This window comes from Trematomus bernacchii, unplaced genomic scaffold (assembly GCF_902827165.1).
Source record: "Trematomus bernacchii unplaced genomic scaffold, fTreBer1.1, whole genome shotgun sequence".
NCBI classification, from domain to species: Eukaryota; Metazoa; Chordata; class Actinopteri; order Perciformes; family Nototheniidae; genus Trematomus; species Trematomus bernacchii.
In genome coordinates this window covers 4,579,778-4,651,866 of record NW_022987477.1, presented here as the reverse complement: position 1 = coordinate 4,651,866, position 72,089 = coordinate 4,579,778, and the positions used below count along the sequence as shown (strand labels likewise).

Below are 72,089 nucleotides of genomic sequence, written 5' to 3'. Positions count from 1 at the left end.
TTTGGAGAATGCCACTGAGCAAATGTGTGTCTCCTGACACCTTGAGTTAATGATCAGCCAGCTTCCAGAGTGGCAATGTATTTTGAGTCAGCAGCGAAGCATGACAATAACCTTTAACATTATCATTTACACACATATTATACCACAGGACAGATTGTCTATAGGCTGCCTTGCAGCAATAAGTCATCCTCCACTGATAGGGTGCCTTCCTCATTTTTCCACGTTCAGGTTTGTGACTTTGAGGTGGTTTGCAGGCCAAAATCGTCCATCTTGTGAAATTCCATTTTTGTCTTTTTCAGAATGCCTCTCTCAAGGTGAACTATTGTAATATTGCCACAGGCATAATGTTCTGAGATTAAAAAGTAGAAAGAAGTATGAAAATGAAATAAAGTCTTATCACATGGCTTGTCAAACAACATTAGTTTGTGCATTGATTTGATTTACTCCGTGCATTTTGACTGCGGGGCAACAGTTTCAAGGCCATATCATTCAGCCGCCGTGAGAGGAATGAAATATTTTTGAGGAAATGCAGATTGACAGGCCCCTAGAGAATCAAAGCTGTTGGAATACAATGATTTGTTATAAATCATGCAGGGCAGAATTTAACAGCAGCACTCAGCGGCACCGTCTGCTTTCTGTCTGTTCTATTAGGACACACTGTCATGACATTAACATCATATTAGAGGACAGATACATATTCCAACATCAGTATTAATAAAATAAAAGGTACAATTCATGCAGAATCAGGCACACAATATTCAGTCTGATCCTTTTTGTATCAGGTTTGCATTGGGACTTTAAACATGCACTTGTGCTGCTTGTGTGTCTGCATGTTGTTTTTTTAGCAAGAGTGATTTCAATATTGCCAAAGCTATTCAATAATTTCCATTACTTTTGAAACACATTTCATTTCCCTTGATGGGTAGACCAATGAGACACCCTGTAGACAATTTTAAAATTGGTGATTATTTTGTCATGTATGTTCACTTGTTTTGGTGTTATTCTGCTCCCAAGTGGCCATCATTTCATACATGCACTCTGATGGCAAAGTTGTTGACTAAAACTTAAGGTTTAATGTCCTGTAAAAGCTTTTTAATGAAACTCAGCGTGCAAAACAAAGAGGTAAGGCACAATAATTACCAAGGAACTAACACGCAGTGATCCTTAAAAGAAAGTTGCCAACATTTTGTCAGCAGCACAGCTCTGAAGCCTTCCCCCTCCTGGGTCTGGAGACCCATCACAGATAATCACCGACTGCTTGCACAGTCAACTCTGCCTGTTGAAGATGTACTTAATTAATCCCTTCCCATCCAACTACGGGCTCGGGGAAAAAACAGTCCAGGGAGCTTTATTTTGTGTACAATTAAAGATGCCCTTCCCTCAAATGTCCTACTCAATCAATGGCACTGGAGGACAAGAGAGATAAAGTTGATTCAACATATACAGACCACAAGAGGAGGAAAGGCAAAAGTTTAGATTTATTGGATGACCTTTGGATGTCGTTAATCTAGCCTGTACACTTGAGTAGTCTGGTGTATGCATCACTCTGAGCTAAAGTAAGTGCAGGTGTGTGCACACACTCTAAGGTTGTAAACATAATTTATTTTCCCGCATTAGTTATTGTAAATGTACACTGAGGCAATAGGGACACAACAAGGTAGTAGTTTTTAATGCTGCCTTCAATCAGCTTCAATCAGCTGTCAGAATATCAGACTACAACTAATTATAATGCTGTCAGCATGCAAACATTACTGTATGTTCTGAATGTACAGGATACAAACACATTTATGTTACTTTTTCTTTAATGGAAAATTCCATTGCATGTTATTAATCATGAACAATCAATCTGTGCATGTCTGTATTTGTTCCATCACTTAAAAAAATAATTTAGTAACCTTCATCTTGTCATTTCTGTTCACCGCTTTTCCACTCCATAGCAATCAATGAGGTGAAACATACTCGTAACACAACGAGGCTTGTACCTTTTGCTCAGTGTGGGACAAACTACAAGTCAAAAACTGAATCTAACTCTTAATTATTTTGATAAATGATATAATTAGACATAAATGCTTTTTAATTTAAGCTTCTGTAAACATAAATACACTATTTTGTTAAATCATGCATCATTATAATAGCACCACATAATTGTGCGTCTTTGAAATTCCACCAAAAGAGGTGACATTGATGCAAATGATCCAAAATACAATATAATTAACACCACAAATACTGAAGGATATCATAGTTACTATCGTGTTCACAAAAGCACTTGGCTCCCTCTCTTGTAATACGGATTTTCAGCCCTTCATTGTCTGTATTCTATTATAAATGGCTTGCTTCTGATGAAAGGAAATCAAGAAATAATACTCCAGGTTAAAGTTGAATTGATCGTGTGCTGTTTGTTGTGTCACCCACTGCCTGAGTCAACTCTGGTGTTCATTTGGGGTGACCGCAGGTTTTCTCCGGACAATGGCCTTGCAATTGAAGCTCTGTGGATGATTCATCTCACAATCCCTCTCGAGGCTGAGGCGGGATGAATGGATGGATTGATCGACAGACAGGACTGCAGTACGATTTATTTTAGAAATATTCCCAGTTTCTCTTTGTAGGATTCAATAACTGATAGCTTCTGGAGGTTTATGTCAGATAAGAAGTCATTAATGTCATCCACTTTAGAAATAGTGATGTCAAGTGTTGGCAGACTCTGTATGTAGTGGCTGTAGACCTGCCCTTGGGAAAGTGAATATGTTTTCCCCATAATGATCTGGGGAGGCATTCCAGGTGTCAAATGTGACATTATTTTTATACACAGTGGCATATGTTGCTCAGATATACACAGCGAGTGGGTGTAAGGATAGACAGTGTACAGAAAAACTAAGACTCTTTCATCTATTTCACCCCGTTGGCACAGCGATCTTGCAAAGAGACTGAAATAGTACAGAAAAGGGTGGAAACTGCGGTAGGGTGCGTTCATTCACCATCATTTAGTGGAATATATGTAGCAGTGGAACTGACAGAGGGGTCAGCTGTTGTAAATGTATTCTCCATTTTAGTCCTTTTGACAACAGCAACAGAAACTTAAGCATGCTAGAACTTGATGACCCAGGCCAGTAAACAGACATACTGGTATAAAGCCCAGAGGATACATTCAGACCCAGAAGATAGCATGAAGCCACGTGAGCAGTCTGCAGCTGCAACTGTTTGGGCCAAGAGGATAGTCAGCAGTGACCCATGGCAGATGGGTGCTACAGTTGGAAGGTTTTATAATTATAGAAACTGTTTCTAAATGGAAAGGTCACAGACTGTTTTCACATCACGTTAACTTTTATAATATATTATCAGTAGCAATATTTCAGTGTGTATGTGCCTGATTAGGGCTGACAAACATATTAAAGTTGTATCAAAATCACAATATGAACTAGTGAAATATTGAAATCACAGGAAGCATAATATTTGTTAAATGTGTGAACATGTATTTATGAATTTAGTATTGGAGCTGTGGAGGTTTCCAAGCAACAAAACATACAGTATATATTAAGTAAAGATCCCTTTAAAAATAATCACACCATGATTGTTCTAATATAATTTGAAATGATAATAAGACTAAGGATGCAACCATGATCCTGTATCCTAATTGCAATATTAGTCAAAATAATTGCGATTAGTTTTTTAGTCTATTTCTGATCCATGTGTTAACATATTGAGTATACCCTCATAAATAAGATCACATTGCGCGATAGAGCAGCAGTCTGGTGGTTTGTTTCTTTCCCAAATACACTTTGACATGAGGACAGGAGCTGATCATTGATTTGTGGCACTCCTGCTCTTTCTCCTCAACCACCCCTTATGTCATTAAACAATGTCATTAAATAGACACAAATCAACAAGACGAACCTTCTTTTGAATTTAATAGCAACGTATAGCGCTTGATTGGATCATATTTACTAGCAGATCACGTAGTCCAATATCACTGCATTCTCCACAGAATAAATTAAGGCAGCTGATCAACTTGGGAGCCCGAGAGGCGAGATCACCTTCAAATAAAGCGCTAATGAATTGTTATCATGAGCAAAGGCGAGGCCTGTGTTTCAAACAATGAAAGCTCATTGCTTGCCTTCAGTTATGGAAGTAAAGAAAGTCTTAATGGTTTCATTATTTCATCTTGGAACAGGAAGTGGGGTAAACAGTGTCCTCTTTGCTTTTTTATGTTTGCTTCCACTGATACTTGGCACATTTTCTTTTTCTATATAGGTCTATCCAATTTAGGCCAATACATATTTGCATTTCTAGCAGTGCAAATTCAGCATATATTACAAAGTAAGTAACACATGTGTTGCTTTGGTGTTCCTTGCACAGTTAAAAGGCTTTCATGTATGACAATTTTTTTTTTCAATAACCAATTACCCTGAAAATGTTGCGTTCATATATTCTCTTTTTGGATTTCACAAATCACAAGGACACACAAAACACATGTTGGTTGTATTTGCTAATTTAAGTTTAATTGTTATGCTGCACTTGGGAGACATAATATCGGTTCACATCTGTGTTTAGTCAGTCTTTAACCATTAATGTACAAAAAACACACCATTTGTTTATTATCATACTTCATATTACATCGCTGGAGGCTGTAAAAACAATACCATTAATTTACCCAAATGCAATCATGGATGAGGATTGTTATGGCCTTTGAGCCATCCTTATAGCTAGCAAAGGAGATAATAAACTTGACATATAATTGAAAATCTTAAATCTGTCCCCCTGTGTCTTTTTGCTTGTGGCTGCTTCCATCTTCCGCAGTAATAATGATTATGTCAAATGAATATATCATGTGACCTGGGGTTGTCAGAATGGCTTGTTACAGAATAGATTAGAAAAACAATCTTTGATGTTACCTGAGGCGGATTTAAGTGTATATTTAAATTAGCATACCTCTGTTACATTAGAAAAATCTGTTAATTCATCATTATTATGTTCAAACGTGTCACATATTTCATCTTGCTTTGCAACATTTTAAAAGTATTATATAAAGTAACTTCGGCACTTAGCTTGCATTTCATTGGCATTTTGTTATGAAGCTGTTTGCCAGTGTGCCAGTGGTGTAATCTCATAAAATGAAGACATAAAGGGAGTCTTTGAAGCACACACCTTTAGTACCCCCTTTTGGTAGCTGATAATAAAAACGAATTATTCTCCCATGTTTGGACGCACACTCGGGACTACGTATCTGCACGTCAGTGGACTCAGAATAGAGGAGCTGAAGTCCTCTAAGAGCCATTCATTATTATAATTTCCATGTCCGTCCATCACACAGGCACTCCCCAATGAACCATTATCTCACATTGTACAACTATATGAGACTTAACATGGGAAATATGCACATGTCAAATTGAAGCACGAGTCACAGCAGGCTACATTAGAACTCACTCAACTCAAATTAACATTCAGCTTCGGTGTAGCCCAATGTTGGTTTAAATGACAAGACATCGTATCATTTTGCATATCTTTTTTTTTCTCCTTTAGCTAATGTTCTCGGGAATACAAGGATTACCACTTTATTCTCAGTGTTAGAAGCTAATACACTTCGCTCCACTGCAGATTATAAACCATTACATATGCACATACATACATTACTGCAACCTCCGAAATATGTCTTTTTAAAGGTATATGGACACAATTGCATCTGATATATGACTGCATTTAACAAGTGTTGCATGGTACATACAAGTAAAAGAGTATCTCAACACACTACAGTACAATACCCATCCAGAGAAGGCTGTAGCAGAAACTTTGCAAGGCAGAGAAACAAGTTTTGCATTAGTATTGAATAGCACATTTGTTATCCAATACAAGCAGGTCAAAGTACCAACCACTAAACCCCGCCTACCACATCACATTTATTTAGACTTGCAGTATGGAAACATGGATTTATTTGGATTTTATTTGTGTTGTTACTCCTGTGAGACTTTGCCCCTGCACACCTATTTAATGCAACAGACAAACAAAATAACCCAGGCAAATTTCTTCAGGCGAATAATTCGATATAATACGGTATATTGTCAATGAAGAGTAACCCCTTTCTCCTTGGTGGGGATGGCCTAATTAATGGCAAGGATAATTAACTGAGTCCCATTTCATTGGACACAAAGTGCAAGGCAGCAGCCCCATTATCCTGTTGATAACTAGAGTGTCCTTCCTTTCATCTCCACTCTTAATGCCATCAAATACCATTACTGATTGTCCAATTTACAGAGTGCTCTGGGAGCTCACTGCCTGTTGAGGCACGGAAGTGCATCACAAATATGAGGTGAATGCTCAGTGAGCTGCAGACAGCAGTGGCTATCACAACACACAGTGATAGGTTCCGCCTTAATCTTTAAACATGGCCTGATACTGTTCTAAGGTTGGATGTTGCAAAAGGTAATATATGATATCATATCTGATGCCCAGCATGTTTCACATTTAACAGGGTGGTACTGTATGGACAAGGTGAGTTTATCAGAGATCAGCTTTGCTGGGATTCACATTTATTCACTTTTGAGCATGGATGACTGTTACTTTTGGCCAGGTGGTGGCAGCTGTAAAATGCTTTTGAGATTATATAAATGGAGGTCAAAGTCACATGACCTCGGTTGCTCAGGTAAAGGAACCAAGATTCAGTTTAACAACATACAAAAATGGTCCTGTTGGAATCTGATAACATCCATTTTCTACAGCATGTATTTACTATGTGACTCACATAAATAGAAAGCAAATGTGTTTACCAGTGAGATTATTTTAGGTTTTTCTGCACTACAGCTTCATTGCACAACAGTGTAATCATTTTGAAAGTGTAACTTGTTGCCAGACACTACAGCATTTCTGTTGTCATGTGTAATTAAGATCAGCTGAGCGTAAACAAATGCTTTTTGTTTTGATGAAACAGTTCTGACAGTGGAGGAACATTACCAGTGTGGCTTTCTAGTCTTTGGGGATTAGGAGGAATCAACACAGCTGCAGTGAAGGTGGTGTTAACAGAAGCAGATGTTATTTGTTTTATTACTTAGTAAGAAGGTGGTGGAAGGTTGGGGGGGGGGGGGATTTGCTACCGCAAGCCTCAAGGCCCCAGGTTTATTGTTTTATTCTATCACAGTCTTTATATCTATTTTAATAAACCATTTTTGTTATGTTTCAGAGGTGCAATGTTGGAATAGACTGTAGTGTTTACATAAACTAGTTTCATATAGCCCCTTTGTTCCATTTGTGTTTGTTTATATTGTTTTCCAAATGAATAAATAGACATATTTATGGAATACACATCTCATGCAGTATTAACAATATTGGCATTTTCAATGGTCTGTAGCACACTGCTGTTCTTCGAGAGCTACATCTGCTAATGAAAGGGTTTTAAAATACATGACCACACTATGCATATTACATTTCTTTCAATCAATTACATCTACATATACCATATTGAAATGTTCAATTTCCGCATTAAAACTTTCAAAATGCATACATATGTTCATTTTATTCAATTCTTTAAAGCAAGATTTATCTTTTGAGCCGGTCAAGGAGCAACAATAAATCAAGTGAATCCTTATCTTTTTGGTTCATCCTAAGCAATATTGTAGGCAGTTTATACATCTTAAAAAACACATTTTGTGTGCACAGTAATACTTTTAGATGTTCTAGTGCATTTTGTGCTTGCTAAAAACAAGATATCAGTAGATTGATAGTAGCACCAGAAGCAGTGACCGTGGCTTTAAGTCCATTAGAATTCATCATCTGTCCACATGTGTCACTTGGTGTTCATACAGCATAGCATAGGTACATCTAATCTCCATATATATAAAGGTTACCAGATTACTCATGTTCTGATTACTTTACGATATAACATATGCATTAAAGAAAGCTGAAATAAAACCAAGGTCAAAGCTTAAATATATACTTTGAACAGATCCTAAAATTGGACCTGCAGTTTAATATCAAACGATTCCACACGGTTAGAGATAACTGGGACATGATGTATAGCGGGCGCCCAGTTCAGCATCTGAATTATTTGCTGCAGCACCTTGTATATCCTGTCCCCAATACATCTTATATTTCCAACAGGAGAAACACTATACTCTTCTTTAAAGAGACACTCTTGAGGAGCCCCATCACATCAGGGGCCAACACACCTTGGTGCTTGTAAACAGTGAGTGAGGACAGCTCTCCTCCTCCTGCTGCACGCTCAGGTGGGGAGCCTCTCTGCTGTTTCAAAAGTGCTGATCCTTATGTTATATTGACAGGCGCTGAGCCAGGCGGGTCTTCGGGTCCGACACATTAAGGTCATATTACTTTTCCTCCAACCTTCCTGCCTCTCTGACTGAGCCAAGCGCTAAAGATAGCGCTTGGCCAAGACACAAGCTCAACTGTTTCTATGCTGTTGATTAAAAATGCATGGACCTCTAATGTTAAACACGACAAAGGACAATGAGTCAATATCGTTTTTTTTACACGTGAGTTGGATAGAGCTGCGAGGATTGTGGAATAATCGATTAGATGATCGGCAGAAAAATTATATTTACTATTTTGGTTATTAATGCATCGTTAAGTTGAATGTTCATGAATAAATGACCGATTATGTTGATATTAGCTTCTCACAAATCAATATCTTTCGGTTTTGGATGGACACAACTAGTCATTTCAAAACCAACTTCACCTTGAACTTTGAGAAACTAGGATTTAGATTCTCTCAATTTTCTGACAATGTTTAAAACTAAACATTCAACAATATATATAATATACAACAAAATATGTATTAGATGTCACCATATGTTGGGTCATTATTGTAAAGACCCTTAACGTCAGTCTGTCAATGTCAGAATGGATGTTTATTTAAGTAAGACATATTCATTCTTACTTGGAATAAAAACAATGTCAGATGTTATGATTTCCCATAGCCCTTTTGAGTTGGACAGACTATATCTTACTGAAGTGTCAGAGCAAACTCTAATATATCCTCTTGGCAGCATAAATAATGCATTACAAGCTCTTAGGGTAAAAAGGAGAGGAGGTTATAAATATGAAACGTATGAGTTGTATTGACAAGGCCTAGCCAAGCTGGCACCCGTCATCAGCAGGAGAGCTTCCAGTGAAACAGCAGACAAGTGTCCTTTATCATCTCCGCCCTTTATTGGACTACTGGAGGTCACATCTGCACACATTTATCTTGGGAAGGTGAAATCTGCTGATGTTGGGCTTTAGCCAAATACAACTCACTATAATTACAGTAAAAAGGATTGGACTTGTTTCCATTTTCTCTATTGAGATCATTTCTTTTGTCCTTTCTTCTTTTTCAAGGTCTTGGTATGAATGCATACACATATCTGGGCATTTTCTTGGACAAAACATTACATTTCAAGCGTCTCAGGTTAAACACATATTCCTTTTTCAGATCGTGAAACGTTTGCTTGTCTCACTACTTTGACCTTACCTGACACACTTTATTATGTTACTTTAAGATATATATCAAACTAATTAATTACTGCGCAATCTGGTCAAGTGGTATTCACAGGCTAAACATGCTTAGTGTGCCTACGAAGACTGGAAAATAAGACTTTTTTTCTTTTGTCATGGCCCCTGGTTTTGGAGTGACCTGCAGGGAAGGCTCACACCAGATTACCTCATCTCTCTGGCCAGTTTTAAATACAAGTTGGCAGAGGTTTTTGTCGCACTTTCCCTGCTACAATTCATTGCGCAACATATGTCCTATCTGCCTTTTTAGCCAGAACACCAATGTAAAAAATAATGTATTGCAATTGAATTTATCTGCTTTAAAAAAAAGGTTACATAAATACGATGCAAACTACAAAAATGAAACAAGCTTTTGAGTGATGGGCTTCCTATGCTTTCCCCATAATGGCTTTCACAAAACGCCCCAAGCCATAAGATATATGGATTCTTTGGACAAAATGTATTCATGTGTCAATTTTGATATCATAAATAACATCACCTGCCTAAAGCGTTCTACTCTCTTGGTCTTATTCTGACTCAAAAAGAAGAAGAAAAAAAAAGGATACTTCTTCAATATGTTTTAATTGGAAAGGGAGAGGGCTCTTTATTTTAAATTAAAAGAGCTGCCATGGTTTTTGAGCTTCCTTCCAGAGATAATCAATGATTCCATTCCTCAGCCCGGATGATTCCGGACAGCGGGAGAGAGTTTCTTTACTCACGGGGGTACATGTAAAGCAAGATTAATGGTCCACATACCAACTCTAGTTACAGAGCTCAGTGCATGTAACCCCTGAGAGAAAATTGAAAACTGCCAGTCTCATCAATCAAAAAAAATGCTAATAGTCATGTTGTAAATCACAACAAAAACAATCTGTAACAAGAGCATTTCACTCAATTTAAGGTAATGCAACACACAAACCATGATCATTCAATATTCAATGCACAATTTAGGAAATGATAATGTTACTGCCAGGGTTAGAGGAATGAACATATCAAACTCCCACTAACAAAAAAACAAACGTCTGTGCACTTTGTTCTGTCAAATGGTATATTTTAGCAGTATTTTAGCAGGCCATTTATAAATAATGTAAGTGTTTGACAAACTGACATGTGGGAGGACGGAGTTCAACATCAACCCAGGGCAGCATGTAATTCTGACTCTGTGAGCGAACATTAGTGGTACTGGTGTGTTATTATAAGCTTTCAGATGTCAGAGCCAACATTTCTAAAGTTTTCCTGTCCACCAGCCAGAAGAGACGGACATACAGACCAGAATAAAGCCGCCAGAGATTCTTCTCATTTTATACTGACACATAATGAGGCTGTAATGCAGTTAAACACATTTACCATGTTTAAGTTTGCTTATATTACTTGATGATCAACATTTTTAAATGTGCATAATTTATAAACATATAAAGTTATTGAACTGTAAAAGTATAATTGTATCTATAAAACCAACAATAAGTACTGAGCTAGCCAAATGTCTGCAGGTAAGGTTTTATAATGTGAAAATAATAGGGTTAACTTTTATTACTATTGTATGTTTTTGCAAAAGCTGGTCAAAATCTGCTTAAACGTAAAATCCTTATTATTTTGTGGATTTGAAAGTGAGCTGCTAATGGTAGTTTCTTTCTGCCTATAACGTCATCTATTTTCTGATTGGAATTTAGGAAGTACATACACATATCATTTGAAACGTGTCAACAAGGTGAACTGCACATCTGGTGTACATGAGTTAGAACAAGTGCCATCAATTGAACAAAAACAAATTAATTCTGCTACATTTCCAGGACGCTACTCAATTCAGCAACTAGCTGTTTTTAGTCATCCTTGCATTCACCACATCTCATAAAACCAGTCTCATGAGCAGCAAGTGGTGGTTTGGTTCTTTGTAAAACAAGAGGGTTCCTTGGGTCTTTTCCCAGTTCTGACACCCTGCAGTCTTGCTTTTGTCCCTTGTCTGTCATTTCCAATGTGTGTCATTCTGCCCTCCTGCTGCTCCCCTGCCATCCCTCAGCAGCTTAACATCATCCTGGCACACATCTATCACCTTTTCTCACTCCAAGAAGGCCAACACACAAAAAGAAAATGCAGCTTTGTAAACGTCCTGGATAAAGGCATATCAGTGGTAGTGTAATGTTGACAAAGTAAGAAAAAGGCACAAAAGCATGTGTTGAGTTGAAGAGGAGCTGATAGTCTATTTTCTTTCAAGCTTATTTTTCTTTCCTTCAAATTGACTCCATTGGATTCCTGTTAACCTTAGCGGTCCAAGCCGTGGACAACATGTTCAAGCAATTGAAAGAAAATATTAAAGTAAATGTTTTAATAATTCTAGTAGATATTCTTAAAGACTCATATTAACAACAGTTTAAGGCCAAACATTGGAATGGGTAATGTATCACGCATTAGATAAGTTATGTCAAATACATGAGAGCTTAAGACATCATTTAATGATTTCATCAAGTTGAATAACTTCCCTTTGTAGATTCAATATATCAAATCAAATCAGGTTTTATTTATGATTTATTTAGCACATTTAAAAGCGATTTTTGGTCGAGCCAAAGTGCTGTACATGTAATAAAAACACATTACTACAATCACAATAAAAGACAATAATTTACAATAGAAATATAAAAAACAAAAACACAGGGAATAGTCAGGTGTCATGCTCCGCTCTGACTAGAAGGCCAGGGAGAAGAAGTGTGTTTTTATAATAATAATAAATTAATTAATAAATCCCCTTACTGTGCAGGGATGTGTTTCACCTTGTATTTACCTTGGACCTTGTATTCTGTCACTAATGGCTTTCCCAAAAATATTTGAGGCGTACTTCCTGCCTGATTGCTACATTCATGTGGGACGCTGGCTGTTAATCAAAAATAAACCCAGCAGTCTTTGTGTTGTTTTTATTTCAATCTTAATATATGTAGTTTTATAAAATGATGTTAATTGACTTCACTGTGTAACCTGCTAGGTCTCGCACTATCAACATGTTAATGTATTAACAGGAACTATACCCACTAGATATGCCTGTTGCATGAAGAACTTAAATTAATCAAATAACACATTTCTTTCTTCTGCACATATATGTTGCGTTTGCTTTTTTTAAAGAAGATCACAAACAGTCAAACCTGGTATTTGGCGCTATCTATTGTTGGTTTGAGTAAAGCTCATATCATAATAATAATAGATTTATTTTGTTAGCGCTTTTACAGGTGCTCAAAGACGCTTTACAGATATAGTGAAAAGAAAAGAACAACAAATAAATATATATAGTTAAAGTTAAAGTCAAATAATACAAAAACAATCACACATTAAAAGCCAGATTGAAGAGGTGAGTTTTTGTGAGTTTTTTTAAGGTGGTGAGGTCAGGGCAGTCTCTGATGGGTTGTGGGAGTGAGTTCCAGAGGGAGGGGGCAGCGACGGAGAAGGCTCTGTCCCCCCAGGTCCGGTGATCGGTGCGGGTGGGGATGGATAGGAGGTTGGCTGCTGATGAGTGGAGGCAGCGGGAAGGGGTGTGGTGGTGCAGCAGGTCTGTGAGGTAGGGGGGGGGCCTGGTTGTTGAGGGCTTTGTAAGTAATCAGGAGGACTTTGAAGTCGATTATTTGACGGACGGGGAGCCAGTGGAGGTTCTGGAGGACGGGAGTGATGTGGTCTCGGGAGCAGGTGTGGGTGAGGACGCCCACACCCGCGTCCTCTACCCGAATAGAGTAGAGTTCTCTGCTGGATATCCAGAACTCTACATATCCAGCAGAGTTCTGGATATGTTGGAGTTTATTGAGGAGGTTGGTTGGTATGCCGTAGAGGATGCTATTGCAGTAGTCGAGTCGTGATGTGATGAATGCATGAATCAGGGTTTCAGCAGCAGAGGAGGAGAGTGATGGGCGGAGACGGGCAATGTTTTTGAGGTGGAAAAAGGCGGTCCTGGTGATGTGATTGATGTGGTGATTGAATTTGAGCTGACTGTCGAAGATGACTCCGAGGTTGTGGATGTGAGGGGGGGGGAGATAGTGTGGCTGTCAATGGTGAAGTTGAAATTCTGGATGGCTTTGGTACGGGATGGGGGGCCGATGATGATGTCTGATTTGGCACTGTTCAGTTGGATATATATATATTTATCACATAACTGGAAATAGGAAGTATGTTTACTGCGGACAACTTGTGTTTTTAGAATGTTCTTTTTGAACTTTTGGTAGAACAAAATCAGCATGCGTCAGCTTGTATTTTTCAGAAGTTGAGGTGGTTACTCTGTTTTCTTAGTAGTTTTTTTTTACATTTCATGGACTTCAAGATAATTTGAATGATCAAAAAAAGAATGAAAACAAATATTGTTAGTTGCAGCTGTATTACAGTCACTTTGGCCCAGCGGGATGTTATTGAGATGTCAGCATTTGCTAGCCTTGCAGTCTGCAGCTGTCAGTGAGCATTATTAAAAGTTTTTCCAAAGTATTTTATTCATCCATCCACTAGATACTAAACAACAACAACAACAAAAAAGTTTTGTTCAGAGGCTTACTAGCTAAGCCCAACAAAAGAAATGTCAGTGCATCAGCTTGGGGCACATGACTAAACCAAATCAAAGCCTTGGATGCTGCTTCTGTTTTTACCGACCCTGAGGTACCTCACATTTTCACACCTGGACAGAGTGATCTCGAGATCATAGCGGTGCTCAGGTTTTGGCAGGGCTTTTTTTTCCCAGTGCATATACATCGCTGTGAACTCTGCTTTGGGAAGATCCTAGCTGGTGAGAAGGGAAGAGACTGTTGCATTATGGGATGTGTGTGTTTTGAGCTACAGGCGACCCGCGGAGCTTTTTATCTGGCTGTGCAACCTGGCCGGATGGCATTCTCTTGGCACGCCATCCTTGTGACTGGCCACTTGGCTTGTGGCCCAGGGATATTTGGCTCGCTGTGCATAGGAGAATCACCCCATCCCCCTAATTCCTACTTTACTCTCTCACTCTCTCTTACTGGCCTCTTGCCGAAGGACAACTGCAGTGCTTTGTGTGGCCTAGCAGGTCTCTTTATAGCGACTTCATGGCCATGGCTGGTAGGAAGACAGTGCCATGATAGCTTGAGACAGCCACACAATTATACAACACAGTGTCTTTTTCTGCAATGCCCTATCAGCTGTGACTTACCAAGGCACCGGTGTAATTCGATTGTAGGGATGGCCTTGGGTGGTGCAGAATCAGGGGACATACAGTAGCTTATTATCCATCCCCTCTGACTGTCTATCAAATTGATAGCTCACTCATCGTGGCATCTCATTGACATTGTGTTGAATGTCCTGTGTCTGCCCTGCTTAATTGAACACAGAATTACCCTATTTGGACATGCTTAGCAGAATGGAGCTTAACGAACGTAGAAAAGAGAAGATGAGATCGGAGCTGACCTCTGGAACACACTCCATACACAGAAGCTACAGGGTGCAGTCACAGAGATTATCTAAAGGGGGTGGTACGAACAGTTTATAATCCGTCAAATGCTGGCATGGCATAAGTATACATAAAAAAAAACACAATGGCCTTTCTTAATATGTTTGTTGTATGCAGAACACCCACGTTTAAGGGATTTAAAAGATGGCACCACATGTGAGCTCATTTTATTTTGTTATGAAGGGGCACTGTAAGGTTTGGAAGCAGATTCAGAGAGGTTAGATTTCATGCACATATGCTCTGGTTATAGTGGACAGTCATTTTGTTTTGATCATTTCCATCATAAGCAGGGTGAAAGCAAGGACATGGAATGTAATCTTGGGTACAAAGGGTACAAATGGCTTTGGCAGCAGCTCATCTGTGTATCCTAGAAGTACTATATTCATGATAATAAACACTGAATGTTGCAACTCATTTAACATATCTAATGACAAGGCAAACAGCACTGTTGCATGCCATCACCTTATGTTGCATATACACATTATCTCTGTTTGGTAACTGGAGCATTCCCTTAATGGAGCATGAATTCCTTGTGAAGTAAGTCACTGCAAGTTATGCTTGGATAAATAACCATATTCTAAATTGTATTAGTCACTTTTTGAAATAGGCAACTTGTATATCTACATGCGCATAATTTACCTAAGACAAATGGCCGTCATACATTAAAGGCTAGTTCGACAATCCTTTTGCAAATTTAGATAAAAGATCAATTTCAAATCAATGCATATAGCTGTGACCAGGAAACAATTAGCTAAGCTTAACTTAACATATAATATTGAGGGTTTATCACGTATTTTTTATCTGTATAATTACTTTTGTTTAAAAGCATTATTCATCACATGTTGCTCATCAAAGGCTCCAGACATAAAGACATAGTACAATACAATGCAATACAATGTTTACCTTTAAATGCAGGCTACGAGTTTACATTTTCAATTGATTATTGATATGTATGTACTGTATGCACTCCTCTACAAAGTGTTACAACATTGATCATGCAATATTACTGTCACTAAAGAAGCTCAAAGTCTTAATCTGCAATGTTTTACCTTTTTAAAACAACAGCCATATGTTGGAAGAGTTTTGCATATAAAATAACATTGTTTTACTTAGGGATTGCATATTTGAGACGCTCATGAATAACTCTCAGTGAGTCTTTCATTTGTTTGTTGCCTTTGTTCCTTCAAATTGATCTGTAGTTAGTACATGGGGGTCTTGAGTTTTGCAGCAAAACATTTGGAACAGCTTCCAATAAACTGTACAAAGATCTCTGCTGCCCTCTGCTGGTGGCTATGCAAGGACATCAACCCAAACAGCACATATACTGCACAGTGAGGGTGTGTTAAACTCTTTAGGTGTGCGGCAGATACTTCAATACTTTCTACTTTACATATTTCCTAGGTAGTTCTTTTTTTTATTCCTGTAGTTTATATTATAATCTTGAACAGAATTAAGTGCAGTTAAAACAGCTTGTTGGCAGTATTGTGTTGGATGTAAACAGTGACTATCTGCCAATATCTATATTCTTGCTAATTATTTCCTTATTCAGGAACTTTTTATAATGTATATACTTATTTGTGAGCATGATGGTACACATTGGGAATACTGCAGCTACATGTTGTGTTTTTAAACTTCCAGAAGATGGAGCCACATCCTCACCAAAGGAATCTACTGTTGACGTGGTAATGTAGTGCTTTATGAAAGCACACTTTAACAACATGTTGAGTACATAGTCCAACTTGTGTTGAAAATTCATTTTGTGATATATTCCCTCTTGACACTTTCAATATGAGAATTGCCTCATGTCCGCTTTAAAAGTGCAATACCACACGAGAGTAAAATCAGCTCTCAAAACAAGCTTTAATAGTCTATTACAGGCTAATTGACTGACAGGCAGACGGCAGCACCTGCATTACATGAAAGCTGACAGAATAACAATTCATTGGCAGCACAGAAAGTGGCATTATGCATCATCTCAGGTGTTGTTTGTGTGTGGACACACTCACCACAACAAAGATAGCATTCACCATCTCTGAACAGCAATTACATTTCCCCTAAGAAAATTATCCAGATGGGTTTGAAATATGCAACAATTTGTTTGGTCATTAAGATGCCTATTCAGAGCTGCTTTTGCTTGTAATTATAACAGACTAGGCAGTATGCCATTCCACTGATGCATTCCCTTTGTGCTCAGAAGTAATTTTCTTTTCCTAATGGAAAAAAAGCTGCCTTGTGTTTTTTAATGTTCAACCCACGTCCATAACTACTAGCCAGTAGAGCACTGAAATAGCTTTAAACCTGGAAGAGTGGCTCCGGAATTGCAACTACTACCAACAATTGGTCAAAGACGGATTTGTGTTGTTTCCTGTGGAGTTCTGATTGCCATCGCAAATGAAGTGTTATCACTTTGTGGAAAGCGGAATATCTTTGAGGTGAAATAATTGTTGAAAATGCTACCCTCAACAAAAACATGATGAGAATGCTCATTTTAAGAGGAGATATTGCTTTTATATTAGTATATTTATTATTGAAATCTAGTTTGAGTTTTGTTTTCAACTAAATACTGTCCCTCTTGCATTTACTTTCCAACACACTGCAACATTTGTCATCAGTCTTTGCACCACAACATGTCGTTATATGGTTAGTCATGTAACAATCAGCATGTCGTTGGTCATCTGGTTAGTTTAGTATTAAGTTGATAAACTGACATAGCTATCATCTAACATAACTCTCTTAAATCTGTGTGTGTGTGTGTGTGTGTGTGTGTGTGTGTGTGTGTGTGTGTGTGTGTGTGTGTGTGTGTGTATGAAACTTGTTATATAGTGGTACTTACTGGTATTGACATGCAACATATAGCCGACATCAAGGGTGTTAGTATGTTCAGCCCCCTGGTGATCTCCCTGCTGCCAGCTCGATATCATCAAAGCCACACATTATGCTGTCCGGGAGGATGGTTTGATGTAAATGACAGCAAGTGTGTTGTTATATATACATGTTGCACCTGTTTTCTTTTGAGAAAGTACAACACATAAGAGATACAGTAGAACTCAATTTGTGTTTGAGAAAGAGTGAGAGAAGCTCATGTTGCTTTATACAGTTTTGGAACACTTTTTACTACCTTATTTGTCAATGTTTAATTAAAAACTCACAATTGAGTTTCAATTTTCTATAAAATAAAAGTTACAAACATGTGTGTGCTGTCACTCTTAGATCTTACTAATAATGAAAACTGGTGCCGCTCTTTTCTGAAATGTAGACTGTTGTTGGTTATTAATAAAAACAATTTAGCATGAAGTGCAACTTTGGGTGTCACTGAATTGATGAATCATGCTAGATCAGAGTGATTTAAAACCCAGGCAGCAACCAGTAATCATTTGTTTTTGTTCTGAAAAAATACATGTTTTGTAATTTTTCCAATTTCAAATAAGCACAGGTCTCATGGAAGGTGTTTGAGACAAAGCATGTGTCACAACATGACCAGACTGTGGGGTTCATCTAAGCTTCACACTTTTCTGATCTCTTCACCGGCTCTTGCCTGGACATGCTGAGCCTTGTCTGGCTGCAGAAACATGTGACAATCTGTCCTAAGGTGTACAACCTGCCCAAACTTGGCCCGACACACTGTAGTCTATACTGAGATGTTTTTAAAAAATGTAATAAGATGGATCGTAGACTGAATTCAAAATGAAGGAGAAGTAGATATTACTTTATATTTCACTTATCAAAAGTGTCTTTATAGCTGTACGTTTCAAGGAAAACGTTTAAATAACTTTGTTCCTCCTGATTTATTTTAGCAAATGTTATGTTACAACACTTTTCTGAGGTCTACCTTTGGGAGGGTTTCAGTTTCTAAAGGTCAGTTAATAGAAACATCCATTCTGCACTCGTGCTGCGCAGCTTAGGAATTACATGTAGCCAAATGGACAGTTATGCAATCAATATGTGTTAGAAATAGCGCCCTTTCAGTTACATTTTAGCAATATTAAGCTGATGCACAGTGCAGATAATTGGGTACCTTGGGTATTTGTTTGTTGCTTGATTGGGGGAAATGCTATATGCTAGAAAGGAATATTTTCAATAGTCCAGGCACAGGACAAGACACAAAGTCTCAGGTGGCTCGTCCGTGCTGTCACATCTTGTCTGCATACCAATATTTCACCTGCATTATTGATTGCAGTACTTTGTATCTTTTAGTCTTCTGCAGCTACAGTAGACCCATATGAAACATTATGCATTATGACAAGAGGCCTGTTGTCTCATGAGCCTGGCAGGGGGCACACAAACATCCTAAAAAGGAAAGTCTGTTTCTGGCATCCACCTGCTGTCACCAGTATGTCTGTGGTAATGTTATAGAGCAGCTGTGCATAAACAATCTGGAATAATATCTTTGTAAGATGGAGCTGTCATGGATGTGCATCAGGAAAGCCATTTATTTGTGAGATGCTTTTATCAGTAACCAATGGAAATGGCAAATTTGAAAACTCATAAGCTTCAGCCGTATCCTGCAGCTTGACCATTAGAGAAGTATCATTCCTCCTTTTATGAATCCTCACTTTAACTAATAAAGCTGCAGAGGCCCAGAGTTGGTTTACCATCAGGAGTTATCTGTCATGTTTTATTCCTTGTGACATGCAAATGCCTTTCTTGCATCAAACAGGATATGTTCTACTTAGGCTCTAATCAAGCATGTGAACAGAGAAAACTCTCTTTTTGCCTGGGAATCCAACAGAGACATTAAAGAGAACAGAGGCCGCGCGCAAAGCAGGCACTGTGGTCAAATTAGTGGCAGGACATGAAACATAATGGGGTTCTACCATTAATGAAAAGATTGAATAATAATCGCTTCTCACTGGGCCTTTGTGTCCCCACATAGCAGGTCAAATTCAGAACATTGCCTTTCATTCATCCCACTGGACAGACAACCACATAATGTTATGACTAGTATAATCTTAACAGTGTTTCACATTCATGAATATATTTTGTTTGACTCTTACACACAGTTATGCAACATAGCCCTGGGATATGATTTCAAAATAAATTACTCATACACATCCACTGGTCAAACTCCAATGTTTCACTTTTATTCTTAACATATTTCTTCTATTGCAATATGTTTTGTCATAATCTCCATGTTCTTTTCAAAATGTGTGATATCCATAAGTTATTGTATGATTACGGAAATGCATATCCTGCAATACTATACAACAATATATATCTAGTTAAAGTGTAGCAGGGTATTTTAATATATAATGCTTACTATAATCAGTTTAATTATACATTCTAAGAAGAATGTAATCTAACAATGTCACTATCTAACTGATGGTGTTCAAAAATAGATCACGTGGGTATTCAAAGAACAAACAAACGTATCAAGCTGACTATTCAACACATTTCACAACATATGACTTTCAAAATATATCTTTTTAGTTTATTCAATGGCAGCTGATACGCCATTAGACATAACCGTATGTTGGAAACATTGCTTTCTTCATCTTTGGTAGCAGAGAGATGATCAATAGGGGAAACACAATAATCTGGCGTGTATCGGCAGGTAAGCCCTGTGGAATCTGTGGCAGGTGACGGGAAGCATGGCAGTCGATATCCAGCCTCTCTCTGTCAGAATAATCGCTACCATGCCTCCTCCCCTTGGTGCTCGTGTTGGAATGCACAATAAATATACTCCTGTAAAATATAATGCAATTCAGCCGTGCAAATACATATTTATGAATTTTAAACTTTGTAAACACCATGTCAGAGAGGCGGTGATTTTAAGACCTTATTGACTGTTCTGTTCGACAGCATTTTCTAGAGAGGGGAAAATAATAGAAATGCCTATGTACTGCAATCCAGTGCAAAAAAAAACAAAGACCCCATAACAAGGTCACGGCTCTTTTTAAGGCTCATCAACATTTACATTTCACAATGGGATTATTTCGTGGCTGTTGTTTTGATTTGAATTAGTATTGATTCTACTTTATTACTGAATTTTATCACCACATAACTCTCTACATTGTCATTATATAAATCAAGCAAGATTTATTTTCAACAATTGTGTATTCATTTTATAGAAGGCGTTGGAAAAACTCCAGGAATAGATGCGGTACTCCCCAAAAAAGTCCTTTGTTTTTTTGTTGACATCGATAAGTAATAGTGTGGTTGAAGCCACTATTCTCAGTGCCTCTTTATACAAAATAGAACATGCTGTTAGATTATTATTATTATTATAGTATCCTTATTTCCTCTATTCCATTTTAAGTAACAACTATCGTAGCATTGAAGGAACACGAATAAATAAAGCTTAACTCTGAGTAAAACTGAAGTACATTAAATCATTATGTCTGAGTACACTAGCACACCTCTGATATTAAAACAATAAATTAACTTTGAATTCCTCTGGGTACGGAAATACTTCAGGAATCTTCCTTCAAAAGAAAAAAGGACAGCATGTTTAACACGGCAGCGGGTGTCTGGCAGCTGTTCAGATCTTAAAGCAAGTGAATCCACGTGAGGAGGGCAGTGATTGGAGGTATTGTCATCTCCACAGCTGCCCACTAATCAGCAAGTACTGTGTTCGATAACAGGACTTTAGCAGACAAGTGTGACTTTAACCATATGGAGGTGTTTGTTCTGTGAGTTGGGAGACGTCATCTTATGGGTACTAGTTTTGTATGTTTATTACCCATCACAATTATATTTATTGAGGTTTTCTAATATATTCTCAAGATTGAATTAAGAGATATTCAATCATGATGTTCCCGGAGATAGTGTTTGTTCCTTAAGTCTTGTTTGTAATTCTAAATAACTATAGCAAACAAGAAACCCTTGTCAATATGTTGTTTGCTTCTATACATGTTGCCTATTTGTGTTGTTTTTATTCTAAAAAAATACATATCCTGTCTAAGATTTAACAACTAACATCGCATTGCTAATATTAAATTCTTACTAAGTACACCAAACTTGTCCTAATAGCATTAATACATCTCTAAATGACCTGCACTATCCCATTCCTTACAGACACTTTTACCAATATATTTGAGTGAATGCAACAGTTTGAAAACAGCATGACATTTGGATTATTGCTATTCTTAAGAATAGCATCGCTGTGTAAGACTTGAATAATTATGTACGGACCTAAAGTACCCCATTGCCTTTCAGTAACAACACAACCTCATTTTACATCATTTTATTAAGAAAATAAGTATAAAAATATAAATATAAAACAATATGACTCAGCATCCAAACAATTGTCAGCGTATGACACTTTTCCTACAACACACACTTTCTGTTACATATTACACATATATGATGAAATGAATTCACAGTTTGACAAATAAACTGCACCAACCACTCACATGAACATTGCTTGCCAGACAAAGATAGCAAATAGTATATATGATGTCCATCATTAAAAACACTTTGTACATGTACAGTATTTAATGGAGGTGGCTGAAAAAACCACATCACTCCTTCCCTACCCCACCCAAACCCACTCCAGTGCCATTAAACATTGATAGTATACAATACTACTATCTCTCAGGTAAATTACAAAACACATTGTCCACACCATTGTTCACAAAAAATCCTAAAATTCAAAGGCATCTTTACTGATAATGATCAAAAAGAGTAAAACTTTGAGAATTATACTCTATCTCCATTAATGAGAAAGTTCAACTCAGTTCAAGTCTTGAAGTCCACTTCAGCATCCACAAGTCCATTGCAACATATTTAGTTTGTGTGTTTGTGCGTGCACGCACTTGTGTGAGAATCAAAAAGACTTCTAGTTCACTAGCGAGCTAGCTAGCAAACTAGACAGATAAACATATATATAGCTGATAGATAGGTAGACAGACGGTCAACTAGCTTGCTAGCTAACTAACTAGACAAATAGCTGTCTGGCTAGCTAGCTAGATAAACAGACAAAATATAGGCTTGGAAAAAGAGAGACCGCATGGCTCTGTCTAGGTCTCCCTGTCAGGGCTCTTCGCTATGTACATTTCTGCCAACTTTTTGAATGGTGTTCCCCAGTTGCTGAGGTAATCGTAGTCATGGTCCCCCTCAGTGGCTGCAGACTCCAGTGAACTCAGGGACTCAGCCAGTGACCCGCTGCCCTCGTAAGCATACGTAGCCAGGGAGTCATATGGGGGCGCTGTCGGGTCCAAATCGTTCTCCTGAAGCCTCCCGTTAATGAAATATCTGACGTCCGTGTTATCCTTTATAGGTGATGTCCTCCGAAAGGGAAACAACATTTCAGGTATGATGTCCCTGCGTAGCTTGTTAGCATCCATCACCTCTGGGTTGCGCAGTGTGCCAATATCAAAGGCCTGAGTGTCCTCCTCTCCGCCGCCTTCATCATTGTAGCTGACAACGTTGTCTCTGACATCCTCTTTGGAGATGATCAGAGGCTCCTTCTTCCTCTGTCTCCTCAGGGCAGCAAACAGCACCACGATCACTACACACAAACAGTGGGAGAAAGCTCAGCATAAGTCGTGTGCCTGCTAACGTGTCATGCATTAAAGGGCACCGGGGAGCAGAAGCGCAGAGGGGAGACACATTTGCTTCCAGTTATGAATCCCCAACACTGCCTCAGGCATTCACCTCCTATTATTAAAGATTCATTGAAAAAGCTTTTTCTTTCTTTTTCCCTTGAACGACACATTCACTGCATAAAATGCGAGGCGGTTGAGGATCTTTTTTCTCTACCCTGCACGCTGCCTCACGTCACATCTCCGTCATTCTTCTTCCAGAAGTAAAAGACAATCAGAAATTGCCGGGTGAGCATGCTTCCAGAGAGTGGCACTGGTGGTAGCAAGTTTTTTAAATAAATCCCATAAATCTTCTGAAAGAAGAGGAAGCAATGTCTCACTTAGGACAAGAACAAATGCTGCTTCGCCACTGCCTCTTTCCTTCTTCATTTTCTTTTTTTTTGTCATACCAGCAGGTACTCTAGTTGTATATCTGCCTCCCACCTGGGTGATAATTACAATACCTTCAACATGGGTTCTATGGACCTGGAGGTGGCAAATTATAAGGATCTTTACAAACATTTCTGACTGACCAGTGCCATAATTTTAGACAGCGCAGAGGGCTGCAATGAGGAGAAACAGATAGGGAGAGCCGTTCCAGCTCAGCGCCTGCCTGTCGGAGTCAAGCAGAGGTGAGTGAGGCAGTCTGTCAGGGGCTTCAAGCGCGAAAAAGCGTCAGATAATGAGCAGATGTCATGATATTTTGCTCAAGAGGAGAGCATGGAGCTTAACCTTCAGTACATTCGATATTTGAGAGAAAATCTGCCCACCGCCAGACACGGAATTTAAAATCTGGAGTTTAAACAAGCAGATGGAAGAAAAGCTGGCCGATATTATAATTTGCTCGTGTCGCTAGCTTAGTCAGGGTACAGATCAAATGGCATGCATACACTCATTCTCGAACACCATATTATTGAGCAGCTCAACAGTACGCAGGGTATACAGTCACAATGCCTAGTCAGTCATAAATGCTCCCTTCCTTTCAAGCACTGTGCTTAGCCAAGCGAGGTAAAGTTCAATGACAGTTGAAACCCATTACTTATTGATATGCCCTTGCACTACACATTTCTGCTTTTTGCTGGGTAAAATGATAGGCACAGTTGCTGTTGTGCCCTGTATGATGTTACATACTGCCCTGGATCACAAGGAGGGGCTGAAGTGGTGCTTAAGGATCTCAGGAAGTAACATGCAACCGAACAGGGACACGAGCAGAGCATTTTGTAAAGTGGATTTGTTTGACAATGACTGGGGCTTATTGTTTTCTCACTGACAACTATTAAGTATAACATTATGTGGAAAGCCGCCCCATCTCTTTCTTGCCACAAATGTCCAACATATAATCCTTGAAGAAAAAGGAAAGTGAATCAACTTTTCATTAATTGGACTTGTTTTAACTTATCACAAGTGCCTTCTTTTCACATTACCTTGTGTACTGAAGCATGGTGTGTTAAAAACACAATAATTCAGGGGTGATTGGTTAGGCGGACAAACTCTAGGTTTGCATCTTCTCTATAGCCGCGTTCACACCGGAGTACTTTTCACCGTACTTTTCGCGTTTAGTTCCGTTAGTACCCCTTATGTCGCGTTCACACCAACAATCGTACTTAATCTCGGGAACTTTTACCCCCATTTTTAGTGCCCACTGAGAGATCGTACTTTCCTGTGGGTAAAAAGTGCCCCAGTGCTGATTGGCTGGGCGAATTGCAAACCACGCCCCGTACAACTGTGAAAATGTTGTGTAGAGCCGCCATTGTTTTTCCTCGCTACAAAAACCCAGCGCACCGACGGAGTTGTTTTTGAAAGCAGTTATGGCAAGCATCAAGAAATGATGAGGAGGTGTCGGCGCTTCTGGAGATCTACGCCGAGGACGCGACCCAGGGAATGCTACTGAAGCCAGTTCAGTAGCTTTCACTCGACCTGGGAATCGTGCACAGCCCCACGGCACACCGGCTAAAAATAAAGAAACTCAGGCAGGACTACAAACGGCGGATTCAGTGGCCAACGATGACGACCACGACGAAGGTAAAATCAACTACATGCACTGGGGTTTTAATCTGCACAATAATGGTCTCAGATGTACTTTTATTTGCTCAGTAGATCAAGCTAGCCATGCTAGGCTGAATAGGCTAACACCGGCCCCGAGCTAGCTACATCTAGCTAGCTAGATATTCTCGGCCGCTATGAAAACGTTTTGACTTGTGAATAACTGTGTAGTGTTTCTGTAATTTGCTTCACTAACTCATGGCACTAATCGTCTGTTTCAGGCGAGGATGGACAACTCTCGGGATTGGAAACAAGCGAGCTTTGCATTCTAGATCACAGCGCTTGCTCGTCCCCCTTACCAGCAACCAAACGCAAAGGTACACACACTGTAACTTTGTCTTGAAAGAACGTTACGCATCGAACTGATGTTCACAATCATGTTTATTTCCTTCTTGGTACAATTATGAAACAGCGTGAAAACGTATTCGCCTAGACCGGCATTTACAAATGTTCGCGCCTTTTTACTCTCTCACAAACATTGTGAACATCCGGGCTAGAGGTCACATGACTTCCGGTACGAAAACTTGCCTCAACAACATTAAACAAAGTTCAAGCATACATGAAGCACAATCCTCCGTGTTTGAACCTCTTAAATCGCTGCATAGCCGATTTATTTGGACTGGATTATCCCAGAGAGGCTAAACATTCTGAAACACAGTTTCAAATTTGTGAAACCTTAATTCTATTTGTGAAAATACAAAAAAGAGAGATTTCAGTGCTTTTTCGCATCCTGGCCACATTAGACCAGGTCCTGATCTAAAACCACTATACCTAGACTCATCAAATCTGGACTGGATTATCCCAGAGAGTCAAAAGATTCTTTATAACACAGTTTGAGATTTGTGAAACCTTAATTCTATTTGTGAAAATACAAAAAAGGGAGATTTCAGTGCTTTTTTTACATGTAGACCACATTAGACCAGGTCCTGATCTAAAACCACTATACCTAGACTCATCAAATCTGGACTGGATTATCCCAGAGGGTCTAAACATTCTTTATAACACAGTTTCAGATTTGTGAAACCTTAATTCTATTTGTGAAAATACAAAAAACACATTCCTAGTATGTTGTAAAACTACATGGCGACTAAACAGATCTTGTATCTTGCTTATTTTCCCCTCTTAGGAAAGCGGACACGGGATGCGAATTTCTTTGACACTGTCCAGGCGTTGGAGGACCGGCGTGCCGTGGTGAAAGAGTCGATGCACGGGGATCAGATGGTGCTGTTCACCAAGGCCCAGGAAACGGAGGACAAGATGCTCACCAGTTCATTTTATATTATTGTTATTACTGTTATTATATAGTCTTGATACAATTGACACTTTATTTTATATTGATAATGTTAATTTACATGTACAACTTCTATTTTATTTACATTGAAAATGTGAACTTCTATTTACTGTTAAACAGATCCTGTAGCTTGCTTATTTCTCCTGACACTTTATCTTTAGTGACCGTAGCATCCTATACATCACATGTAAGTGATTATTCTGATACCATCATGTTTCATCGGTTATAAACTGGCAAAGCTTTATTTGTCATTTATTTATCATCAATGTTGCAACCTTGTGGAGGAATGGCAGGGGCACATACACAAATATGATAATTTATATAATTTTAAATATTATTTGACCTAAAACTAAATGTTTTTATGATTGTCCTCTGAGGAGGACATGGGGATTTGCAAACCTTTAATTCCCCCCCCCCCATTTTACACAACACAAAATGGAGCACTGTACAAAAGATCAGCTTTATTGTCAAAATGTTTACAATTTACACGCTGTTCAGATGCCTCATAAAGCTGGGTCGCCGGTAAGGCAGTCCATTCGTCCCTGTACTCATTACTTTCACAAAGGTTATGTAATATGCAACATGCTGCCACCTGGATTTTGATCTTGTCCATCTTGCAGTCGTTTCTTTTCATCAAGCACCGCCACCTGCCCTTCAGTCTGCCAAAAGCGTTCACCACCACTCGTGCTCGGCTTGTTTTGTTATTGTACGCAAGTTACTCAGGCTGCATTAACTCAGTTACAAAGCTGTATAACATGAGCACAAACAGCACAACTTCAGTCGACTCCATCTCCATCATGTCTGAGGTCGGAAGGTAAACAACAGACGCCTAATGTACAGCGAGTGGGTGGGCGTCGCAGTATACGCAGGAAGTTTTTCTTCTTCTTCTCTTGTTTTGCAGCGGATTGCAAACAACTTTAAGGTGCATACCGCCACCTACTGTACTCACCGTGAAGTGGTTTGTGGCCTGCCAGTAAAGCCGAAGAAGTGACGTCAGCGGCTCATTTGCGTAATCTTCCCTCAGGGAAAAGTAGTCCGGTGTGAACGCGATCTGTACTAAGTGCCCTGGGGTTAAAAGCGCCGTGGCTCTTAGTGCCGGAACTAAGTACAGGAAAGTACTTGGTGTGAACGCGGCTTATGTATCACCAATGTCACACTAATAGTTTTAAACATTAAAACGCTAAATGGCTGACAGCCAGAATGGGCGCTGCTGCCAGAAATGCAACATTTATATTACATTTTATTGATTGTTGCACGTTTGGCCAGCTTTTAATCAATGTCCTGTTTGTCGAGATAGACCCTATTATAGCAAAGAGCCATTCACCATTTCCATCCCTCCCTGTTGGCACTCAGCAGCATGTACTTGAGCAAAGCAACACACTCTGGGCCATGTTATTGACTTTGGCACCTTGAATTGGCTGCAGCATAGAGCTTATGAAAGTTAGGCCTTGCTGTAGCTCTAATTGTACTCACCTTCTGTGTGTCATGTGCCCAGACCATGGACAAAAAAGCACAACTTTCAAAAGGTACATCAACAAAATGTGTCTGTGGCAAGGTCATTATGATCCTTTGCCTGGCCCTAGACCTATAGTTCAGGGGCTTTGATGCAGAAAGAACAAAAAGGTAACCTCGTTTTCAACCAATTCAAGGAGCAAACATTAATGTGTTATTTGAGCCTGCACAATCAGGGATGGCTGGCTAGAAATGAGATGGATGCTTTGTTAATGTCTGTGCAAAAATTACAGACCCATTGTTTTAAATGTCAATTTGAAAATCGGATACAGTTGTATGTTTTATAGATTTCTATGACCTCCAAGGCCAATTTATGATTTTTGCTTCAGGGCAGATTTAATGAAATTGACTTGATTAAGAAGAGTTGCAAGCAGAAACCTAGCAAAACATTGAAAGACAAACATCTCAAAGCAGATAACACTGGTCAAAAATACATGGCCACACACACATGCAGACACACTCGTACTCACTGAGCAGGATGATGACACAGAGCAGTATGGCCACCAGAGCTCCAGTTGTGAGGCCATCTGAGAAGGGCAGCACCTCGGGGTTACAGGTCTGCATGTTTCCACGGCTGTCGCAAGCACACACTCGCACGATCAGTGTACTGGTGCTGCTTTGAATGGGGTAGTCATTGTCTGAGATCACAACAGGCAGGAAGTACATGCTCATCTCACGCCGGCTAAACCCCCCCCTCCGTGTCAGGATATTGGCAGTGTTATCTGTGGAAAGATGCAAATGGGTAAAGCTTGTCAGTAAGGAGATGTTTCACTTAGCTATGACATTGCAATCTTTACTTCCCCTACTCTTTTTATGCTGTGACAGACAGCTCATAATAGCTTTACTGGGCCATTTTTAATTACTAGCACCATGAGTAAAGATGTCTAAATAGTCATTAAAACAAACACTAAGCATCTTAGTAACAACCTGTTTTATATGACACTTTTTCTTTGAGATTATAGTTTTTAAGCAAACACAGCTTAATTAGTAATCATATAGTAGTTTTCATCTAAATGGACGTGGACGTGGTTACGCATGGCCACACTTTCTACCAAAACGAATTAGTCCAAAGTTTGTTTTCAAAATTCCACTCGGAGTGGAATTTTCCGTCTCCATTTTAGGGCTCTGCTGCAGTCTTTTGTAGACTGCAATGTATCCTGTTGGTTGAGAAACTGTTCTTAATCAAAACTCTAAATGTATTTTAGAGCTATGACCAGGCAAACTGCAGTCATACTAAATGGAACGGTCAATACAGATTGAACATTTGAACAACCTCTTCAATTATCTCAATACATGTTGTTTATCATACCACTTTTTTAGCCTGAGCATCTTTTAATTTGTAACAAAGAAAGCAAAATATTGATTTAAAAAAAAACGTATCTTCTGCTAATTCAATCGAAATAATACAGCTTCTAACTGGAAATGTATAATGTATATGTTCTAAACTTGAACCTATATTACATAGGGTGATGTTGTTTTCAGTAAAAATGCAAAACATGTGCATCTTACCTTCCCTGTCAACAATTGTGAAGTTTGGATTGGTGGCACTTATGCTGAAGACAAACTTGTGTCCAACAAGCGGTTCATCTGTGTCAACAGCGCTTATTGTCTGAATCAGCTGCGAAGAACAGAGCAGAGAAAACACATGAAGGCTTGAAATGCTTCTTCTTAGTTAAATGTAAAACATTGTTTTCTTAATCACTTGGCACAGAGCAACATATTTAACACTGTTAGGCGTTATAGTTTATTGCCAGGATAACACAAAACATTCTCAGCAATCAGATAGACTTTAGACTAATCTGCAAATAGTGAGAAGTGTCTGGTTAATTAAAGGATTTGCTTTCTGTTCACATTCCAACACTATAATCACATGTGTCTGCATTGTGAACTGTGCAGTAATACATCATGCACCATGCAGAGGTAGACACTTCCTCTGTGAATGTCAGGGAGTAGCTGATATATGATCCCTGCCAACTTCGGTTTGGTTCTTTGTCCCATAACAATGGAAACTGTTTCCAGACATAGGAAATGGTTCTCTTTATACCACAGCCCCATTTGCTACTTTCCTTCAGATTAATTTAATTTCTTAAAATGTTTCTTTACTGTATATGTATATTCTAAAGCTCATACATCTCTGATGCATAGATATACAATCACAATCACACCTCAAGGATTTCTTTTCACTACAAGGATCTATTCAATAATTCAGTGACTTAATACGTAATATCCACTTAAATGATATCATTAGCCTCCATTCGATATGTCTTGTATAAAAGGATGAGTTTTAAGTACCTGTCCTGCTTTGACATTCTCACAGACAAATGTGTCATAGGACATTGCAAACTCAGGGGCGTTGTCATTGACATCCAACACCTTGATGAAAACTGGCACTCGAGTTGTCTCTCGTGGGTTATCTGAAAAACATGGGTAAGAAATAATAGCATCGGCATGTTTTATGAAGTATTAGACACAAACAGAGCACCATGACAGAAGTAAGTAAGGCAAGGCAAGGCAAGGCAAGTTTATTTATATAGCACCTTTCAACACAAGGCAATTCAAAGTGCTTTACAAAAATGGAAGACATTATGAAAATGGCATTTAAAATCAGTCATTAAAAAGAAAAGATAATAAAATAAACATTAAAAGAAAAAATACATGGATAAAAGTTAAAAGTTACAGTGCAGTTTAAGATGTGAATAGTGAAAAGTAAAGGCAACATTAATGAATTGCCACATTAAATAATAATCTTACTTATTTCTGTGGCCACCACGGAAATGTTGTGCCATTTGGACATCTCTCTGTCCAGTGCTTTCAGTGTTGTGATGGTGCCGTTCACAGAATCGATGTTGAACAGCCTCTCCAGATCTGTATGCCGATCAATGGAGTATCTGAGAAGAGACACCAATAACATTACATTTTTCACAACAGTAATACTGCTTCTATAAGAGATGCAGATCTGCCCTCACAAGACACACACACTAAATTACATATTTACTTCACCAACAGAACATCACTCATTGCCAAATATATGTTCCACTCTCTGCGATGTTAAAGGGTGATACATCTTTCCTGCCTGCTCATTTGTCATTGTCAACTTTCATATTCAACTGAAATCTGAATATGCAACACGATACACCATGTGGCTTGGGCCGAGAGTAACGTTTCCCTTGTCAGAGAAGACGGGCGCCATATGTGTGGAATGGAGGTGCTGAGCTGTGTGAATCGATACAGCAAATTAGGTCCTTTCACTTTGACTTTGTGCAGTGCCACAAAGGGCTTACATAATTCCGGAAATAAACAGTGTCTGTATTCACTTCACAGGACTGCTGCCGCTATTTTCCACTGGGAAATAACCAGGAGGGAACCATGAATAATATCCTGTGATTTGGCATGCAACTCTATTTAGGGTCTCAACATTTGTCGCCGTGTCTTGTATCATACTTGACTGGCTTGTTGTCAGCGTCGGGGTCCCTGGCCGACACCACACCGACGAAGCTGCCTGCAGCGGTGTCCTCGTGAACCTCGATGATGTAAGGGTTCCTGGTGAAGACTGGAGGCTCGTCCACATCCTCCACGGTTACCTTGACCGTGGCGTAGTCTTTGAATTGCAAACCGTGGATGAACCTTGCATCTAAGTAGGTGTTTCTCACCTCCACTCTGAACTCATAGTCCCTCTTACTTTCGTAATCCAGTGCCTGGAGATGAAAGAACATCAGAAGTCAAGCTGTAGACTTTTCTGTAAAAAAAAAACAGCCTTCAGGATTTTAAATGGCAGTTCATTGCATTTCATTTGTCTGTCTTTATCTTATTCATTCTCCAAAACCAAGAGAGGAATACTGATCTCTGAGATCTCATGGGGTAAGTAGAGAGTTTCTAGCAAAAGACTGCTTTATACTATTCATTTTACAGGCTTATAGTATCTGATTTTACACTACCGTGTGATACAAAGTTCAGTCATATGTCTTTCTTACATGAAAAACGTTATCAGGGGCTTTTTCTAATCTGAAACTGTATTATTCTTTCTTTCAATAGAAGTTAAGCGAACATATTAGAATGAGATAAAGAAGATTTCTCAAAATTAATCATATTTTTACTTTAAGCTCTGAATTGGAATTCCAGATAGCGTTTTAAAGGTCCCCTATTATACCGTTTTTCATCAATATATTATAGGTCTCAGATATATACAAAACATGTCTCTGAAGTGTTTGGCTCCAAACACCAAACGGATCATTGCAGCATCCCATAATCCCCTCTGTTTCAGCCCTGTTTCAAAAGTGCTGATTCTCTGTCTGTTACTTTAGATGAAAATAAAGAGCCACTCCCCACGCCCCTCTGAGAGATATTTGGTGAAAAAGAACTCAATGGTGCTCTAGGAGGAGATTCAGGTGATAAGAGGGGGTGGGGGGGGGGGGGGGGGTGGTTACCTTGATTGGTGATTGGCTAATGGTATCTCAAGCCAAAAAAACATGACATCATAAAGTGACCAAAATCTGATCAGCTCATTTTCAGACAGGTTTTTATATAAATGGATCAGGACAAAAAGTGAGCAATTTCTTTTTTCTGAAACTTTCAGAATCTCTTTACACAGAGGGGACACATGGTTATGTATAAAAGACCTGAACAAGCGGATGTTGCATAATAGGTGACTTTTAAGACCTTTTAAAGGCATTTATTCCATTGGTCTGTTGTGGTTTGATCCTATAGGAATAAAAATGCACATAACTTGCATAGAATACTTTAATTAAGCTTTTCACGAACGCTATTCATTAAAGCTGTTTGAAATCACTTTACTTGTTACAATAAGTGTTTTGTGTGATTGCACAGCCATTATCAATCAAGTAACTGTCACATGCTCACGTGGCTGCTTTTGATGCTGGTCGCCATGTACGTTATGCCACAAAACCTACAGTACATAGACGTAGACTAAAGGAAAGGGATAAAAGGAATGATAATAGTTACATTTTTGATTATGATGACGCCCTCTTGTGTGGTTTGATCAGTGATGATGTTGAATATGTCATGACCCCCGACAATGCTGTACTCCATCTCAGCATTACGGCCAACATCTGGATCATCCGCCTTTATACGTCCAATAGCTCCTCCGATCTCTGTAGACTCCACAGCAGTCACACGGAAAGAGTCTACGCACAGACAGGGAATGACAAGCTGTATAAAGGCATATTACACATCATTGAACCTGAGGGATAAATGGCCTTGCTCTTACGGTTAGCAAAGCGCGGCGGACTGTCGTTCACATCGGAGAGCGTGATGCTGACTGTTGTGGTCCCTGAAAGACCTCCCATCTGTCCGGCCATGTCTTTAGCCTGGATCACAACCTGGTAGTTTTCCTTCACTTCTCTGTCCATGCCAGGCAGGGCTGTCTTGATTGTGCCTGAAGAGAAAACACACCAACATGCTTTCCACCAGTTTCAACAATTTAATGGACAACTTCATTTCAGAAAATGTGTTTGCTGCCTTACTGAAAATGAGATAAGAAAAAGATACATTCCAACCATGTCCTCTAGAAAATGTAATTTATATACTACTAATTTGGTTTGCCAATTATGTTTTGAGGGGAAATGTAAATGCTGCCTGGATTATGTTCCCTGGCAACTTTTTTTTAGTGTCAGAAGAAAAGCATGTGTCTGCAGCATGCAAGTCGTGGGAGGTGGTCGGGCTGAATGTGCGTACACAGAGCAGGACTTTGAACCTAACCACACACAGGACTAAGGGTGTCATATAACAAAGACTTTTGGGATAAAGATGACTTCTGTTGGGCTGCATGCAAATAGAGCCCAGCTGTGTTTGGTCAGATTTAGTTGTTATTCTTTCTCTGTCAAATAAACACATCCAACGTGTAAATAAGACAGTTTGCACTTCTTTGAAAGGACCTTCGGCAGAGTTTTATGTTTTTGCTCCCTGCTAAGAATGTCACACTGTACTGAATGCGCATGGAAATTAAATTGACAATTTGATCAATTTCTCGGTAAGATGGCAAGATGGAAAAAAGCCCGATTTGTCAGACATTACTTAAATCTAATTTTGGACATGCTGCAAATAAAATTGAAAAATGACTTGAATAGGTTGGTTTTGCCTTTTTAGCGTTTGAGTCACAAACATAGGAAAATGTTCATTGATACTGTAAGTGGTTTCTTACAGTATATGATAAATACAGATACAACTGTTTGTGGACATGTTTTAACCATTAGCACGGCAGTATTTGTCACTTCATAATTTGACTATTAATAACAAAGGATTACTGACAAAGCAGGTTGCATTACTCGTATGTATTTCTTAGTCTCCACTGAATATGTATACCCAATAAGAGTATCTACTGCAGCATGTATCTGTATTCAATGTTGTGTAGCTCGCCTCTCATGGTCTCAATGCTCTCTTCACACGACATGTGACTGCTGGAGGAACAGCTGATATTTTCAGGTGTGTGGATGTGCTTGTATAAGCCTGCTCACCCCACAGAAGGATTATATTCTGCACTGACATCTTGACTATTCATATGACCGGATTACAGGCACTGCGGCTGATTGACAGGCTGCTAGACAGGCTACAGGGCTGGCTGTTTGACAGAGTGTTGAGTGAAGGTCTTCAGAGCGGTGATGATTGGTTTTAGACTGTTGTGACACTGCCATCAAGACCTATAACTACTGTACATGTCCTAGTCAGTGAAACTATCCCATAGTAGATATTTAGGAGGGACATACTGTAATACATATTTACAGACAGACCTTGTGAAATTAAGCTCAGTTCTTCATATAATACTTTAAACAAATAAAGGTTCATGGCATCAAGTAATCTAAATAAACAAATGTATACCACAATGGACATTTCAGCTAAAATAAGTGTAATTTACAGGTTTAGTTGAGTTTAATATTTGATTTTAAAGGATGATAATAACTAACAATGTAGCTTTGTCTCTTTGTTTACTCCTCAGAAACACATTACAATGCAAGAACCGTGCATAACATTATAAACTGCAGCCAACATATCCTGCTGGGGTTTGGCTCACCATTCTCAGAATCCACAGAGAAATATGGTTGTCCCTGTAGAATGCTATACACAAGCTTGGCACTGTTCCCATATGTTTGATCATCAGCATCATCGGCAGTTACTGTGACGACAGATGTACCTGCAGAAAGAACATGCAACATTAATTGTTATGCCAAAGCAGTCATAATAAGCAATATGATCAAGTAACCAATCAACATCATTTCACATCATTTGCTTTTCAGTCACATAATACATTTGGATGACTTTTGCCACTGTTTGTAAAACTGTCAAACATAATTGCTAGTAATTCTGACTACAGCTGGGTCTCTTCTGGCACATCTGTGAAAATATTGCTTTGATTAAACCTTGGTGTCCTAGTGCAAGGATCTCTTAAATGTCACACACTGAGAAGGTTTACATCATCCATCCTTGAAGTGAAGGTTTCTCTCTCCTCAGGTAGTATGTCACTCTGATAAATCAAATATTTACCATTGCCTGTTAACAAAACCATTACATGATTGTAGCACAGTCCTTAAGCTGAACATGTGTGACTCTACTAATGTAAGGAAACCCTTTATGTAGAGATTGTTATAGTATTCATGAATGTAGAGTAGGGAAGTGTGTTCAAAAAAGTAATAACAAGTTGTTGGTAATATTTAAATTCATACAACCAATTCGGCCTTTAGCCTAGCAAGGTTATATTACTGATGCATTTCTTACTGACCTCTGTTGTCAGAGCCAGAGGTGCGGCAACATTAGATACATACTGACAAGCTTCTACTGAGGAGCTGGAATACATTTACTATGCTCAGGGACACTGCATTTGTATGTGTGTGCTCAGGGACACTGCATTTGTATGTGTGTGCTCAGGGACACTGCCTTTCATATTTCCAGCTGGCAATGCACCCAGCACCCGGTACGCAAAGTTTTATTTGGCAGTATCACCTTCAGTATCGTATCACTAAAACTCCAACCACCCTATACACATGAGCCTCCAAAAACCAAGTGGCAGGTGCTTGAATGTGTGTCATGTGTGTGCCAAATAAATATAACCCATGCATATTTAAGCTTTTTAAATAACTTGGTTCCTCTCAAATATCCTGTCATTGAGGACCTTCCATATAAAGTCCTGCATAATCCACCCAAGCGTTTCAATAACGCCACATTGCAAATACTGTCCTTGGCATTCAGGGGACCTCTGCCGTGTCCTGTTTGGGTCTGACTGTCTCCGTGCATACTAATGAACCCTTGAACATCTGTCCCACTTAGTCCCAGCACTGATAGCGTAAAAGGGAGCCGCTGATTCTTCATGGCTGGTTGGCTTGATTAACCAGTGTGTTCAGTCTGAACATATAAGGCAGTTTATCAGTCCGGAGACAAATAGTGGTGACCCTGACCCACCTTTTAGCAAGTATCCCTGCAGCTGAGAAATCTAAGCAAAGCGCATTATGAATATCAAGTAGGTCATTGTTGTTTGTCATATATAGACAATTGGGTTTTGATTTACCCTTGATTGCTCCTGTGTATTAATTTGTGGCTGCATAATTAAGGATTGATTACAAGCTGCATGCATTATTTTCATAAGCTTTGTTTATATCCGTGCCAATTGCTTTATTTATATGACTTGAATGGGATGAAGTGAAGCGCAATGAAGCAAATCCTTAATTGGAAAGACTTTGACAATCTAAACTTCCAATATTTCTGCTGCCTATTAAAAATGACAAATGGCCTTACTTGATATGAATGCCCAATGAGCCTGACCAAACAAACAACAACCCCAAAAAGCGGAAACAACTTTGAACAACTGGATACAGCGTGCCTGAGAAGTGTTTCTTGCATCATTCTATTATATTGGCTGAAATAATATTAATGTACAGGTCCATCTGCGGAATATGTTCTTGATTTATTGTTTAATCAGTTAAAAAAAACTAAAGGAAAACCCCCAAAGTAACTTATATTGACCATGCTCTAAGGGGATTTCCTCAGATTGTATATTTGGTTCATTAACAGCCCAATTAACAGCTTATAATATAAAACCGATATAAAGAGCACATTCTCAAATCTAAACTTTGTACCCTAAAAATCTTGGGCAATTTCTCTCGAAATATAAATAATCTCTAAAAATAAAACCAACCATAACTCACCAACTTCTGACATTTCGGGGACACTGGCGAAGTAGATTTCCTTTGCAAACTTTGGCTCGTTGTCGTTGATGTCGTGAATTTTAATGTTAAATTCAGTGTCAGGCTCCAGCTCCGAGTTGGTGTTTCGATCCAAGACCTTTGCAACGAGTGTGTACATGGCTTTCTCCTCCCTGTCCAGCCTTTTTGTGGCATGAATATCCCCAGACTTCTCATCAATCAGGAACAGGCTGCCCGCCCCGTCTCCAGTCAGAACGTACTTCACATTGCCTGCACCTCTGTCCATGTTGGAGTGCAGCTGGAAATGAAACAGACACATTTTATACATGAGTCAAACTTTAATGGTGGATGGGGCTTTCTAACATGCACTTTAGACTGAGAGGAAAACACACTGCTGACATGTTGTGTAACCAATACCAATAACTTAAAGTTATATTCTCCTAAATAAAAGAAAATAATCATTGCCCTGAAACCACTCTCATTAATAACACATCCCTGACATTTTGAACATGCATACATTCACTAATTAAATGTCTGGCCATGGGTGTCTCAATTGATGTCCTTTTTATTTTAGGCACTACTGAAGAAAAATAGCTTTTCAATTATGGCTTTATGCCATTCTGGACAATTCTTTCTCTCCTGGTTTTAATTGACAACTTCAATTGTGAACTGTAACACCCTACTGTCTTCACACAGTTTATTTATACCTACTGGAGATAAGGCTTCATCTTGTCATTTGGGAAATGTGTATTTTCCATGTTTTTACCTAACCCCATGCATTTACAGCATACTATAGATGTATGAAATTGTTGCGACACTCTTTGTGAACATTGGACACATTGTGGAAACCAACGTAGACCTCATATGTTTTAGTCTCAGAACATGACATAGCCTTGGAACCCTGTGTCAAATTATGTTATGACATACTCCATAAGTCCAGATCCAATTAGTCTTAGATTTTTCTTCCAAATTGGGCCTTTGAAAAAATAATGAAAACCTGACCTACAGCAACAATTGCTAAAATGAGTCACCTCTGACCTATCCATCACCTTAAAGTGGCTGCAAGTGTCATGGAGGAGTAATGGTGGCACACTGTGACCGACACTTGGTTCAGGCTCATTACTGTACTGGATCTGTCAGCAGATATATTTAGATCACCATCTCATGGGTTCACATTTTAAATGACAAGTAGTTAGGGACACAGAATGTACGTCAGCAACGTATTCATATTAATGTCTGCATGCTGTGAGGAAACTAATTATTTTTTCCGACATTTGGGAAGAGTGATGTCAACAGTACGTCTTTGAATGGGAAATTATAAATGTATAGCCAGCTATTATCAGGCAGAAAAAAATAGGACGCATTTGAATACAAGATGCTGTCAAGTTCAAATGAATTATGTGCACAGTATCTGGTGTCATGTTTGATTTCATTTTTCATTTTTGCATATGAACTCTATCTAAAGTTTATTATAATGAATTATCACTCCTTGATTTACATTTCCCATTTATTACAGTCTTTTCATTGTTTGTAGATATATGCATTCTATCCTGAGCAGTACACCAGGGAACAGAGGATTTATGTCGTGTTACGGATGTGAAGGCTGCTGCTGCTATTGACTGTGAATGACAGGCTAATTTAGGTGAGCAGGAGAGTGTTTGTATGAATTTTTGCATTGAAATGGGTTTCATATCTGTGGTAGGCGCACACTCTCCTGGGGAAAAGAAACCATAGCCACATTTCCTCTACTTTGAAATTCATTGTCTATGTAATGGTACTGTATATTGGTTAGGAACATGCTCAGTAAGCAACGCTGAACAAACGGACATATTTCATCACTGATACTCGCAACTGTTACCATTCAAACACACCTCTCTGCTTCCAGTGTGATAATTAGACCAATACAATTTCAGACCCAGTCGGACCACAGTGATTTGCATTTTTCCAAATCTTTTGATTATATTCTTCAGTAGTTTTCATCTGATTATTACCATATTTCCAGTCTTGGTTGTTAATCCTGTAAAAAGGAGCCTGAGAAGCGAAAAACAACAAACAAGGAGCCATCAAAGGAGCCTGCACCCTATGCAGCCAAGCTGTCTACAGGATCATAGGAATCTCACAGTCTGTGCAGAACCTTGTGCCATGCATTTGACATATTTCCACTATACGTGTGGGCTCGCAAGACTTTACCTTGTGAACTTTATCTAATTATCGAATGTCTACATACCGTCAACTTCCTAATCATATGGGTAAACAGATCTTTGCACGGCCATATCGATTCATTACTGAGTAGTAGTGCAGCGAAGGAGCTGTGCAGAAGTGAGCATTGTTGTACTGCTATCTTGGTATAACATGCCATCTAAAATAATGCTCCCATTGAACTATATTGACTAGAAAGAGAGCTTTAGGATTAGATTTCTGCAGGTATGTCCTATAGAAATGTTAATAATTGTACCAATTCAGTGTTGTGGCTTAAAGTGTAGAAAACAGGCTGAATCAATTTTTATTGACATATAACAGGGGCATGTTTCTTATGTTGAGGCGAGATAAACTCTGCCTCTAACATGTATTGTAAATCTACTACAACAATGATACCGTTGACAAAATGTGTTTTTTACTCACAGCCTTAACAAAATCAAATGTTCGCAGTGCCACACTATGTTTGCAGAAATTTAGTAGCTCTCCTTTCAAGGCCTTGCAGCACAAACACAGCCTTTTCAAGGCCTTACAACAGAAGCACAGAAGAGAGCCTTGATGAGTGAAATCGCCTTGCACAAACACTGAGGAATTGTCAGCAAAGCGCCAAAATCATTGGCAATTCTTGTCAGGTCTCTGGTTAGCATTACTCGGTGCTGCAAAGAGGAGATAGCAGAATAGAGTGCAGAATGGATACAGAATATTTACTCTTCCTCCCTCTTTCCCTCCGTCTCTTAAGACATAGGCAAAACCCCTTTACTTGTGGAACACTGTACTATAATGTATATCGAGCAGGTTAAATGTACTGCTTACATTATCTTTGTAGTTCATACAAGTTCTGCAAAATTCTCCCCGAAATGTACCAAACAATACCTTAATAAATCTCAGATACTTAATGGTAAAAATATTAACACATCAAAGTGAGCAACCTTGAATATTCTAATATAAAACGGCACAAGACAATAGCATGCAGCGTGAGTTTAATAGGATTTAGTTCACTTCAAACACGCCACTCAAATGCTCCAGAATCCAAAGTTTGTGCTTGTATTGCTCAGCATTGCGAGTGCTCACACTTCACAGCCCTGCTTAAGAAGTAGGGCACCACAGCTGCACACACTGAGTGCTCACACTCATTACTGGCCCTGTGAAAGTCAGTTACAATGTGACTTCAGGGCTTTACGCTGGATAAATGCACATCCCCTGCATAGTATATTTACAATCATCAACATATACCATGCTCATTTCCTGTTGACAGTACTCAATACCTTCCTTTAGCTAATGCTGTTATTTTTCTTATCATTCTGCGAGATATCCGTCAGCACCACTCAGTATGTAAGCTTCAAAGCAGCGTGCCTTTTGAACACCTTGATAAGCAGCACGAGCTGCATTTTATTATACCGTGCAGTCAGAGTTGCGCACTGCTTCCTTTTCAGTGAAAAAAGTGAGCTATACAAGAGCGTGGCAGTTCTTTACATCACTCCTGATTGTCGTAATCAGGAATTCAACCTCAAGTGACAGTTACTGAGTGTGTGTGGGTTGATTGGAGAGCTTTGATTGAATGTGAAATAAACAAGGTCTCCCACAGTGAACCACAAAGGCCATTAAATGATCTTTATGAGGAGGACCATCAAGGCTTTGATGGCTTTGTGCCGGGCATGAAAGTGCTTTTTGCATTTGGTCTCTTAGTTCTCTCTCTCTTTATCATTCTCTCGCTCTGTCTCTCCTTATTTGTTTATTTGCCATTGCTATTATCTAGCCACTATTTCGTCCAGCCATTGATGTATCTATTACAGCGGCAACAATCGATTGTTTTTCCTTGTCATTTCACTTTCAAAATAGATTTTTTTTTAAATACCCATATTTCTTTTTTCACAGCCTGAGGTTATGTCTTCAAAAAGCTTCTTCTTTTTCTGACCAAAGGTACACAACCCGATAAAATGCTAGAATAATAAGAAAATAAGAACCAAGAAAAAGTAGCAGCATAGCTTTATATATTTTGAAGCAGTTACCAGATACATGTTGTTATTGTTGTTGAAAATGTACCTAAATTATTAATCAGTTGTCGAAATATTGGACCCATCTCAAGTGGATTCACTCATCAATAAGTTGTGTAATTGTTGCAGTTTAAATATTTAACGTTTAATTTGTTTTCCATCCATCCATCACTGTAACAACTTGTTTGCAGGGCGACCACTAACGATAATGTCCGTTATTGATCCTCCCAGTCTCTTATTTTAGTTTATTGAATGAAATGTTAAAGCAATAGTAAAACAAATGACATTCACCATTTCTTAGAGGCCATGTTCATGTATCCGTTTCATGTTGTATCTTTTTAATAGTCAAAACCATTAAGATATTAAGTTAACTTTCATACATGAGAAAGACAGACAGCATTCGAACAGCTGGACCCAGGGACTGTTTGTCTTTTCTGCTTGAAAATGTACTGCAAATATAACTGAAGTTAAAGAACAGGCGCCACTGAACTATCTGTTGATTTAACAATCGCTTGATCGACTGTTTTTTATGTTGCAATTCTGCTCATTTTCCATCTTTCAAACCCGTGGCTTGTTCTCTATCTGTCCCTGAATCTACCATTTAACTTCGTTCTCTGTATCTGACTGTCGCCAACAGTCTGTCTTTCTATCTAAAACTCCAAAGTTAAACTGATTGAATTAGTGATACGGATTGCCACAGCTCCCTCTGTAAAATAGAATGGAACTTTATGTCTGGCCTACAGCCGCATGTTTTTCTGACAGTTTATTAGAGAATGATATTGGACACAGGAAGGGATGGGAACTGGTGAATGTGAATGCTGTCATGCCACAGGAAGTTGGGCTCCAGAGAGCATCAAAGAGTCAAGAAGAAAGCCACATCGCACCAGTCACTGACATCAAGCGATGGCCCCATTTACAGTTAGCTTTCACTTTGCTGCTTCATCAAATAACACAACAAGGTGCATTTCATTGGCCTTCTTGATTGATTTGTTTTCGTCTTCCTCCTCCTTCTCTCCATATTCCATTTATTTTTTGCTGTTCCTTTCTCTTCGCCACATCAGCATGATGGTTTCGGCAAAATAAGTTGTCATATCCCCCTACTCAACCTTGCACTAGACACTTGTTTACTCCGGAGAATGAGGTGTGTGATGAAAGCCAGCTTCCTCTGAGAAAATTGGCTGTCGACAGTCACCTCATTTCCCTCCCTCGAGTTGATAACTGCAGCGTTCCCTATCACACCTGTCTTCATAGTGCTAGCAGGGGTGAGCTGACAAGAACCTCTCTGATCTAGGTGGGAGGGAGGTGCATTGTCCCGCAATCCTTTGACAAAAGTGTCTTGTAAGACTTACCTTTTTCTACATCTAAGACTGGTTTTAGTCTTATATCTGTTCAAACTTGAACTTGTCCAGGCCTCAACTTGAAATTAATTATCAGATATATACTTTTGAAGAGCTCCTACAAATATGTTTGGCCCTGAAAAGTACATTATAGTTGTGAATACATTTTCTGATATTTGGTATGCCAGAGTTTGATTTAAATTATTGAGTTTTTTTTTTTGTTAAAGGCTTATTTGAATAACTTTGCCAAGGATGTCAGGGTTGCTATTGATATGTTCAAGAACCTTGGTGAAACGGTGTACAGTTAGCTAAGAAATAACTAATTTATAAATGCATCTGAATGATGTCGTCAACATGGTATGAGTTTTTCCGAGAAGGTCTACCCTCTGTCCTTCTTTTTATTTTTGTCATGTGTTAAGTGAAACCATGTCCATGTATCTTTCATTTTTGAACAATGAAATGCTATTTTATAAAGCCCTGGTGTGAAATAAGTCTTGCCAACAGCAAGTTTCTCAGCAGGCTCATGACTCATGTACCCTTTGTATTATTGACTGATTTAAGCAGGGATCACAATATAAAACTGACTTCATATTTAGTGTTAAAAACAACTTGCCTTCATATCAATGAGATGTACTTCTTTTTTAATTGATGGCATCTGCACAACAATACATCAATGATATATTATTTGAGATAGAATAGTGTGTTTTTCACCAAGCGTGCTGAAACTGGAAGGACTGTGGAAGACAGAAGGAAATTAGAGCAATATATGCACACTTGCTGTGTATCAGATAGCTCCAGTTAACTGTGCCTGTAAGAGCCAGATTTCTGGCGGCCCATCCGTCTTCAGCCAATTACATCAAACACTACCTCAACAAGCTAAACCTTCCATAATTAGTCTGCAGACAATGCGTTTGGCACCTTACCTTGCCGACATATTGATGGTCATTTCCTGCGTATTCCTCGAGCAGGAAGAATTGATTCCACATCCATCCACGCTTGGACCGCTGGAGAACTCTCCCATCACTGTCTGGCATCCCAAACAGATTCCCAATATTCCCAGGTGTGAAAGGCAGGGCCGTACTGGGCCACAGGATAGAGAGCATCAGAAGGAGCAGAACCTGATTGGTTATCATGGTATCCAATCAGCTGGAAAATGTCCTTGATGACTTCGTTGTTAGTATTGTAATGAGCTTCGGATAGGATGAACACTGGAAGGCAGTGTCAACAGAACAGACATTGTATTCCTCACTTTGATGTCCTTTAGATCCCTGTGAAAAGAGAAACACTTGTGTCAAAAAGAACATTCACAACATGTATGTATCTACTTTACATTGGGCTGTAATCCCAGCAGTGTAGAAGAAGAGAAATGACTGAATACTCAAGGTCAACACTTATTTACACAGAAACCCTGTATGCCATTGTAGTCTTTCAATTTGTGCTTGCAGTGCAGTTAATTATTTAATCAGCAAATATGTGGTGTGTGATTGAAGGATATCCTAAAAGTGCTAATTCAGTGATTGGATCTGGTCTAAGATCAGTCAACACAAAGGAAAACAACATTTTCAATACCGATTCAAACCTGTTCCTGCAGGAATCATTGAGTGAAACAAATAAAAAATAATGACTGCATTGTAAATAATGTATCATCAAAAAGCTGCAATCATCACAGTGCCTTTGTCCAATTAAGTTAACTCACTGCAGCTTCATCTCCCTGGCGTCACTCTGCCTCTGTGTCCTTGTATTTGAACAGTAAAAGACTGAGCAGCACTTCACTAATTATAAGTTGCATTACTGATGTTTGGCAAACAGTGCTTCACAGTGTGTGAGTATATTTGAATAGCAGAACACAGGCATCTCTAGAAGCCTATTGCTCCTGACATGAGCAATAGGCACCACTTTAAAACACTCGACTCAAACTCACTTTTTTTTTTTATTATCCGCTTCACGCTCATTCAGTTATAACGCTGCAGTGCGGACTCCACTACTCAGTATAGATGCATTGTCCTTCAAAAGATATATCCCTTTCATAGCCTTCCTAGGGCTGCACAATTTACCAATAAAAAAATAGACATGAAATCTTACTATCTTGTTTTACTCGTGGCTTTGGGCCCAGTTTAATGCTCAGTTTCAAGAAGCTATGTTTTGTGTTTTAGCAGCAGAAAGACTAAACAAAGTACACTTATAGAAAATGTATATTTATTTTTATCGCAAGTAAAATCGTGCAGCTGTATCCCTTACTCATACCTCTAAGATGTTTGTGCATATAGTAGCAATCTGTGGATTATTCCATACATTTGTATTCCCCAAATATGAAATGATGTCTCCAAAGAAACAAATAACCATAACCAAAACAGCCCCATGCATCTCTTTGAATGTGAAGGCATTATGTGTTATTCTGAGCTTTCTCCTGATACTTCACTCAGACGGTGTCTCCACAAGGACTCATCCTGATAGGTAATTTGGGTGTGCATGCATAATTTATGGTCTTTTGGAAGCTAATCCTAATAAATCTTGCCTCTCTTTCTAAAAGAGCTCATTTAGTAGGATTCCCGTATTAAGGCTACGAGTACCAGAGTTATCCTGACAGAGCTCACTGTGTACCCCGGGGAATGCTGGGTAAAGGCACATGCTAGTTTAGCAATCCCTCTGCTTTTTGTCCAGAGCTCTTAAATAAGGACTGCATTGTCAGTGGAACTATTCACTCGAACAAAGCGTATGTTACTGTCTATGAACAAATTAGTATTATGGTTCAATTGATGAAAGTGAAGTACGGCATATAAATTAATGTACTCCTTTGAATAGAATATCACATGAGCTAATGAGATCTCAGCGAAACAAATGTTTCATTCTGCGCCTTCTTAGTCACTTGAATCGGTTTAATCAGCAATCATATTCAAGTGTTCAGAATACTTTTCCACTGAGTTGGTTAAAGTTTGAAATTGATTGCCATTAGTACTTTTGAAAAAGGTAAAGCCCAATGTAGCTTCTCAAGGTTCCAACTAAAGCACTTACCTTTCAGTCATTTATAATCATAATCAACATATTACAACAGGGTGTCCTTCTCTGACACCACAGCGTAAATTAAAATATTGTCAACGTACTACTTCAGCAGGGAAAGAGATACAGAAATACGTGGCGTTACAAATTGCTGATCCCTGCTACATTTTTATGATATTTTCCTGTGCATGCCCATAACGTGGCTTGAGTGTGACATGTGCATTTTCCGAAATCAGGAAACGCCGCCTTGCAATTAATCTAGTCTGATGCTTGTGATTGCATTTTCTAATTATCTTTCCAGCCTGTCCTTGAGTTTTAATAGCATTCTGGATATTAATCTTTGATGTGGTGTGCCTATTAAGCATTAGGGCCAGTGTGTCTTTTCAGAATTATTCCAAACACTCCATTAAAGGATGAGTGAGCATGCTGAATACGTGCCAGATCCTATAGACTCAAGCTGAGTTATCTCCACTCATTCAGCCTATTAACATTTTGGGGTTTATTAAAAGAAAGTTGTTTATGATTACATTAAGTCGCAGACAGCTTATATGGCTCGGCATTAAAAAACAGAGATGTAAAGTGACAAAATGGTTAAATATGCTTTTAAAAGTGTTTCTAGGGTTGTTATTCTTAATCTTGGCCGAGACACTTTCTGGCGAGAGCTCCGCTGTGCTCCATTTCTGTAATCTCCAAAATTATACATTCTTTTTTTTTGCTGAATAAGAATATCTTTGATCAGATATAAACTAGCTGTTCATCAGGATATTCTTCCTAGAAAAGCAAAGACTTGCACATTACTCTGTAAGAATTTAAATGCACATGCATCCCAAAATTGAACATCCAGGCTTCCCCTCAAACATTAAACTGAGCACTGCAACTAAGCATTTTTATGGCTTTCCTGACTTTAGGAGGACAATAATTATGTGCAGCACAAGTCTGGCTGCAAACCTTTGCTAGAGGTCTTGCATGCATAATAAGTGGATAATCCTCTATACATGGGATAATATAAACACCTAAAGTGACCATCTGTTTTCTGTGTTGCTGCAACCTTTACCAAAGGGAATAATATATCGCACTGTTTATGTGTTTTTAACGGTAAACTGCACTTTCAACCAGAATGTACTGAGTACATTTAGTTCACTGACATTAAGCACAAATGCACATTTTTCAAATGTCAGCGGACTTTCTAAATGTAAATTGTATGAACATAATTAAATACGCGTTCAATTGTTATGGTTTGTGCACATTATTGTAGGAGCTAACACCTCTTGAACCGAGCAAACCAACAGACACACACACACACACACATAAAACACACCTTTATACACAAATGCAGACTGAATAAGGGCGGGACGACATATTTAACCACCTACCATCCAAAACCTTACTACACGCATATTAAAATGGCTGGCATTCAAAAACTGTGTAGGGTTAGTTTAGCTGAATAATTCAACAAGTGACAATGACAATCATATAGAAACACAGACGCAGGTACATTCATTGGGAAAAGGAAACATAAAATGGAGAGAGGGCAAAGGAGGGTTGCAAGGTCACAAAACTGCCGCCATGATGAGTGTTGATCACTCGTACCTTTATCCAACAACAGGATTTACGGCTGGTAAATACAGCATTTCTGCACTGACCAACACTAACGGTACATGTGAGGTGGGTGCACAAAAAAAAGCATTTTATGATTGGCAGTTTGAGTAGCTCCAGTGATTGCTTGCTGGTTTGTCAGAGCGGCACGGACATAGGGTAAATCTATCATGAGATGCAGCACCTGTGCAAACCTCCACTTGGTGGAGCCCTAGACCTTCACAAGTCTGCTGCAGTCTCTGGAAAACCACAGCAAGCTTCACTCATGTTTTGAAATCCTCTGAGCAATTTTTGTGATACAGTGCACACTTCCTCATTGAAAGCTTCTTTTCAAATGAGCGAGGGCCCTTTCTCTTGAAAAGGGTGTGTTGACGGTGAAAATACTTCATTATGGAGAAAAAAAAGCCTAATTCATGATTGCTTTTGAAGGCGTTTTAACAAGGTAATAATATATAACTTCAAACAACTATGAAAAGGAAATTATTTTCAGGGTAGCATAGCCGCATCACAATAAATTACACACTTCAACAACATCAAAAGAATATAATGATGCTGGAATAATAAAAACTGGCTAAAATCTCCATTCCATTGTTTTTTAGAGAAAATGCATATTTCCTCCACTCTGTTCGCTCTGTTCGATTCCTCACTAACATAGCTTGTATTTTTCATCCTTTAGAAGCAGCATTGTGAATGCTCATGCGATGCCGTGAGGGGGAAATAGATTTCCACCTCTTTTCTTTTTAACACTGAAAGGTCACTCCATATCTGACAATAATTCAGGGAGCGTGTTAGTGGCTAATTTGCACTAAACAGTAATGGCGTTACATGGGTGACCCGGTGCACATTACAACACCCCGATACATCACTTTGGTGCCTGTAAAGCTGTCTGAGTGTGTGAGGCAACACACCCCGGGACTAAAAATGAGAGAAGGAGAGTAAGGGTGGATTAAGTTTGTGCTGTGGAGGATATGAGCATGTACATACTCAGCAACACTGTTGGCTGCTCGCGTCGCGCTGCTTCGAACACCATGATAGACACTTCCATGCGTTTTTAGAGATAGGAATGGTACAGTGCCTCTCCATCAAATCTGCCAGGAGCACATCACAAGTCTGATTCGCCCTCACTGCATCCCAGCAGAAACACACATACAGCAACACACAACGACACTTAAGCAGGTGCACGCACACTTGCAGACAATATTTGACATAGTCATAATCATTCATCTCATGTACACATGACCATGGCTCTCCGTCGCTGCACAGTATCGAGTTAGAAAAGCACTGAGTAGAATGAAGCACTTTTGGTTTTAGTTACAAAGTTAAGCTTATATTTAGAAAAGCACACAATTACACATTATATAATTCCCACAATAAAGTGACATATGTTATGTTATATACTGTCTGACAGGTGTCACAGGCTTACTGTTTTTTTTTTTTTTCATTTAATTTCAGAGGAATGAAAAAATGCTGGAGAATAATACAACGGGGGTAATTTCTAGGATTGTCAGGCATCATCATTAATCTCAAAGTTGAAATGTGTCTAACATATTTTGAGCCTACTTCCACGTACACTTTTTTTCTCCATATTCAAGCACACCCTGTACATACATAAATGATGAAGACATTCAAGATTAGAGTTTTGAACAGAGAATCGAATCAGTCCCCAGTTCAGCCGACGGAGCGTTTATAAACCTCTTTGAAGTTGCAACTCTTCTTTTTCATCAGACCTCCCCACTGCTGCGTAAGTGTAGCTTTGCCACAGTGCAACAAAAAGAAGCACATCATCTCTTGGAGTCTGGAGGCAGACAACGTACAAACACATCCCTAAACATTAATCAGCAAAAAAAAGAAGCCGTTACCTTTTTTTGATTGTCACAGCTTAGCATCCATCTGTGTCACTGAGGGACCGGTACTGTGTTCCTTCTCCTTAGCAGTGCTTAGCGCTGGAGAATAGGACTCCTCACGGCACTGCTTACATTCCAAGACTGACAACAGCACAGCTGGTGCGAATGTGTATGGCAGTGTGTGTGTGTGCAACAGAGAGAGAGAGTATACTGCCTGCGCGCCTCCCTCACTCTATGCTCGTCTCTTTCTCTCTGCCCTCCCTCGCTCCATTTCTCCTCCCCGCTCTCTGGCTTCTCTCCCTTTCCTCCTCTACACTTTCTTTCTATCATCTCCTCTCTCTCTCTCTTTTCTCTATGTCTCTCTTTCTATGTCCCTCCCTCCCCCTCATCCCCTCCCCTCCTCTCCCTCTTTCTATCCCCTCCTCTCCCTTTCTCTCGCAGTGCATCACTTCTGGCGGTGGATGTCACCGAGGCTGAAGCTGAGGCGACTCTGCCCCTGATTGGCTGCCATTCACAAGTTAGCGATAAAGAAAAGGGGAGAGAGAAAACGGGCAGAAAGGCAAAGGCAGGGAGAAAAAGGAGGAGGGGGAGGATAGGGGGGGGGGGTTAAGGGACAAAATAGTGCCCTTACATCCCAGTGAGCATCAGTTGACTGTGGAATGGAGAAACAGGGAGGTTAGAGGCTGAAGACGATGGCAACGCACACAACGGTTTCCTTTTTTTCAAACTGTGAATGCATCCAGAAAGCTCTCTACATAAGAGGCTGCGCTAAAAAGCCACTGCTATGACGGATCGACCGCATGGTGTTTGATGTCTAAAGCAATCTGCCCCATCTAATCTTCTTTCAATGACAGCGGAGTGAAGGAGAAAAAGGCCATAACTTGTAAATCAGCCGCACAGCAGGGGGGGGGTGCTCCGTTCGTCTTCATCTTCCTCTTTCGTCCCGCTGCCTTGGCCGGCAGTTTGTGGCAGGTGCACATGCATCCCAGGCACTCTGTCATCCCTTCTCATTACATGCTCCATGTTGGATGCATATCAATACATCTCCATATAGTATGTGCCTATTGAGAGTGATATAGCAGTTTAATTCAACTGAATGGAATGGAGTGGGGGACCATACATCATGCTGCTTGATGCTGAGGGGTGAGACGGGGAGCGATACCTTATTAGAAGCTGATATTGGTCCCTAACATGTACCTGGAGCAGATAAACGGTCAGTTGACGGGGATTTGAAATGCAAGGGACGCCACTCGGAGCCGAACTGTGGATGAATAATTTAAGAAAAGCAGCAGTTTGACTGGCCAAGCTTATTCAAGCTCAAGTTTTATCTCCCGATATCAGCGTGCATAGATTATCAGCTCAAACTCTCTGCACCAGATTAATAAAAATGCAAACAGGCCAAACTAATTAACATCTGAAACAAGCGGTGAGGTAGCCTCCCTCTGATTCCGAGCCAGCTCCTCACACTCTGCAGCGCAGTGTGTATGCTGCTGCGAGATTAAGAAGAAGTGTGTGTTTGTATTTGTTCATGTGTGCGCATGTTGGCCCGGGTACTGTGGTTGTATGTATGACTGGGGGAAGGGAGGTTTCTCATGTTTACTTATACCCTTGTGTGTATGGGATGGAGCCACATGTGTGTCTCTGTGAGTGTGTGTGTGGTGTTTCTCACTAACAAGCCACTGGGAAAAAAGCAGGCTAATTTGTACATCCCTGCATAGAATTAGTACTAATTTACCTGCTATCCCCACCCCTGGGACGTTAATAAAGCTGTTGTTACGCAGCCCAAACAACTCTGAGCAAACATCAGAGAACAAGAACAAGCATTGTACCCAACTGTTTCTGAAAATATAGAACATGTTTTCAGTGCAAACATGTTCTACTCCTCTCTACACACAGATACATTCCAATCTTCTCTTCCTAATTTCACTGGCCTCCCAGGCAAACAATTTCCTGATTCCCATGTTTTCTTTTTCTTTCGGTACCCTCCTGATGAGGTCTCCATTACATTAAATCAAAGTTTTCCAGGCTGAGGAAACAGCTTCCTTAAGTAAGGGTGTCTCCTGATCCTCTCCCAATTCTCAGTGTCAGCTCCCATCAGCATCACTTTCTTCTTGCACTTGCATTCACCTCCACAGTGCTAGCTGCCGCTGATTAGTTCTCTTCTGATTTCCCTCGCCTTCCCAACGGAACACTCAAGTGCGGATGTCTACCCACTGTTTGCTGTGCTAGCATAACAACTGCAGCTGCCGATAGGTTATTGATATATAGCTCTCGGTTGGCAATGACACGACCACATTAGCTGAGCAGGGAAAACCCAAATCCTGTCTCCTGTTGCTGCTTCTAGTGGTCACATGAAGATCCCTTACAAACTAGCAAAGAGGTAAAGCTGAAGTACTTTTCACATTTACTGTGTGTGTGCTTTCAAGTTCCATATATTCACCCCTTTAACAAAAATACAATTTTTACATTATCCCTGACCTTTCCTCAGGCATGCATATTCCTCTCAAATCATATTGATTTTCTTCTCATTTTAAACTTTAAGATACTCCCGGGTAAAACTTTGATTTTGGCCGTATACATAATTCATGGTGTTTCTAAAGTTTGTTCTGGACAACTAGTTTTGTTTCTAGCTCTTTTTGATCTATTTTATTAATTATTTAAAGTGGACCTATCATGCTATATTTGAAACATATATTGTAGGGCCATACCTATACAAAACATGTCTGTGAAGTTTTTTTTTCAAAATACCAAACAGTTCACCCATTGCAGCCATGCCTCATCAAACCCCTCTTTTGCAGCCCTGTTAGAGAAACGCAGATCTTGGGTCCTTGGCTTGAAAAAAAAGAAAGAAGAGGAGGCGGAGCTAATGCCTGATCAGAATTCTGCCGGAGATAAAGTTAAATTCAGCTGTGATAAAACGCCATCCTGTTCTAAACCACGTCAAAGATTATTTCTGAAATAGTATGGAGCTCAAATGCTTTTTCTCTTGCGGGTTTATCACAAGGGGAGTTCTTTTTTTATTTCCTGCTTTTTAAACACATGTGCTCTCCAGTACAGGTTAGCTCTGAGTGTTAGCGAGGCTTGCTAATGTAAACAAAGACGAGATTACGTCCAAAACACGTCAGGCATTGTTTCTGATAGCAACTTTCTGTGGGTCCGCTGCCGATTTGACGTCAGATCGGATGGAATCTGTATGTATAAAAGACATCACAAAGTGCATTTTGCATGATAGGTCCCCTTTAAAGTTCTCCTTCACGTATGTGATTTTTCAGCATTATTGTAGTTATCTTTTTTGCCCTCCCAAAATGAACTTAATCTTTGGATTCTTAATAGTTTGTTTCTTTTTTCCGCTGTAGCCACATTCTTAAGAAACATATTTGCAAATAACATTCAAAAATGGGATTGAATTAAAAGCATACAACGTAATGAAAAACGTTTTCTTGCTAAAGCAGGTTCTGTGGCATCCATTGTTTGGGAATGATCCAATCCATGTGTTCCACTCAGGCGGCTTTACAACATACACCTGCCTCTTGCCTGACTGAGGCAAGCTGCTTTCAATTCATTGGGGATATATCACATGATGATGGGATGCCAATCTTTTATAGGGTGATCATTTATGTTGCAAAAAAAAAGAAGAAAATACATTTGTAGTTTGAGTCACAATTCTTTAACAGGACTACTTATCTGCCAGTTGTGCAGCTGTTTATTGTGGTCCTGATTAATCTCTGAAAGCATTTTTTGCAGTAAAAACAGTTTATTGTTGAAATAGATGAAATACAAGATTGACTGTCAGCGCACAACAGTGGTGTATTCAAGGCCAGAACTGAGTGGGCAAATACAAAGTGCTTTCTGAAGTACAGGTAGGTTTAACATCTAGAAAGTACATATTTTGCGAAAGATTGTGATTGTTGTTTAGTGCTGTGGGTGTGTACATGTCTCCCATTTATCGACTGCAAGAGAAATACCAAAATAACTTCAGTAGCAAACACAACTGTGAATTAATAATATCGCTGAGTGTTTGATAGCGCTCCATCATCTTCAGAAGTTTGGCAATGGTACAGTGCTGGGTTATTGTATTGCAAATCTGAGACCCATTCTCTCTGAATACAAACTGTGGAGATTGTAAACACCATACCTTATTAAGCTGTACCTTTATTTGATTTTGCACTGAAAGAGTAGCGGTTCCTCATCCAAGTTGTTTGGTCAGCAGTTTTTCAAGACCAGATGAAAAACTGTGATTCATAGCAAGGAGACTGTAAGATACAAAAAAAAATAAACACCGTTCACATTTCATGTTTGCCTCAGTAATCAAGCATATCTCATCTAGAGCTGGAATTATAATTAGCCAAACCATACTATAGTTATACCATCTAAGGTATAAAGCATTGGCCAGTAAGACTAAAGACTACAATTACTCCATAATTACGATATACTCCATAATTACTCTCACATAGGTTGCATAATTGAAGGGTTGAGTGTTCTCAATATTGACTCAGTTTCATTTGCATACATTCCACAGATTTACTGCGGCTAAAGCTCTTACCAAGACCAACTGACACTGGGCGAAGGTACATGCTAAGGTCTGGGTCGCCGCTCAAGGACACTTTGACAGTATACACGTCTGTTAATGGACATGTTAGCTATTACAGGAACTGAAACTGTGATCATCTTGGCTCTTTGGCAAATGCTTTCCCTTTTTTTATGTATTGCAATCCAAAGGTTATTCCGAAGTTGCCATTGCTCTTTTTCCCTGATTGTTATTATTCACCTGGGCTATGACTGCAATAAAAAGTTGAATATGGGCCAATTCGATAAATTGCGTCTCTATCGTTAAGAGTGTTCTTTGCTGAGTTCACAGACACCGCAATATTTTCTCTTTCTTTTTATAGCAATAGCAATTTATTTAGGTGTCTAGGCTTCCATTGTAATAATGTAAAGTCACTTGCACAGATTAATTTTGAACCGTATAGTTGCTGCCATTATTTTGTGTTAATTATTTCTCAGTGAACTACCAATAAAAAAGGAAAATTGAATATGTACATTATAATATTACAGTAATGTTCACACAGACATATTTTTGTATAAATCACGCCTTTACAAAAAGAGTGTGTTTGTGCTTGTTCAAATATATAATCGTATTACTCCCAGCAATTGATTTAAATCAGAACATGTGTTGCTATTGGAGGAAACTCCCATCACCGGTGACACACCACACTAATGCGCAGTGACATCTGTGTGGAGCGAGGTGGTGTGTAGGAAGAAGTGCTGGATGATGGTTTCACAAGAAAAGCCCTGAGGATGCTCCTGTCCCAGCAGAAGTGATGACACTTTACCCAGTCTGTGAACACTTACTTATGGAGGAGCTCAGCAGGCAATACATCTACTTTTATTGACACAATTGCCACTGTCATAAAATCCACAGTCCACTTCCCCCTCGTGGGCATTTACCAACATTTCTAGAGCAGCATTCAACTGGGGAAATAATTCATTTTTTACAGAAAATACAATTACTGTATGCTATTAGTGTCATATTTTCAAATGTAAATGCATTTCTAAGCCAGATGACTTGTGTGTCTCTATGTTTGTTCCTTAAAAGTATGATCAATACATGGATTAAGCCAACATAAAATAATGAAGAAACAATTAAATGTTGGCAATGGACTTGAAACCCATGTGCAACATGTTTAATGTCCCACACTTATAGTATATAAATACAAATAAATAATACATAAAACCTCATTTATTTAGAAAATGTTGCCAGGCATCCTTGTAATTAGTTTGTTGCTGCAACTAATGAAAATGTAACACATAACAATTAACACAAACATTTAATTTCTCATTTGAATCTCAAACAGATTGAGATGGAATTCATTTAGTGTTAAGGTCCCTCTCTCTTTTTGACATTTACTTGTTTGCGAGCATCATATATGTTTGCAGTTTATTTTGATCTTGCAGTTTTTCAAGGCTTAACAGGATTTGCCCTCTTGTCCTCTGCCTGGTCACATGCAGGTGGAGGTGAGGTCATGCTCTGTGTTATATCCTTGGTTCTTTCATGGGATGTATCTGTGTACAGTTCCCAATGAACCTCTTTACAAGCTTTTTTAACTGACTATTCCATAAAACTCACCCACCCATTCTTGTACAGTCATTAGTGTCTCACATTTGCTAAGATATTTATAGGTGCAGAAAAAAAGATTATGCAAAGTCTACAATGTTTGTGTGGGAATAATTATAGTTTTGCTGTTTGTTCCTGTGCGTCATGCATGGTGTGAAATATGGAGGTGGTTGTTTCCAGTATAGATCTGAGGGACTGATGATGAATGTCTCCGGACTTCCTCCAGTCAATCTGTTCTTGTGTCCACCTACAGTTCCTTTTGGGCTTTTTTACCTGTTTTCTAAGTAGATTGTTCTGTTTTGGGCAGTGCATCTCCTCTGACTGATGGTAGACAAGTATACATTATTATATATACTCTCTATACGTTCTTGTGATGGCCTTCCATGTTTTCATCATCACACCTTTGTCGTGAATTTCCTCTAGACCATTCTCTCAACATAAATTGACTCAGATTGTTTAAGCCCTGGTTTTAAAGGGACATACAAGTAGGGTTTGATTGGTCGTGACTCATATTAGCCTGTAAATCACCCATGAGTAATATAATCCTTCTCATTGTTTTCTGCTGTGTCGTTGTGACAACACAAAGCCTCTTGACTCCAGTTCTAACTGTGAGCTGTGCACCGGTGATTCTTGGAAATCGAGCCTCAATAGACACAGGCTCCATTAACACTACACGGGTAATTGTCTCAACTTTCATAATCATGATTCACTGACCTTTTGTTCGTTTGTCTGGTGCTACTGAAATCTGCCTACCTTGGTTTTTCTTTGGACAATTTATCAAGACTTCTGACTCACTACAAAAATAAAATCCAATGTTGTTGACCCATGATTATGTTTTTAAAACAAACAGAGCAGAACATAGTAAAGTTGACTGTGATATATTAAGAGAAAAGCCTCACTAATCTGAAGTAGTGTGATCATTTTACACATTATCATGTTATGTTTGTCGTCCTCTTTAAAGGATCCATTAGGCTCTCAGGGTAAAACTACTGCCCTTCAGCTTTGAAGGAAACCAATATAAAGGTTCCGAGGCATCCATACTTTACTCTAAGGGATCACGAGTGTCCAAATGGGAAGAGAGGCTGGGAGAAGCCCAGAGCTCACTGGATGGATTAAATTATATCCAATATAAACTGGGAATACACCAGGATCTCCAAGCAGGGCTGCAGGGTGTAGCTAGGGAGAAGGTACACTGCAGTGCTAGGTAATGGCTGCAAAGTGGAAGGATTGATCTGCTCAAAAGGACACATTCCATCAGAAAAATGACATAACATACTTCACTTTGGCATTGCATTCTGCTTCACTGAAGGCTTTTGTTGCCATTGAAGTGCTTTGTACTACACTTAACCCTTTATGCTATTAATTGTATGGCACTATACAGACACAGCCAACACATATCAATTAAAAGGCCCATGTCATGCTTTTCCGGTTATTACCCGTCCCCTTGTGTGTTATGAAGGTTTTTATGCATGTAAACGGTCTGCAGAGCCCAAATGGACCAATCCGCGGAGCACCTCACACACCAGGATCCCTTAGCTAACTAACAGGGAGTCCCCATTGACTTGCATAGAGCTCCCTGAACGCTGGTAATAGACGAGTTGGTATCGCGGAGAAATGCACTCCGCAGACCCATTCTCACAGCGTCATAAACCTTTTTCTTACTCGATATCAAGCCACACTTATTGTTTTTACTTCGGCTGTGAGTGTTTGTGTGTGCTCAGGATGAGTTTCGCTCTGTCTCGCTGTATCGCCGACCCGGAAACCTGTCCGCTCCTCGCAGCAGCGAGCCTCGCAAACGTCCCAACCAATCAGAGCACACTGGGCTCACAGGGAGGGGGGGGGGGGGGGCAGGAGCTCCAACAAGCCGTTTAGGACAGAGAGTGAATACCTGGTGAATACACATACTATACAGAGATGCTGTATGAGAAACCAATGTGAGTTTGGAAAAGTGCACAATTTAAATCTATTCTAGTAGACCTCAACAATGGAAATATGATCAGTATAAATGGCCATGACATGGGACCTTTAATGTTTATAATTAACCATGCATTTAATCTCTATTCAAGTTTAACCCATTGTTATGATGCCTTTCTCTAACCATATTGCATCCTTAGTTTATTAAACATGATTTATGCAATCGTCTTTCCCTGAATATAGACATTTATATTGTAACAACGAACATTTCTAAATACTTGTTTGAATAATTGATATTGATTTTTTTTTTCTCTTTATATACAATTTAATACAATTGAAACTGTGCATTGAATAAACAATGTCCAAATGCGCTGCTGTTGTCGGGATAAAACCTAAGCGGAATGTTGTCATTATAGACTCAGAGACTCTGGGATAACATTGTGTGTTTCTACTACATATATTTCAGGATATTTCTAGTTTTTCTCCAGGCCACTGTTGAAGTACAAATGTCAGCATATGTACAGTATGGATAAACAGAGCTGTTGTATCAAGTTCAACAGGCTCTCAGAGTTCAGTTCAGTTCATCTTTATCCACAAAAGACCTTTGCCTCTATTGCTCTGGGCTTGAATAGTAATGCAAATATCCTTATCAGACTAAAATGAGTCAGGAAGGAGATTTGTACCATGCTTATGGCTACCATTGTGTGGATGCCTGACTCGTGCCCTAGCTCGTCCATGTATCAATACATAATATGAAAAACACATGGAGTTCTCCCCTTTCTTTCCTCTTTTGAATTTGGTGTCCCACATCACCATTTATTTGTTGCTATTCATCTGCTGGATTTGGCGTTACATAACTTATTTGTGTGGAAAACAGAACTGTATGCATGCAGCACATTCAGTGGGAGGCTATTATAAATAAAACCATTCATTTTTATTTTGTATTCAGCAAATGCATCTTTGTTCTACAGAAGTCGGTGTGCATCACTCTGTGGGTTTGACATCTTCCATGTAGCTGTTTCCTTTGGTTTACCCACAAGTCCTTTAAGTGACAAAAACAAAAAAAAGACTTTGAGAGTGACATACAGCAGACATTCTCTCCATCCAGGTCATTCATTTTCGTATTAATTCTCTAATTCTCCCGGCTAATGTGCGGATTGAAAAACAGCACGCTTTAATATGAATTGCTAAAGCAGTTACTATACATTTGAATTACACTTCAGAACCCAACCTGTTTTTACAGATTGTATGCTCTGTGTTTTCCCTTAAGGATAACATGGAAACAGTGTTGCCATGGCACACTTTGGAGAGGTTACAGTACATGAATGAAATGATTATGGATGCCTATTCCTGTGGTATTTTGAGGAAAACAAAGACATGCATAGCATTAGAAGAAGCTTTAGCATACATTTTATCACCTGGCTGTCGAGAGAAATTTGCTCCTGAAATGTTGACATGTAGATTTGTTTTTTGTCGTAACAACTCATGACATGCATATGTGGATTTGGATTGTGCAAATTGTCATTTTTGTATTTCGCCCTACTCTCATCCGTCAGTTTTAATTTACAAGTAATTACTTACAAAATAAACTCTTTCTACAGATTCACAAAAGCATTTACCCTGAATGACACACACATCTAACCAAAGTGTAAAGCATTATAACTTAACATTACCTAAGAGAACAACAGTAATAGCTCAAGGCGTTTCAATGATGATGCCCTTCAGTCCGCCCTATACCAACAATCTGCACTTTTCTTCCTTGGCAACCTTGCCCTCTGCCATTGCAACACAAACAAGAGAATTCTATTATCCCCACACTAGCTGTTGAATGAATGAACACAGTGTGGAGCATTGATGGGAGTTTATGAAAGATATTCTGGTGTGTTACGTATATATGTAAGAATATACAAGACATTTAACTAATGTCATAAGCAAGCATTTACATATTCGGTTGGAAATGTACTTTTTCTTACACTAACCAAGGTTTCTCAGATATACCAGAAGCTTAAACTTATTTTTCACCGTCAAGTTTCATTGGGAATAATTCAATTGTTCGGTAGATAACACATTTGTAAAACTGCCATCTTTCTCTCATTGAAGCTATATTTAAGGAAATCAAACCAGGAAGCTGTATTCACACTAACAACACTGTTTAAAGTTTTAGAAGCTAAAAGGAGACTAATTATTCCTTTCTTTCCAACAACTTCTCTTTGGGATGTGGCTGAGGTACAACAGCATCTTTCCGCATGTATGAAATAGGACTTGTATACATGTAAGTGCTACATCTACAAACAATGCAACTGAAAAGAAGGATGCAAAAGGAAGCCTAGCAACAGGCACAACATACCTCTTAGAAGTTGAACACAATGTTTAGGCTGTGGAATTTATTTTCCACAATTGTATTGAGGCTCTGCACAAACATCCCCTAGCAACACCATGTGCTGCCTTTTATACATGTCCAAACTGACTGTGTGCAAGTTGTGTCTACTATAGGTAAACTCTGTAGCACACTGTATTCAAAAATACTCTTTTCTGAGTGGTTTTACAACAGTTCAATTTGAAAATGATTGCAAAAGTTATATAACCAAGAGTTAAACAAGTGTTGGTAGCGATTTGTATACTGGAAGATCTCATCAATGTATAATGGTTAGCTGTAGTTTGGGGTATATATGAATCTATTGGATAGTTAGATTCCCAGCCCCTGCTTCAACATGTTTGAAATGTCATTGGGCAAGATACAAAACCCAAAATTGCTCCCATAGGCATGTATTGAAGTGGATGTAACTTCAGCTAAATATCTAATGTTATATGCAGTATAATAATATCACAATGGATGCAACTGGATTTCTTTTTACCTTAAATGTAATTTGTGATCATATTTTATTGTGTATAAATCATTAGTTCCCAGTCAACACAATTGAGTTATCTACTTGTGGTCCATAATCTGCACTGAAGATGAACACCACCTGCTGATAAGTGATTAATTTAGCTCTGAAACTCTGCCATAGCTACACTATCTCACTTTATCAATTGCAGTGGCCAACAGCCTACATCCTCTATTGAACTCCTGCTTTTCCCCAAGCTTCCCTCCGACAGCTGGCAGAAGGTACCATGTAAAACTACTTTCAGAACAACTCAAGCTCCGGTATACCTCCAGTCCTCTTCCTGACAAGTGGTGACACAGTAACTGTCGATCTTTCCTCCCCCATTAAGGAAGAGGTTTCACATTTCTCCGCTTCAGGCTGCCAACATCCTTTTCTGTCTTAGTATTTCTCTTTGAAACTTGCCATACTCAGAGAAATCAAATCATGACGTATCGAACAGCACTGTTCTCAAATAGTGGGCCTCTCTGACAATGCTGCCGACAACTCTGGATGTCTGCTATGCTGCATTGTTACTTTGGGTAGCCGGCTGTTATCTAGCAAAGCGAGAAGAGAAAATCATTTCCCTGACTGTTCAGGTGTAAAAATATATTCAATCTGCTACACTGCTTTTTAGATTTGTGTATAAAGTTTTAAACAAATGTCAGAAAAGAAAGACATCTGTCTGGTTTACTGTATGTCTATGTTCAAAGAGATTCAAGGCTGCAGCATTCAAATTGCAGAAGTTTAAATAAACAGGTAGATAATAGACCGTAAGATGAACGACAACACGCCATGTGGCAAAGGAAGATGTGCTCCATGGTTGTTTTCTGGCTTTTGTTAATCGTAACAACACATTTTAATTAGGAACTGAGTGAAACTACAAAAGCATTGACTCAACATATTATTTTATTGGCTGAGTAGAGGCACAACACACTTGCATAATGTTTGCAATTCAAATACATCTGTGGTTCTAATATTTCCAAGAGCTCAGCATTTACACCAAAACCACAGAGCGGTGGAGTTCAGGTTTTAACTCGACTCACTGGAACGAAGAAGACATGCATTTGTATTGTTGGTGAATGTGTGAATATCCACAGGAAGTAGCACAGTGCCTTAACGGTGTGGATGTCTATCACTGACGTCCCACATGTCCGCCGGGAGCTGCTCTGACAGTGGCTGCTGGATGGATTGTACTCCTCCACCAGATGCTTTCTCTGCTCAGGGGTATTCCTGGGGTAGATACTCTCGAGGCATTGAGTTTAAGCCCGTGTTACATGACTCTCATTTTAGGCTTTTTCACATAACAGCAAATTCTCAAGGGCAATTTGCTGGTGATATTGTGCCTGGCGTGTTAGCACAGTTCATCATAATGATGCACAGTCGGGGAAAGTTATTTTTCGAAAATGTATTCATTTCATTATAATGTGGAGTTAAAAAGAAACCCTTGAGAACGTGATGATTATAAAGGGGGGGAAATGTAACCGACATCACAAAGGGACTGACATGTATTTACATCCGGTGTGAAAGTGACACAAAAAGAACTGCCAGGAACAGACGCAAATAGAAAACATCATTAGACAGTAGATGTAGAGGAGTCACACTGAAGTGTAATTAAGATGGTAGCTTTGTCTGCGTTTCACGTGCAGGTTGTTTGAAAAGCAATAAATCAGTAATGTAAAGACTACAGTCACATTCACACTAGGATCCGATTAGGTAGAATAAGTATCACCATCACACTGACCATAGTTCATGTTCAACCAACAAGTCAAAGTCAGGTAATCTGTAAATTGGCTTAGAATTAGGATGTGTTCTAACAGGTGTAACATTGATTGAAATGCATAGAAATCCATGAAATAAAGCAGAGCAGAGTCTCAGGGCAATGTTAATTAAAATTACCTTCCAGACTGCTGGCAGTTACAGATGCTAAATGGGAATCAGTGCTGATAATGCAGTTGAAACTGAGATAACTACATTCTGGAGAAAACATTTAAATGTTTCATATTATTTTAAGGCACCACCGGGCATGTGGAAACATATTTGTACTCATATCTTCTAGGATAAATAGATTAGTTTTATGTCTGGAGACTGACTTTAGCTAATTCCCGTACAAGCTGGTTAAACAACATTAAAATGTTGATTTAATTGTTTCTGAATAATAATATCAAATAGATAATAATAATTATAGTTTCAGCTTCGCATAACTTTTTGAATATGTACTTTTTTTTTTACAAGGCAGCCATGTTCATTTATCAGGAATAGTCAATTTAGTTTTGTTTATTTATTTATATTGTCGTGGACAGTCCCCATCGATGAACTGTCACAAAAACAGTAAATGGAGCAGCTTTAGCCGACATGGCTAATTTCCAGCTGTTGTCCCCGGCCAGATGGTAATAGACACCCTTAGAATCACAATATATCAACAGCATTAGTTATACAAAAATATAAAATAAAAAGGATGAAAGACAAGTAGATAACAGGCGAAAGGATAAAAGAGAACAATAAACAACACGCGTTACTCAGTACATGTCACATATAGCACATCACGATCACATAACAGAAACGAGGGGCAACATCCATGATCACAACATGTAACACACACGCCATATTCAACACAGACTAGTGTGTGCAGTAGTTCTCAGTGAACCATGTTTTTAAGTGAGCTGTGAAGGTGGTATGTGTACGTATGTCTTTGATTTGAGTGGGTAGTGAGTTCCAGTTTTGTATTGCTGTGACCGAGAATGATGACTGACCAAAAGTACTCTACCTGAATGGGACTGATAGGTCACCACGTGTGGAGCTTCTAGTGGTCAGTCTGGTGTTGTTACGTTGAGTAACCAATGAGTTAAGAGGTGGAGGGGCTGTATTGTGCAGGATTTTGTACACCATAACGATGTTCCTATACTTTATTAAAGGGGACCTTTCATGCAAAATGCACTTTTATATGTCTTTTATACATTAATGTGTCCCCGGTGTGTCAGGGAACTCACGCAGCGTCAGAAAATGAAACCCTCTCTCTTTTCCTCCGTACCCACTCTACTTCATAGACATGTTTTTTATATATTTGTATATATCTGAGACCTATGCTATTGCCTAAAAAGAGCATGATAGGTGACCTTTAAATCTTCCCAACTCAGGATGTTATGCTTGTTGAGGATGATACAGTGATGGAAGCTGTTATCCTTTCAAATGTTCAGTTACTTTGGTGAAATAATGTTTTTTAACAGTACCACATATTATTGATAAATCAAAAATGGAGGAAACTCACAAATGTCGTCTTCTCCCTTTTGGGAATGAATCTACTTAGTGTTGTAACTTGTAATGTTATAACAAATGCCACTATTTCAAATATTCCTCTGGTATTAACACTTATCTAGTACAACTTCATGCACAATATCCTTTATCTCTCTTTATAGCTCTTATCGTACGAGAGTTCCACACAAGATATAATAAGCACTTTGAAGTGGCGGATCTTTTTTTCAACTGATTTCTAAGAGCAATTTGTGTCTTCAAAAGAGCACAGACAGTCATTGTAAATGCAACGCAAGCGGCAAGACCTACATAAAAAAAACTGCTGCGTTGGTTTGCTGAGGAATATGTGCAGAACTAGCAAATCCAATTCATACACCACACAGGACAGTTTGTTCAGAGCACTCAGTCCAGCCTGCAGCTCTGCAGAAGGAGAAAGGCAGATTGGCATCTCCACTTCTTGACGTATGTGTGAACATTCATATATTTACAATTGGTGGGAATCAGGGAAGGGAAAAACAGAGCACACACAGGAGGGCACTGAGGAAATAGGAAGAGCAAAAATAAAGTGCTTCCCCTGTCACAATATGGCTATGCACCGCATTGTGCCAATAGTGTATCAGTACTGTATTATTGCTCAGTATTGTACTTGGATGTCAACATTTAAAAAAACTTCAAACTCTATCTTTACCTTTGAAAAAGAACCCAATTTACTGTTTGAGAGATGTTCACAATTCACTCCACATAATAGTTCAGCATTACATGCCATTGTGCTTTCAAGCAGCACATACATCAACATATATATTGTATCCTCGCTGCCACATATTTGAGATAAAACATTCAAAGGTTTATTGTCAAATGCATAATAGCTTCTCTAGCTATGACATCCAGGAATAAGTATATACATGTCATATAGAATAAGATGAACACAGTGTACAATCAAATATTAGACAGTGAAATACATACTTCTTCTATTCTACTTATACATCTTCCTTTGATACTGCAAGAGCTACATGACCAACAACAGAATGCATTTGACTATTTGTTGAACCAAACATGAAGTTAAACGGCAAACAATGAACTAATGAATCGTTAGTAATTGGATAATTAATAACATTTAAAATCAAAAAAGTATTTACACCAACACGTGCAGCATAATCAAGGGACAGGCTTGTTTTAATAACACTCAAAACATATTTTAGCCATTTGTGGTTTTGAATTAATCTGTGTACTTGGTTTAATAATTAGCTGTATCATTAGTATATATCATGTTTATATTCACATATTACTAAATAAAGAGATCAATACATAATACATATGTGTGGCCATCACAGTACAGCAGAAACAATATGAGTGGAAGACATGCATGCATAACTTATTTATTTATTACCAATTAACTATTATTTGGACGAAGGCATTTGTCACAATCCAATGGTACATGTCGTTCTGTTTATGTGTTGCACATCAGACAGATCCTGTGTAACACAGACATGTCCTGTCCATCTAGGAAATATAAAAAAATGAGCCACCCATGTGGGAAAGCAGTGTGCTGTTTTCAAGGCAATATCGACCCACTTATGTCCGTGCTGTTTTCCTTTTCCATTTCAGGTTTCCTGCAGGCTTCTGGATAACATCCCTATGATGAACTGACAACTTCAATAGTGCCATGTAATGTTCAAGTGTGATGAAGATTACATGTGATCAACAGATCAGCAGTCAGCAGCAGCCTCCTGGTGTACAGTTTGATCAATATCGCTGTCCAAGGTGCTGATTCTGGGATCATGGGATGCATGAAATAGCATGTCTGGATTTGGTCAAATATCATTTTAAGGTTTATTTTTTTAAGTTTGGGAGTTTGGGAGTTTATATATATATATATGCTTTCCTATCATGTTTTCTCCACTCTGGCATGTGCATGCACTGAAGCATCATGTACAGTAGACTGCTATTAACACAGGTGGGGACTGCAGTCACATAACCCAGACTTCAGTCAAACATTTGATGGCTTTTGACAAGAACATACTAAAAACATACCCCAGGGCCCACATATTAATTTAAAAAAAGTGTCACAAATCAATTTGCTTCCCTTCATTCTCTAATGTTAAAGCTATTCAAGCAAGCAGCAAGTCAAACCTTAATTCCCCAGATCTCTTCTGTTTAAACAATTCCCATATTATTCAATGAAGTTGCAGTAGAGACCCCTGTAAGGAAATCAAATGTCAAGGTTGCAAGCATATATGCCAAAAAGAAATTGTACAAAAATGATGCTGTAGTCAACACAAAACTAATTTAAATGTGCAACATGTGGGGTGATACAAGGAAACTACAGTATTGCTTGTATTGGACTCAAATGCAAGGTTTATGACTTGGTACAACCTCTGAATATGAATGCGCCCTTCTTACTTGTACATTTCCAATAAGCCTGGTTGGTTGATTTAGGCATCATGTCATTTGTTTAAAAGGGTTATTCACATATATTACATTACTTACAGTGTGCGAAAAAGCACACGTCCCACCGTCCGGGACGTGTTATTTACAATGTCGGACAAGTAGATCTTTCAATTGACTTGTCCGGCGGACAAGTGACGTTTTTAGCCCTCATTTATTGACAAATTATTGATAAACTCACTTAACAAAAGGCAGAACTCATTCGCAAATGGTCCGTGTCCGCCATTGTTCGTTTAGAAATGTTAGTTTCGGTTCTGCTTGTCGATTCCTAAGGAAATGCATCTCGCCGCTTTCTGTACTGTTAGACGGGGGCGGGGCGGTGCAGGACGTGTAGCACAGTTGGGAAGCAAAACTCGGTGCCGAGTAGGAACAAATAACAATTGTCCGGAACCGGGATTAATAAAAGTTGTGAGGACAGGAGGCGAGGCCGAGCCCCGCGGACCGCAGCTCTCTCTCTCTCTGTTCCGGATCATCTGATCGCTGCACGTGCAGTTCAGCGTCTCTCTCTCTCCCTCTCTCTTTCTACACACAGCGGACCCGCTGCCCGTTTAACAGCCTAATCTTTGTCAAACTTTCTTATGTTCTTTCTCTAACACATAATGAAGGTTATTAAGCGTTTTAGCTCCTATGTTGTTAATATTGACGCCATTTCCTTTATGAAGTAAAGCAAGTCTGTGTCCTCGCGCTGTCCTCACATCCCCCGACCCCCAGACTCGGAGGAGCACAGGGATGTCAGTATTGTTTATGAAGCAGGGTATAGAAAATACATTATTGAAATTAAAATAGTATTTATTTACTTTTACAAACAGTGAGCAGCTGGGCAGCTGCAGCATGTGTATTGCAGGACATGTGTAAGCATGCAAGCGTCTTTGAGTTGTAGAAAAGCGCTAGGCCTATAGGCTATAAATATAATGTATTATTATTATTATTAGGCCTATGTGTTGGACATGTGTGGTTGGACTCTGTCTCACAGGCAGGTTGCAGTGTAACATCAGAGGAGACTGGGCCAATTGTACATTCTCAAACTGCACCACATCGAACTAACTAAACAATGCAGAGATTATTTTTATATAATTTTATTCAATAACCGTAAGAAATTAAACAGTATGAAGTGATTTCTAAATAGGAATACAGATTTGACTTAATGTTTTCATAAATATGTTTTTCTCCCAGTTTGTCATGGGACTTATTTTTACCCTCTCAAAGAACCGGAATCGAGAACCGAAAATAACCGGAATCGAAAAGCAGAACCGGAATCGTTAAAATCCAAACTATACCCAACCCTACGTATGTGTGATGCAGTAAAATCTTACCGCTCACTTACGTTAGCGGTGTCGTAAAAAACGTGGGAAAATGTAAAATACGTTGGCGAAGAAGAAGATTCCAGTGGCCCCAATTTTTCCATTCTGGACAAGTGAAAAATGTATTCGGACAAGTAAATTGCCAAACTCACTTGTCCATGGACAAGTACTCTCTAAAAACGTTTTCTCACACTGACTTACTTGTGCAGTTCCAGTGCTCACAAGTTTTCAAACTGCTTTAAAGCCAAGTCAGCTGTGTGAATAAGAGTTAACCGATCAATAGAGTGAGAAGGCCGGCTTCACGCTGTTCTATCTTTCTCCTTCACATCAGCAAACACTGAACTTGAACATATTGTATTTACACGCTGCATATTTACACGGTGCACCACTAGAGCGGCTGTCTCCAGCAGGAATGGGCTTGCAGATTATCATCATATAATTGCCTTTAATTTACGAGGGACAGTCATATATCTGACATCATATCAGACCACAGCATCATTTGATCTAATATATTGTTATCGCTATGCAATTATTTGTAATCACGGTGCAGTGAGTAATATTTCAGTGCTGAAGCCCTTTAGAAGCCTCTGCATGCTTCACTCATTCATGGCTGTAAAAAGTGTTTATTTAGAGGTTACATGGCTGTGCTTTGTAATATGGAGTGTGTGTGTGTGTGTGTGTGTGTGTGTGTGTGTGTGTGTGTGTGTGTGTGTGTGTGTGTGTGTGGTGTGTGTGTGTGTGTGTGTGTGTGTGTGTGTGTGTGTGTGTGTGTGTGTGTGTGTGTGTGTGTGTGTGTGTGTGTGTGTGTGTGTGTGTGTGTGTGTGTGTGTGTGTGTGTGTGTGTGTGTGTGTGTGTGTGTGTGTGTGTGTGTGTGTGTGTGTGTGTGTGTGTGTGAACCACGGCAAGCTAACGCCACACACTTTCTATAGCTTTTGTATCGGAGCTTGAGTGTGGAAGAAAAGCCTGATGTTCAAACGTTGTCGTGTGTGCGGAAGCAGCCTTGTTAATGATGTAGCTACTGTACATTAACAGGGAGATATTGTGGCTTCGTTTGTATGGAAACAGACAAGAAACAGAGCCTGAAAATGTCTGTCTGATGCCACAAAGAAAATAGTATTTAATTGGGAGCATAACTTAATAAATTGGGAGCACATTTCACTAATTTGAGAGCACAGATTTGTATTTGGAGTGCACAATTTTTCTCCATATGATGAGAACTAGGCATGAAACAGAACTCTTGAATAATTCAGTGTGGACCTTTGGGAAAAAGAGCAAAGACAGTTCATGTGCCTGTCCAGTGACCTGCTTGCAATCCCCTCCTTTTGAATGTGTTTTATTTATATATTTGAATGCACAGATGTATAAGAGAGCAGCACTAAGCTTGCCATATGGATACATGGATAGCCTAATGAAGACATCAACTCGACTTCACTAGACAAGCTAATCACCCCTTAGAAATCACCTCTTATATAACATTGGCATCGTCAAATTAGACCATCTAAAACCCCTAATTACAAAACCAGAGAGATCAAATCAACATGTATATGGAATCATCTTAAAGGGCCCCTTATTATGCTAATGTGCACCTACAATGTGTTGGAGCCTCAGAGGCATATATTGGGTGCAATGACATGCATTGGATTGCCAGTGATAATGTGTACGCAAATCAATTCACCTTGTGAGTAACACACAATTACTTCCACAAATAGATGATAATCAAGTAAGGTTACGAGTACATTTTCTATCACTATGACTCATTTCTCAAGCTTCAATGTGAAAGTGTTCAGCACATTATGTTTGTGTAACACACAGTCGAGATCAGTGTTGAAAATAACTCATTGATGTGTGTCGTGCCTCTTTTTCCTTTTCACTCTCTGTGTTTGATTACATATTAAATGGACGTTACTTTGAACAACTCAAGATTATCGTGTTTTATGAAATACACCACATATAAAACTGTTAAATAGCATAGAGTTTCTTGCTCTGCGTCCTTTTGTTCACCATCTAAATATGTTTGTCTCCCACTGGCCAGCAACCTACAATTATCAGCCTGTCACAAGTAGCACTGCACACAATGAGTTTTTTTTTTTTTCCTTCTCCTTATTATTTGCTACAAACTAAACAAATAAGAGCTTTGTTCGGGGGCACGGAGCGACTGGGGCCATATTATTTCAAACAGCATGACAGTTTGTTTCCTTGTCAGTGCAGTTGTTGTCATGGGTCACGGGAAGTCACATTTGAAAACTGACATAAATAGAATTCTCCCACTCCTCTTGTACATAAATGTTAGATTTTGAGACCTTCCGTCTGTTTGATCGCGTCAGAAAAGATGAAAAAAACCGAATTGAAGGCATTGTCTTGGAACTTAAAACCCACTCACTACCTAATCCACATTTGCAGTGGCAGTTCCTACAATGTTTTAACAAGCGCACTGGGATATTAAAAGTATCTGTTGGTTGTTTCTGATTAGCTGCCACTGAACTCTGACTGTAATCCCATAAGCTCTGCCTCGCGGCATACAGACTCTGAACAAGCCTGACGATGGGAGGAATTGCAGATGAGTTCTTATTCTAACTAGTTATTCTAATCCATCATATGCAGATTATCACACATAACCTTGGATGGGAAAAATCATTGGATGACCTACATGTAGTTGTGCAGATGACCATGCCAAAACTAAAGTGACTAAATGTCCATCAACAACCTTGAGCCTGTTTTTAAGACATTAAGTCCACTTCAGTGTGTGTTCACGTGCACATGAGAATGCAGCAACATAACATGATCTACATGTGTAACCCTAAGCAATGAGAGCAACCTGCCAAAGCCCCTTATCAGACACAGCATGTTTTACAGGTTTAAAAATAAATCCATTTAAAGCATGGGTGGCAATACATATTGGTTAGCCATGACAAAACTACCACCATCTTTACAACTTAAGTGAGATACAAAAAACGTAGAAAATAATGAGACTGTCCGTAGTGCTCATGCTAGCTTAACACAAACCATACATTTACATTATAATAAATTCATAAATTATACAAAATGTTGACCACATTTTCAACTCCATCGCAACACATAGGCTGCAGATGTATGTTCATCTATCCATCTGTTAAGATCATTGTAACATGGGTTGTTGAAGTCATACAGTTCTCGGTATCCAGCAACAGGAGGAAGTTTCCGATTGGTCAACGGGGGAAAATAGATGATACTGGGAGTTTTCCACTATTTTTAAACTCAAGGCGTTTATTGTACTCCTGGAAAAACCTAGCAGAGAAGCGCAAAGGACTCAGCAACCCACATTTTACTTGTATTCATAACAGTTTCAAAAGGCTGCCTACTAAAAGGTGCTTTATCTATTCAGGGCACATCAAACCCCATACAAATAATATTATATGACTAATAATGTTGCTTAAATTGAGCTTTACTGTATTTGAAGCTAATGTATCTCGTTGTATAAAATAATATATGTTGCTCTATCAACCTACATGCACCGATGCATTCAATCCAGGTTACCACCGGTGGCAGATGGATATCACCCTTTTGACCTCATTAATATGTATTTTTGGAAATGGCACTTTTGAGGTGCAAACATTGGGGAGGGGATTATTCAATCTCATGTTGACCTATTTTCTTAGCTAGGCAGCATCTTTTCAACATAAATTGTTGCACAATAATTATCGGCAAATTATAGTAGGTGACCAAAGACCGCATTAAACTGTATCAAACATCTTTTGGGATACAATAAATCCCAGAATCCAATGTGACAATTATTAAGATGTCTGTGTAGTCAAGTCATTATCAGTTTGTTTTTTTAAATAATTGAACGAGTGATTCCAAAGTGTGGGTATATGTAGCTATCTGTGACAATAAATGTTGAACCTAATGTGAACAAATACAATACATATCTAAATATATACAATGACATTATTTAAAGTAAAAGCAATGCTATTTCTTCAACATTTATAGCGTAAAGTTGCGAGGTCTGACCCTTCAGGTAGATTTCCCCTGGAGGAGAGACACATGACAGTCATCAATCATCCTGAGTGAGAGCCGGTTGATTGGCGTATCTATCCTCATTCAAACTGTCTGTACCCATTAGTGAGCTGGAATATATGGAGGCCATAATGTGTTTACAGGTGATTATTATATCTCCTCTGCTATTAAGGTGCTTATGGGTTAAACTTGACTTTTTCTTCAACTGTCAATATGTGCAAATGTCATTACGTGATATATATTTAACCTCCGTGTTTCAGTCTGTACTCATTTTAATTGAAGAGTAGTGCCATTTCTCATCTATGTCACAAGGTGGGCTGTAAAGTACGTGCTAAAATGATGTTATGGAAGACATGTAATGCTAATGTTATCAAAAATAATTAGGTAACATTTTAATAACCTACCAACAAAGTCACACCATATTGATGTGAAAAGTTTCGGCAACACAATTATTCAGTTTTCCTAAAACGGTAATTTTTAGCAAAACAATTTTAATTGCTAAGCCATGATATATTTTTCTCTTTTTTTAATGGTGTGCTTTTAAAAATGTAAAAACATGTTTCCCTTACCTTTTATAAAGCTCTTAATTTCCTTAAACCTATTGACACGTACCCTTCTTTCCAGTATACCCTCATCCATTAACCTTCCATTAGCTTTCTACAATTTCAGTATAGGAAGCAATTATGTAAGACCATGGATAAGAGTAAAATCTAAACAAGACTACTATGAGATAGAGTTGACCTGACATATGAAATATCCCAAGTGTTGATTTCAATTTTGTTGAGTGTGTATTGATTGGGATTGTATCACTTTCCAGCCTC

The 72,089-nt window shown here is 39.0% G+C and overlaps 1 protein-coding gene across 2 annotated transcripts; it reads right to left on the bottom strand.

The window, feature by feature from the left end:
• Positions 1-22,142: 22,142 nt before the first annotated feature.
• On the bottom strand, positions 22,143-49,509 carry cdh10a (cadherin 10, type 2a (T2-cadherin)). 2 transcript variants are annotated; one of them, XM_034145621.1, is made up of 12 exons: positions 49,402-49,509; positions 43,873-44,217; positions 37,426-37,720; positions 35,301-35,420; positions 33,501-33,668; positions 33,236-33,417; positions 31,718-31,971; positions 31,028-31,164; positions 30,569-30,690; positions 29,786-29,894; positions 28,747-28,998; positions 22,867-23,357 (listed from the first exon to the last, which is right to left on the bottom strand). In XM_034145621.1, the coding sequence occupies exons 2-12, from the start codon at positions 44,080-44,082 to the stop codon at positions 22,867-22,869; spliced, it is 2,340 nt and encodes a 779-aa protein (XP_034001512.1). In that variant the 5' UTR covers positions 44,083-44,217; positions 49,402-49,509. The 2 variants fall into 2 exon arrangements, with proteins under 2 accessions (XP_034001521.1, XP_034001512.1); XM_034145630.1 differs by lacking the exon at positions 49,402-49,509 and having other exon boundaries at positions 22,143-23,357; positions 43,873-44,082.
• Between the last annotated feature and the right edge of the window lie 22,580 nt (positions 49,510-72,089).

Excerpts from the sequence above, each read along its gene's own strand:
- cdh10a (XM_034145621.1), bottom strand. The coding sequence starts at position 44,082 with ATGATAACCAATCAGGTTCTGCTCCTTCTGATGCTCTCTATCCTGTGG. Across the intron at positions 33,669-35,300 it reads CTCTGTGGATTCTGAGAATG|GCACAATCAAGACAGCCCTG; the intron begins GTGAGCCAAACC and ends TTTTCTCTTCAG. Across the intron at positions 30,691-31,027 it reads CGTGGTGGCCACAGAAATAA|ATAACCCACGAGAGACAACT; the intron begins GTAAGATTATTA and ends CATGTTTTTCAG.